The 72089-nt window shown below is 37.4% G+C and overlaps 1 protein-coding gene across 2 annotated transcripts; it reads left to right on the forward strand.

The window, feature by feature from the left end:
• The first annotated feature begins 3207 nt into the window (after window positions 1-3207).
• Window positions 3208-59212, forward strand: CHD1 (chromodomain helicase DNA binding protein 1). 2 transcript variants are annotated; one of them, XM_050913548.1, is made up of 37 exons: window positions 3208-3248; window positions 5213-5417; window positions 22259-22463; window positions 23470-23574; window positions 24878-24945; window positions 27124-27273; window positions 27579-27856; window positions 29406-29631; window positions 30494-30594; window positions 30855-31033; window positions 32076-32203; window positions 32786-33002; window positions 33616-33705; window positions 34566-34756; window positions 35866-36054; window positions 36365-36527; window positions 38171-38323; window positions 39403-39474; window positions 41250-41399; window positions 41996-42144; window positions 42438-42534; window positions 42623-42718; window positions 43696-43872; window positions 44068-44228; window positions 45551-45592; window positions 46315-46445; window positions 46861-46999; window positions 47729-47879; window positions 48907-49029; window positions 49408-49545; window positions 51551-51814; window positions 52235-52375; window positions 54501-54679; window positions 56510-56606; window positions 56818-56875; window positions 57804-58014; window positions 58220-59212. In XM_050913548.1, exons 2-37 carry the CDS (start codon window positions 5365-5367, stop codon window positions 58581-58583), a joined length of 5436 nt encoding a protein of 1811 aa, XP_050769505.1. In that variant the 5' UTR covers window positions 3208-3248; window positions 5213-5364; the 3' UTR covers window positions 58584-59212. The 2 variants fall into 2 exon arrangements, with proteins under 2 accessions (XP_050769505.1, XP_050769506.1); XM_050913549.1 differs by lacking the exon at window positions 51551-51814.
• Window positions 59213-72089: the final 12877 nt, after the last annotated feature.

Below are 72089 nucleotides of genomic sequence, written 5' to 3' on the forward strand. Positions count from 1 at the left end.
ACACCCTGCCACTCATAACTCTCCAGCCTTGGGGCAGATCTCTGGGTGATCCTCTTAAATAGTTGTTTAACCCTGAAGAAGACCTGAACCACATTCAGGAACATGCTAGTTCCTAGCAATAGGACCATGTTAGGTTCAGCATTCCAAGGATATTCAAAATTTTCAAAATTCTCAAACACTACTGTAATTAGCCTGGAGGAGGAGGGGAACGTGAAGGAAGGTGTCTCCCCCATAGATTGGCTCTCCGAGGAGAAAAGGTAAAGGGTGTAATTATTAATAGTTTCTGCTAGATAGCTCCCGAAGTACGGAGATAACGGCAATGCTGAGTACAAATACCGGGTTAGTCCCACAACCGATAATTTTATCGTACCATAAACCAGTGTTACATAGTAAAGGAAAGCGAAAACTTTAATCCACCTCACCTTATGGGTGATAAGCAGCAGCACAGGGACTATACACGGCAAGTAAGGTGATACATAACACAACTCTAAGAACAAGCGCCGCAACTCTAAGAGCCAGTAAACCAACATTGTGACCAGCGACTACTAAACTAATACAATGAATGTTATAACAAATTTGCTTTAACACACACTGGTCAGATCTGTTGTTATCTCAACCCTTCGGGCCCCATGTTGGGCACCAAAACAGACTGTCATGGTTTAACCCCAGTCAGCAGCTAAGCACCATGCAGCCACTCCCTCACTCTCCCCGCAGCTCCCAGTGGGATGGGGACGAGAATCGGGAAAGAAGGTAAAACTCATGGGTTGAGATAAGAACAGTTTAATAACTAAAGTAAAATATAATACTAACAATAATAATAATGAACTATAATAATAATAATAGCAATGAAAAGGAATACAACCAAAAAAAAAGAAGAGGGAAAAAAAAAGAAACAAAAACAGTGATGCACACTGAAATTGGTCACCACCTGCTGACCGATGCCACAGCAGTGATCCACCCCTCCTGGCCATCTCCCCCCTGTTTATATACTCAGCATGGCATTCTATGGTATGGAATACCCCTTTGGCTAGTTCAGGTCAGCTGTCCTGGCTATGCTCCCTCCCAGCTTCTTGTACACCTGCTTGCTGGCAGAGCAGGGGAAGCTGAAAAAATCCTTAAGCGCTACTTAGCAACAACTAAAACATCAGTGTGTTATCAATCAACATTATTCTCACACTAAATCCAAAACACAGCACTGTACCAGCTACTAAGAAGAAAATTAACTGTCCCAGCCGAAACCAGGACATAGGGTCTGAACTATCCTTGATAAAGGTTTTGTTATTAATTACCTTAATTTAAAAGTTACTTTCATTTTGACACTCCTGAATTTAAACTTCAGTCCATTGATCTTGCAGCACTCTTGTCTATCACATTAAAATATTCTCACTTAAGCTGACTTAGGCAAACTTAAGTGCTTCAATAAGGAACATAGTGTAATATAGTCTTCTTGTATACTTTGAAGCTCTTTTCTTGTCTGAGCAACTCCTGGTGCATTTTTTTAACTCTAGGGGGAAAAATTATTCTCTGCCATCAACCACTGAGATTTTTGGGGTACTTTCCTATATTGTGTTTGAGAGCTGGGCTAGTGTTTATGCCTCGTCTAGCCTCTTCTGCTCCTCAGACAGTGAGCTGCTGTGCGTGGCAGCCAATCCCACAACCTGCCTGGTGGACTGAAGGTGCAGCTCCAGGAAACCCTAGCAACCCAGCTGAAGGGTGGCGGGTATATTGGCTGCCCACCCTCCACTGAGTGCTGAGGCAACCAGCTTTGCTCACCCTGGAAGAGCAACCATGAGGTAAGCTATAGGCCCAAGAGGTCTCCAGCTGACTGACTGTGGCTCAGATGTTGGCTCCTGGCCAACACAGATCTTCAAGCTTGAATTGATTTGACAGCTACTGTAACCACCTTCCTCTAGTATACCATACAGCGACTCGCTTCCTTCAAGCTTCTCTTCGTTGATGAGCAAACTGTGGTTTCATGCTGATCTTGACCTCTTTCATTGTTGCAGGGTACTAAACAAATAAATGTCCAAAGGTCTGGTGCCAGATGTCAGTCACTAACGACCCCACAATCCTCCTTTAGAGTGACAGAGCGTAACTGCATACATGTGCCTCCGAAGTGGAGACGGCAGGTAAGTTGCTTCCTCTTTCCAACATGGTGTTTGGCTGTAGCATTACCCTGTTTACAGCTCACTCTTTCATTCAACCGCCACTACTTTCCTTCGCCACTCTGGGAACATTTGGACACAAGACTTACATGACTTTTTATTCTGTTTTGTTTTGTTTTGTTTCCCCGATAACGAACATGAGGCACGTTAAACAAACGGCTCACGTTAATCACTTTGAAAAGAGCGGGCGTTAGGTTCTGGAAGTAGTAAGACCAGCCCCCAGCCAGGCGACAGTCCTCACGGAGACAAGCGTCCTCCCCGCAGCAGCGCGCCAAGCCTTCCTAAATACGCTCCGGTACCACTTGTAACTGCATAGTTAGACTAAGAAATGCGGTCGTGTTTGTCACCAGGCTGTGATTTCACACCGAAAACCCCAGAGCAAACACAAAAACCATGCCGCGCAGAACGGTAACGGGGGACCCGCGCCGGGCTTGCGGCCGCGCCGCTCGGGTCATGGCGCCCCTCCGGGCCGCGCCGCGCCCTGCGCCTTCACACAGGGACGGGAGCTGCAGCCGCGCCGGCCCCCGCGCCCCTTCCATGCGGCAGGCAGGCAGGGAGGCCGGGCGAAGGGGCACTGCCGCCAGCCCCGCCGGCCCCCGGCGCGGCGAGCGGCCCATCCTGCCTTAGCCTCCCACGTCTGAACGGCCCGGCAGCGCTGCCCGTCGCCCGCGGCCGTGGCTCCTCCTCCTCCTGCCGGTCGGTCCCAGGGCGCAGGGCTGACATCACGCCCGGGGTTTCCATCCGACCGAGGGAGGGGGAGGCTGAGCGGAGCGGCAGCGTGATGGCGGCAGTCGGGCGGACTTAAGAAGCGGTGGCGGAGCAGAACGGCGCAGCGCCCACCCTGGTTCTCCCTGCGCCCCTCCCTGCCCGGTTCGGGGCCCCATTGTTCGAGCCGGCGAGCGAGCCCACCGCGCGGGGCTGCGAGGAGCCGTCGGCCAGCGGGAGGAGCGGCGGCCCAGGCCCCGCCGCGGCCGCGGTAGCAGCCCCCGACCCTGGGCTGCGGCACGAACCTCCCCGTGGGGCGTAGCGCAGTCTCGGGCCAGGGCGGCCCTGGGAAGGCCTGGCCGGGCCGGGCGCACGCAGGTAGGCAGAGGCCCGCCATGGCTCCTCTCCCTTTCGCCGGCCGGGAGCTGTACGGCTTCCGAAGATGGAAGGGGCGGGCGGGCGGTGCTGAGGAGATGGGACCCGGGGCCCGCTGTCGGCCAGGAGGGCCTGGATGCCCGGCGCGGGGCTGGGTTCTTGGGCCCGCTCGCTGTTTTCCGCGGAGGGAGGGAGCTGCGAGGGCCGAGGTGGGCAGCCGGGGTCGAGCCGCTTTCGCTGGCTCCTGCGGGGGGAGCTACTGTCGAGCCGCCCGGGAGGTAGGAGAGCGGCCGTGGCTCTTCTCTGGCCATGGGGGGCGCCGGGGGAAGCAAGCATGGAGGACAGCGGCGGCCTTGGAGACGCTACCAGGGAGCTTTGGCCGGCAGAGGCGCCTGTGCAGGCCGCGCCGCTAGCGGAGGGCCGTCTCCGGGGGCGGGAGGCAGCCCTGGTCCGGGCTCCCGCGGGAGCGCCTTGGGCAGAGGGAGAGCCGCTGTGGAAGGCCGCGGGAGCGCGGTGCAGGCGGCCAGGGCTCAGGGGAGGATCGCGGCTGAGCAGGAAGCGGGCAGCAGAGAGAAAGTTTCGGCGCTGCTGAAGGTGTTTCCCGGAGTCCAGAGGGTGCCGGGCCCGGAGGCGAGGGGGTGTTTGTCCGCGCGGGAGGGCAGGCGGCGGGGAGCCTGCTGCCGGGCGGCGCAGAGCGCCGCCTCGCGGCCGGGCCGCGAGGAGCCGCCCGGCTCGCCTCTGCCGCCGCGGGGTCCCCGACCTCGCTTCGCAGCCCCTCCGGGGTTGCAGGGCACTTTCCTGTCTCTTCCCTCTCCCGCATCGCCTTTGTTTGCTGGCCGTAGTGGCCCGGGTGTCTGAGATGGTGCCTGAGCGCAGGGCATTTCCCACCCCGGACCGAGGCTTCCCCCACCACCCGATGGGCTCTGGGTTGGGCTGTTGCATATTAGAGGAGAGCACCTCGGGGCAGGCAGCTAGCAGGCGAGCCCCTTAATCGCTTTCACACCACTAGATCTGTGAGAGGCGCTGCTCTTTATCTGATTATCAGTGAGTTTATACTTGCAGTCCATTTACCGTTAGCCTAAACTTTCTCTAGCTGCATCGGGTACTGTAGTGATCTGATCTAAGATTCTCTTGTATACGAAATAATGATCATTCCATCTGTGGGATCTTGCTGGTTTGATTTAGTGGAGACACTTGTTTTAAACGGGACAGTCTTTATCTTCCTGCCTCTACCCACAACTGGATGTGTTATGTGTGTATCTGGAAATGTTTCCACTATGTTTTGTGCATGAAATATATTTTACTAAGCAGATCTTAGCAGAACATTTAATATCTATGGTTTTTACGTTTGTGTTCAGGTAGGCAGTTTTTCTTTAAAATTTAGATCTGCTTTGTCCTGAAGTCAGTACTATGGCAAAAGTTAAGCTGTGAGTTATAGTGCAGACATGCAGTAAACTGTTCTTCTCACCCTGCAGTGTTAAAGAGAATGTAATTTCCATTACATTTCATATTCTGCAGCTAATGGTTCAGCAGAAATTGCCATCTTTATAACAACATCAATGAAAAGTTGCATAAAGAAGCGTAATGGCCTGTATGCTGGGAGCCAACTGCAGTCAAACAAAAAGCTAGACAGGTCTTTCCTTTCATGCGTTTTGTGTATTTCATTTAGTTCTTTCAATTTTTTTTTAAGTGTAACTAATAAAAAGACCTGTTCTTTTGAGAAGAATTTTTTTCTGGTTTTCACGGATGTCAGGAAAGATTTTAATTTTTTTTTTTTCAGACAAGAAAATGGGGATAAAATGATCAACTGTGAACAGGTAACACACAAAAAGCTATTTTTCAGTTAAAAACATGATGTCAAACGTGATGCCCCCTTTCAGTGTTAGTGAAAGACCAAGTTACTTTGGTATCTTTTTAGTTGCAAACATACTTTCAAATTGTGTCAGCGTTTTCCTTTACTATTTTAGGTATTTTGGGGAAAATCTTGAATACTCACAGAGAACACTAGAGCAAACACATCACCTGGAAAACGTACAGAGTACCAAGAAGTGGATTGTTGATATCCACCTTGTAACCTGAGTGGACTTTCATTTATCTTTTAAACTTCTTAATATTTACAATGAATGGGCACAGTGATGAAGAAAGCGTAAGAAACAGTAGTGGAGAGTCAAGGTAAGCACTTGCTCATTTCAGTTATTCTTGGCTATGTATTCTCCTATATTTTGTTTACTAAAACTGATTTATATTTGAACTTGGTGCCAAAGCTTCTTGGTTAGGAAGCAGACCATAGTTAGAAGGACTGGACATGCTTTCTTACAGGTGCTTAATCTGCTTGTTACATTCACATTGCTTCAGCTAAGAATTGTAATGATCTTGTATACGCCTTACATAATAAAGCTTAAATAGTATTAAAACTGCACCAGCATCCAGGAGAATAGTATTACTCTTTTGAGGAAAAAAAAGAAGTCTGAAGTGTCAAAAGCTGAAACATTGGATTAGAATGTTAAAATAAAGCTACTGTCTATATAAAGTGCAAGGCACACATACATAGTATGTGTTCTATAAAACCGTAACTAGACTATCTCTAAAGGTGGAGCTGTGGGCTATTCATTTTAGTTTTTAATATAGAGTACTTCATGATTCTTCCTTCTTCAGAGCTGTCAGAGCAGTATAACTGAAAGTATTAACTTTGTATTTGTTTTCTGAAGTGAAAGTACAGTTTTCCAGCTGGTTTTTTAATTAAAAAAAAAATCAGTCCTCTAATGTTGAATGCTAGTCTTCTAGCATGTGTGGAGTGTTCACATGTTTGGAAGAGCCTGATTAGAACTTCCCTGCATCCATGCAGGATGACAGCCAATTTGTAAGGGTGGAATTAAGTTCTCTTTCTAGAACAGTGCTAAGTTCAAAAAGTCCCTGCTGCGCTAGAAAGTTTAGATTTCTAAAGCTGCAAATATGATGAATGCTGAAGGTTTAAGAAGTCAAAGTAAACTTGCAAATAAAAAGTGGTTTTAGACTTCTCTTCTAAGACATGGTTGTGACCGTGCTGTTAGTCTACCCATCTGTCTTTCTGCCCCTCTTTCTGATCACAGCCTGTTGAACCAGTTAGCTGATTCTGTCAGTCAGAGGGTCATAAAGAAAACTGTTCTGCAGACTTTATGGAAACTTCCAGTTGGATAGAGAGAGATCTAAATTATTGCCTCAGGTGAAGATATGCAGGAAGAACATAATTGCCAGCTGATCAGTCACGCTGGCCATTAAGCTTGCACGTAGCAGTGTATGGTGGAGTGGGAAGAAGGGGAAGAGATAAGGCGACTTTAGGTGCAAATCACAAGGAAATCTATGAACACTAAAACTAAAGAAACTTTAATAACTTTTGTGTAGTTTTATGTCAGGCTTCCTGTTACACAAAGGAATGTCCTAGAAAGACAGTAAACTTTCAATCTTGTGAATGATTTGTAAGCTCTAATGTATAATAATTTTTAAAAATTTCTGCTTCCAATGAAGTTGATACTGTTCCAGGTAGCAAACAAATTTTGCATTTTTTCTAGTAAGGGGCAAAATATTCCTGGTTACTTAAAAAAAAAAAAAAAAAGCCTTGTCAGGTGAGAAGAGGAACATGAACAAATGAAATGGTGTGAGCAAGGCTAGTCTTCTGAACTGTAAGATCTCCAACAAACATGAACTTACCAGGGGCAAGTCTGATGATTTTGTGTGTGAATTTTCTTGCTACCTGAAACAAGCCACCTTGCTAGAGGTATGTGGGAAAACTACTTTGTATTGAACTGTGACTGCCCATAAATACCAGTATATCAAAGTTATTTAAAAGCTGTAGCAATTCATAAGACTAAACCAGCTAAACATCATAAAGTGCCTAGCAACTTCATTAGAAGTAAGTATCAGCAGGATGCATAATACTCAAAACTTGATACTTGCCTGTGAAACAAGACTTTGTTCTTCATCTTAAATGTCCTGTTGAGCACATCTTAAAGCTTTGAAAAGTTTTAAAATGCTAAGAACTTTTTTCCTAGACTTGTATCAATCATTTACCCCATAGCCTAATTCACAGGCAGATCTTGGAAAGCTTATTTTCATGTTTGCCGTGTGTTGCCAAAACTGTTTTTGTAAATGAAAGGTGAAAGCTTTCCATTTTAAACAATGGAACCCTCTTCTGTCTAGCCTAGTTCCATTATTAAAATAATTATTGCGAAAGGAGTGTGACACAGAATATCTTTATATGACTTGCCTCTGTTGTTTAGTTTAGTTTTTTTTCTTCTTTGTAAGTTTCCAAAACTCTAGATAGTTTTCACTCGGAGAGGAGTTGCCTTAGCAAGCTGCAGCTGCAGACAGATAGCTAACTGTAGCTTGGGAAGTGTTGCTGTATTTAGCCTTCAAATCCAGAAATGTCAATTCTACAGAATGGAAGTAGAAATCAGTAACAAAATATGTTTACTAGGTTTCTAGTGGTCCCATTCCATTGAGAATGCTAGAGAGGGAAGTGGAACAAGTGAAGAAAGCAATTGAGAATTGCTGCTGGGAATAAATTGCAAAGAAGATCAAACTCTCAAGAATTGGTAGAAAAGAAGAGATTAAGGTGAATACAGTGATAATCTAAACAGTGGCATTGGTGATAACTACAAGACATCTTTGAAAATTTGTGTCACTTTACAAATTTGACACTTTACAAGTGCAGTAAAGCCATTCACTTCCCTTTGATGTCTGGTGTAAGCTTCCATGGCTGTCATTCTGGAGTGACAGTCTTGATAACAATTAAATATAGCCTGATGTAGGGGAGCTGCCATCATTACTTTAGAAAGTTAAGAGAAGCAGTGGGTCAGGGCTGGATTTACAAAAATACACAGGCCTCATATATTGCTGAATGGAAACACCATGACTTGCAAAAGTTGTGGAAAGCCTGTAGTATTCTCAGCAGTAGGAGAGCTGGAGAACGGACTGATCATAAACCTTTGATTTTATGCACTGGTCAGCATTGTGGTAAGGAGTTGTAGCTGTCCTTTACTCCCTGTGACTGGCTGTGAAGGTGAATTATTTCTGAACTGTGTGAAAGGAATGGCCAATTTGCCATGCTCCTGCACTCCTTTCTGGTGTTGCATATATTCATCTGTCTGGTAGATGAGCAGAAAACTTTCCCTTGCTGCAGGTGTTGAGCCTGAAGTTCTGTTTTGCTACAGGTGGAAAAGTGCGTCTCTTGTATTTTCACTGTTGAATAACTGGCCGCGCTGTTTGGACTTTCCTTACCTATTTCAGCAACCTCTGAAGCTATAAATCAGTACTAGAAACAAGCATGATGGAAATTGTAGACTAGCATAAACACTGTTACCTAATCTTGTTGCTTGATGTTCTGATTTCTGTGTAGTAATTACAGTGGAGTCTACTCTCCAGCTTCTTGTTTACTTCAAATCATGACTCTGGAATATTGTTAAGTAGCTCAAGGTAAAATATCACGGGTACTGTTCATCTGGACAGCAAGTGAGTGTAGACACAAAAACTTTATAGTAATACTCTGAGAAGCTGACTTTTAAGTCAAGCAAAGCCTCTTTGTGTAGTGTTCTTGAAAGCATTCTGTTGCAAACTTGAATATGAGTAAATACGTTCTAGTTAGATAGTAATAAGAAAGCTTAATCAGCAAGGAAGGGCAGTTATACCTGAACTGCAAGACAGGCTCCAGGTAGAACAGGAACTGCAGAAGTGAAACATTGGTGCTAACTTAGTAACAATCTGATTGCCCATCTCCTTCCATAGGAGGTAAAAAAGATAAATTGAAAGCCACGACTTCAGATTCTCGCTTTCAAGAAGTCTAAGTGGGAGTTAAAACAAAGATTCCCCAAGCATATTTGCAGAACTACTCCCATGCACTGGCTTCTTTTTTGGTATATGTTTAATAGATAATAAAAATGTGTATACACACATAGCAAGAGAGAGCATATACATAAAACTATACATACGTAGATACATACTTATATGTTAGTGCACAGGAATTCGCAGATCAACAAAAGTACCTGAATGGTAAAGGAAACTATTGGTAGCACTTACTGTGAACGGTTAGTGGGTAAAGCAAGCTCTTCACTTCTGTTAGCAGTAATCTTCTCTTTGGTTAGCAAGTGCCTCTTTTATCAAGAATGATCTCTTTCAGAAATGAGCATACTAAAGCATGATAAGGTGTCCTGATTCAAGTTAAAAACATCTTTTCACTTCTTTTTGGAAGAGTTCAGATAGAATATGTATCAAAACCCAAGTGTTTTTTGTCTAGAAACCTTTCCAACTAAAAGAAGAAATTATAAATTCATGATACAGCTTTCATTGTGCATGTAGTTTGGCTTTGGGACTCCTGCTGAGTTTATCCAGGTCCCAGTCTTTGTCTAACCTCACTGGCTGGCACATACCTGTTCCACATATTTTAGGTTCAATTCCAGCATTCTGAGAGTTTCAGAATTTTAGCTGATGTGAGCTTTTCACATTCCTCAAGACAGTGAAGTTTTGTGATACAGGCAGTGTATACACCAGTCCCATCCAGATGTGGCCTCTCAAGTGCTTTTTTTGATTCAATTCCATTTAATACTTTTTTGCTGGTGATCTACAAGGAGCTTCTGGTAAAGACATCATTGTGTTGTCCCTGGAACCATATGCATGTCGGAGGATGATCACATTGCACAACAGAGTAGTAGACCCCTGGGGAACCACTGATATCTCCTGCCTGTGAAGGATTCCTGGAACTTCTTTGCACTCTTAAGTTGTGTGACTTGTGGCTCTCAAATGAAGACTTGCAGTGTGGTTCATAGGGTCATGAAAGTTCGTAGATGATCAGTCTAGTTTTGATACCTTTGCTTTGGGGAAAGTTTATAGTAGTGGCAGCAGATAATAGTCTACAGGACTGGAAATATAATGCATCTCTTTGAGTTGTTAGCCCATATCAGGAAAATTCAATTAAGTTCATGCTTTGTAATAGCTGAGGACAGGAAGTAACGCTTCGTAGCCTGAACTTTATACTCTTTGTTCCCTCTGCTTTTTACTGGCAGTGACAAGTAAGATAAATCTTCCTTATGCATCTAAATCAAACAGAAGTTAAGATTTCTTTAAAAATAGAACTAAAAACCACTTCCATAGCATTTGCCTGAAGAAACTTACTTGTGAACTTGCAATTTTAAGAGTTTGGCATTTAGTGTTTGTTACTTCTGCACGTTTTGAATGGGCTCTTCATACTCAAATGCTTGCCTTCCTTCCACTTCTGGTTTATTTTAAAAACAAACAAAAAAAATTCCAAACACCCAAACAGTTCACTGTCATCTCAGATGCTTTTCAAAGACCCTGCAGAAAGTAATTTTTTGTTTGTTTTTTTAGTGTGGTGAAGTTTATTTTGCTGAAACTGGTACTCTCTTTCCTGCTGTTCTTAAACCAGAAGATTCTTAAGGTAGCTTAACCTAATGAATGCACTTGAAATTAGTGGTGATGAATTATCTGCTCTTGGATCCATTATTAACCTAGACCTTGCAGAGGAGTCTTAAATGCTCAATCAGTTCTTTTACAATGTGACTTGTGTAGCTTTCTATCTTAGGATTTCTCTTCCTAGTGCCTTGTGTTAATTAGCAGACTTTCTTCCTCATTGTGTGAGCCTGTCAGGGGCATCTTGTTTTAAGGGGTAAGCTAGTGAAGCTAAACTTAAGGCTGTTGAAAAGAACAAAGGACTTTGTGACAGGATACTTGCTTTTAATCTGTTTCAGTGATCTGTCTCTTTAAGCCTGTCATCTCCCCAAAGCGTTCTCTAGTTTAATAGCATAGGTATTTATTGGGTGGGGTTGGAAAAAAACGGGTAAAAACAAATGTGAAAGATTATCTCCTTTGGTACTTTCATTAGGCTATGTTGCTTATCTTGCAAAGTGGTTTGTAAATAAATACTGCATTCAGGCCTAAATTCGTCTTGAATATGTAGGGAGTATCCGGAGACAGTGTTTATAAAAAAGACAAATTAATTCAGCGTGTCAAATTTCCATACCAAATCAGATTTGACATGTGCTGCTGCACAAATGCAACTAGTTGACTCAAGGGCTAGGGGTGAGAGAGGTTTCTTGACTACATATCCTGGAAGACTTCGCACCTCAGTTCGTCGACATGCATGAAACTATACTTTTTCATGTAGAAATCCCATCTTGAGAACATGCTACTCATTTTTAGTATATACTGTTGCTTGCCTGCTACTGCAAGTTATTATTGACAGCTAACTTTGTCATCATTGCTGTGATTTATTGCCATGGTAGAGAAATAGTCTCACTCCAACAGTACTGAAGAGCTCATCATTATTGCTTTATCCATCATGTTTGTTTCTATTTCCATAGCCTTATGATGCTCCACTATTTTGTACAGTCTTGTGTATTGCTGTCTGTGTTTAGTTTTGGGTGGTTTGGTTTGTTTTTTTTTTTTTAGTTGAACAAAGTACAGTGAGTGTAGTATAAGGTTTCTTATTCAGGAACACCCCTAAACATGTAATGCTGTTTTCATTTTACTGATTTTTCTTTTTTTTTTTTTGAAATAAGTAGTATATATAATTTGCTTGGGGCCAGAGGAGGGAAGAAGGCTTATGTGACACATGCTTAGAAGAGGGACTTAGAAAAGCAGGAATTCCATTTTGGGTAATGAAGTTAAGTGCCTAAAAGAGCACAAATGGTCTTCAACAGTTAATGTTGGCAAAGACTGTATTTCTGTATACATTATATTAACAACACCTCTATTCTGTAGCTTAACTTGCTTTGCCCTGTTGTTTCCATCTACACTTCTTATTCTAGTCTTGATAGTGTTTATAATTTCTGTTGGCATATGGTTTCTTGGAAGCCCATTCATCAGTGAAAAAGGTAGGGAAAAAAGCAAGTTAGACCGCAACAGAGTTGGTTAGAAGAGGTCAGCAGTACAAGACTAGAGCAAAGGGAAGACATAATGTGAAGTGGTGGAATAGGGTAAATTTGACAAACACAGGTCAATAGTTAAGGGAGAATGAAGTCTTGTATGCTGACTGTTTCTCTCATTGTGTTTAAGGTATGTATGACTTTTCTATCAGAACGAGTTGAATGAAGAAGGTAGGCTCCAGCTCTGGATTGTCCTGCAGAGAGACTATCTTGAATATGTTTGGAAGGGGTGAGGGAAAAACAGGAAGGTCTTAATTTATGCTAGCTGCCTGAAAATAGTGGAGATTTTCTCTTACTTCCCAGTTTTAATCAGGCTTTTTTGGAAGAAGGAGAAAAAAGGATACAGATGCACAGGCAAAAGACTGGTTAAGTTGTACCTGAACGATCTCTCTTACTCTACCTCAAGTGCCCACAGCATGGTGGGTATGGTGTCCACTTTTGCCTTTTGCTGAACTGTTTCCGGCAAAAGCATCTTAAGCAAAGGCAATGACCCTGGCCTGTACAGGAAGAGAAGGCGGCAAGAAATAATGCACTTTGCCTCTCTTTTTCTGTAAGGGCAACCCTGAAGAGCAGGGGACCAGAATTGCTGTTCCTGAGATAATATTTGTGTAAGAGCATTAGACAGCAGGTGACAGGTAATTGTGACAGTATTCCAGTCCTTGGTTGAGGAAATATTTAATGTTCCTTGCATCTTACCCCTAGAGATATGATACCAGAATCTCAGTAATTAGTGCCAGTTCAGGTGATTAATTTTGTGGAGGTCAGTGGTGCTACTTTGCACTAATGGGCATTACTCATTGCAAGAAAAGTTAGTCAAATTATGGACCGTAGCTAGGCTGCATCAGATAATACTTAAAGCTCTTTAGCTAGAGGAATTGCTTATAGACTATGCCTCAAAAAATGCAGGGTTAATTAAAGAACCCCAGAGGCAAAGGTGGAAAAGAAAGTGACCAAGGGTATTATGACTACCTTGCAGCTATTATCTCCCTGAATTTATGTTTTAACATCTTTATTACAGAACTTAGGTTCTGTTTCTTTAATGCAAGTAAACTGTCTCACTGTCGGACAGGATTTTTTTGTCTTTAATGCAGCAACTATTTCAAAAGTCAAATTTTAGTACAGTGTGAAATGCTCTCACTTATCATTTGGTTTGCAATGGTAGCTTCCATTTATTATTTATAGAAAATATACATGTTTTGTTCTTAGATTTTATCTCCTTTCCTTTTCCACTTCAAGGAAGATTAAGCCATTTCTGGAATTCTGCTGATACAAGTTGTTAAAATAAGAGATGACTCTGAAAAGCTTGTAGACCTCTCTCTAGCTGATTATGATTGTTTTAGCCTTGTTATAGCTGGCTGTTAGAGTATCCATTTCAGCAGATCAAGAAAATGTCATCTGAGCTACTAGAAATCTATATGAAACTTCCATATCCTTAATGTCTTTTCCTATGAACTTGAAAAACTCAAACAATTGCATTTTAAAAACTCTGGCAAAGAAGCTCTCTAAATTTCCAGTGATGCTGGTAGACACTGCAGTGTAATAGGAGTTCTGCATGCTGTTGCCATTTTTCTTAGTCACGTGAGCAATGCCATGCTCCGTGGGAAAGGGGAGAAGGTATTACACCACGTAGCAGTTTAAGCACTTGGAAAAATGACGTGCAGTATGTCATGCAGTGTGGAATGTGTATGTACTAAAATTGAAAACTACCAAAACACCCTTTTTAATTTGAAATCTATTTAGTTTTTTCTAAATTCTGTATTGATTTGCACTGTTTTATACTTCAGTTTCAGGACAGCAGTCTTAAGAAATACGGCCTGTTCACTTCTGCTTGTTTATACCATTTCTTCATCAGCCCTTTAGAATGTTTATGAAAACAGGCTGTTTTAAAAAGCTGAATCTGTTCCCTCTATGGCTGGTACTGACACCACAGGGGGATTGGAGAGGGCAGCAATAACAATGTCAGGAAAAGTTGTTCTTGTAGAACCCTCACCAACAGGTGAATGTATTGGTGAGGACTCAGAGAGTTTTCAAAGTGCGGTAGCTCATACTACTGCTTGTACCATTGTTTGAATTGTGTGAAAATGGCTGAAACTCAGAGCAAAGGTAGGAGCAGTTAAAGGGAAACTTTAAAGTTCCTTGTTCCTGAGTTCTTCCTTTACTGTGAGGAGGTGACGAATGTAAATTTTCTTCTTGAATGCATGTGCATGTGTAAATGTGGGTAGCTTTTCTTAAATAATTCCATCTTTACTCTTAGGATTAGCATCTAGCATACTAGGATTTAATCTGAATTAGTGCTCATGTGGAAGAGGGTCATAGGTAATCCCATGAAAAGGATTACAGATTTATGTTCATTTTTAATAGCCAAGGCTTGCTTAATGTGTCTGGGTTAGGGAGAAAGGAAGGCTTCTCTCCATTGCTTTTTTTTTCTTCCTTAGTGCAGTGGTCTCAAATTTTTGTTTGCGCCGCCCTCCTATCAGTAAGAAATATTTGCACACGCACTTCCAATGTATGTATAGTTCCTTCATAAATTATATACATGTACTACTGTACTAATGTCTACATTATAAAACATATACAAGAAACAGAAATTTTAAAAGGATGAGATAAAGATTAAATAATATTTGAAAATATTTTACTTTGTTAATGGCAAAAACCCCCTTTTTTGCGCTCACTAAAAAAATTATTATGAATATTCTTTTTCATTAAAATCTTGGTTTAACACTTTGTGCTGCAGTGGTTTGAAGGTATGGTTCTAAGTTCAGTTTGTTTTGGTACTTGGTTTTAATGGCTGGCAGAGCTGAAAAAGATACCTCACAAAGATACGTGGATCCAAATGGACGAAGTGCATTATTGACTGTGCTTATTAAATCATAATACTAATTTTTTCATTCCCATCAACTAATTATGCAAAGGGTTTTCTTAAAATTTGGCTAGTAAATTTCCATCTACCCTAGTGTCAATCAGTTTTTGCAAATTAATCAGAAGGGGTTGCATTTTTATGTTTTTAACAAATGGGTTCAAAACCCACTGAAACTTTTTGGCAGATTTTTAAACAGGTTAGAAATTTCTGTCTCCAGCTTTTTAAGTGTACAGATAAGATAGCTTTTACAGGAGACATGCATTTGTTTTGGCAATACAATCACATAATGATGGGAACCTTTCCAAACATCTGTTTTCAAAATGCTCTCTCCATAGCATGAGTTTCTTTTGAAAAGCAGTTGCTTTCTCATTGCTTTCTCATACCTTCACCTGAAAGGGATACACTAACTGTGTTTATTTTTTTTAAATATCTGCTAGGTAGCATACTACTGGTGACCACTTATTTTCACAGAAAAGGTCAGCAAATTTGGAACACCTGGGGTTTTTTAAAACAAACAAAACCCCCAGACTCCACCAAAAACTAATCTTCAAGGTCAACATTGCTTTTAAGCAGTGAACCTCTCTTGGTACAGAAGATTTTTATGGTCACTCCCCATCTCATTATAAAGTATGGTAAAAATTTTACTATTTCTCGGTCTTGTTTTCATAAAATTAACTACATCGATGACATCCTTTCACACTTTGTACACTTCTGGCTTCAGATTCCTTGCTGCAATAGCATCAATATGGTTGATGCAGTGGATGAATTTCATGTGTGGTGCTATCTCTGTCACCCTTACTAGAATCTGTTTTTTATTCCAGTCAAAGCAGCCACTCCATCAGTGGTTACACTTGCACAGTTTTTCCATAAAACTTTTTTTTTTTAATTAAGTCTTTTACTGTTGAGAACATGTCTTCTCCAGTACATCTTTCCTTTAGTGGCTTACAAAAAAGTAGCTTTTTGTGTATTTCATCATTGAAACAGAATCTAGCAAATACCATAAATTGGGACATGTTAGAAGGATCTGTGCTTTCATCCAACCCTAGAGCGAACCTCCTACAGTGCGTGATTTGTTCTAATACTTGTTTCTTCAAATCTTCACCAATGTTTTCTATGCGTCTTTCAGCAGTGTTTGCTGACAAAGAAATGCACTTCAGTTTGTCACCATTGCTTTTCATGCATCATTTTAGCCATTTTTACAGCAGCAAGAAGTAAATTCTCCATGTCATGTGGCATTTTTGCCCATTGCTTTTACGTAAAAGAACCTCAAAAGAGGCTTCTAAACATTTATCATTAAATTTAGTGAAATTTTGTAAAGTACAGGATTAAGTATCACATGGCTTGAAACATTGCTGGAAAAAACAGAGGTTTGTCTTTGTGTTCTGGATGGTTTTCAAATGTCTTGCTGATGGTGATGGCTTCATATTGTTGTTAGGTACTATCTCGAGGCACAATATACACTTAGGGCGAGGTTAATTGTTAACAATAGTGGATGTAAATACATATTTCAAATAGTCTTGATAAATCTGATTTTTTTTGGTCCAACTTCTTGTCAGATGTGATTAGATTGTCATTGTTTTTTACCTTGCAATATGGCTGAGGAAGAGCTTGTATAGGACTAGAAGCGTCAGCTCTGCCATTTTCTTGTTGTTCGCTTGCGCTCACAGTATTAGTGTTATCTTCAGTCCACAATTTCTTTGCAGGAATCTTTTTAAACCACTTCTCCGTTTTGTGAGGGTTAGTTTGGTTAAAACTAAGTAATACAATCCATAAATGCACCTAACGAGGCAGGGGCAAACTTCAGTATGTCGCAGTGTGCAGGGAGGAAATGAAGTGATTCATGAAGTGATGTGCTACTGTCACCCCTCCGTTTTGTGGAGCGCATACTTCCCCCAGGACACCTCACCTACCATATGTGACACAGGACCGTCAGACATACAGACTGAGTGAGATTGCCAGTGTCAATCCAGATATTAAACGTCTGTAAAGCTGAATTTGTGGTTTGGTTTTGTGTGGGTTTTTGTTTTGTTTTTTCCCCTGGGTTGTTGGTTTGTTGTGGTTTTGGTTTTTTGTTTGTTTTGGGGTTTTTTTTAGATAAAAAATAAATCGAAATAACAGTTCCAATTTTTTCTTCACATACCCCACACGTCTTGTGCACCTCCTGGGTGTGTGCACCCCTCTTTGGAGACCACTGCCTTTGTGTGCCAGTAGTTTTGTCTTGACAATGAAGTGTGGTGAGGCTGGAAGAGGGGGGAGCTGTTTCTCTTTCATGAACACCTTAGGGCAAATACTGCAGCTAAAAGATTGGCTCCTTAGAGGATGGTAAAGCCTTTAGTTAAATCCTGGCATTACTCACATCAGTTAGCAGAAGTGTGGATTGTCTTTCTCACCAGGGAGGCTGGCTTTGAGAGATATGTTTCTCAGTTAAGGCCTGAGGCAGGGTGACTCTGGGTCCTGCTCATGTGACAATGAGAAGCAATGACTCATTGTTAAATTTTGTCTAGGTCAGCACTACCTGTGAAACAAAAATAAAAAGCCAAGTACAGATAATGTCCCAGTGATTTTACATCTGCAGAGGTGAAGTGCTAGAAAAGGTTGGTCTCTGGATGTTGCATTGATATGGTGTAGCAAACTGCTAGTATCTATGCTGAATAGAAGTTGAAACCGAAAACTACTGCTATAGTAGTTTTTGAGTAAGACTTCATTTTCAGTACCCCATTTTTTCATTATGGACACTACTTAAGAGACATGGCTAGAAAATGCCACAGAAACATTTTACTTTTCCATTTGTTGTGAGGGGAAAGGTAGTTCTTTATTCTCCTCTTTACGTAACCCTTCTTCCTTTGTCTAAAGCAAGTCTTTGCATATTTTGGTGGTCTTGATTTTTAGAAAAAGTTCGATAGGTCTATGTTTTTACTTTATTGCTGCTGCTTTCTTACAAGTATTATTTAAATAACAAATAAGGTGCTCTTGTATATCAGAAGTTGATCGGTTGGCAACTTGGTAGCCTGGTTTGATGCTGGTCTAAAACTGTTTCCCGTGAGAGAATAATAAAACCAAGAAAAAACCCAGTTAGTATTCAAGTCTATTCTTTCTTTCTGTCTGCCTTGTAGTTACTTACTTTTAGAGATAATTAATAAATAAGTCTTAGGCTGAAAATTTCCATTCGGTTTCTGTTTGAATAGGTAGCTAGTCCTGTTAGGCAATAGAGGGTTTTTTTGTGGTGTTGATACAAAAAAGTTTTCTTTTAACTGCTGGCATTTCCAGATAGTTTGGTTAGGGAATGAGTTTTTCATTTTATTTATTTATTTATTTATTTATTCCCCCAAATTTAAGAAAAAAATTCTGAGAGTGCAAGAGGCAGTGACTTTGATAGAGGAAATGGCTGAACTAAGTTCCTTGTTCTTCAGCCTTCTCATGATGACACCTGTGTTAGTGTAAAATCACTTAGAATTAGCTAGTAGTAAGTTTTTCTTTTAAAAAATAAAAATAAAAAATTGGTATCATAGTTTGAAATGATGATATATTAGTGTATTAGTGTTACACATTGTGAAAGGTTATCATTAGAAGTGCTAGACCAAACTTTTTTTTTTAAGTACAGGAAAAGCAAGGACACAGTCTGCACCCAGAAGTGTGTGTTATTTTGATCTTGGCATAAACATGTTCTTTTGGAACTTTGACTGCAGTGACTTAAGTGATAAAAAGAAAAATAGCAATTTTCACTCTAATTTTGAAAATACTTTTTATGCTGAAAACTGAGCACTTAACCTGTAGCTCTTCCTGTATGGTGTGTGTTTTGCCTCAGGTTCCCCATCACTGTTACTGTTGGTTCAAATCCTTTAAATTTCTCAGAGGAAAGTCCTTTGATATATGGACTGTTGCAGCTATTGGGGATTTATAGGTGTTACATGTCAAGCAGTGCTGCTCAGTACTCTCTCAACGATCTATAATGTGTCTTTATTACGTATGTTTATGCAGATCTTACTCATGTATTACCCCATTTCCTACCTCCTTTGCAAACAAGACCTTTAGGTTTCTGGGTTATAGTACTGTCCTTGTAGAGGCTGTGCCTCCAAGTCAGTGTTCTGCTGAAGCTCAGGTTGAAACGTCAGATGAAAGGACATGATGAAATAAACGTGCGTTGATAGTCCTCAGAGCCTATCAGTTCCTTGTCCTGTGGCCAGGGAACAGAAAAGTTCTTCACAATGTAGAAGTGAAGAACAGTGTAGGAATGAAGTCACATCAGTTAATCTTACCTATTTTTTGTATGCGCTGTAGTTGCATCAAGACCTCTGGGAGTATGTGGCGCACATGAGGAAGTACACAGGAAGAAACTCTAGTGTAGTTTCACACATCTGTATTAATTTGGATGATGAGAGTTGAAGTAAGCTGTGCTCAACCTAGACTAGTCCTGTGTACTTGAATTCCTGTAGGGCTTTTTACTAGTGAATTTCAAGCTCTTCTTAAGCCTGTATGAATAATTCCATAGCATCTTAAGATTTTATAAATGTTTCAGCAAGTCCTTGCTGTTTCCCTAGTTTTAAAATTACTGGCTGCTACGCAGTTTGTCTTTTCCCATTTCCTTGTGCTAATTTAACACTGTGGGATAAGAAATCTTAGTAATACATTATTGATGCTACAGCATTTAAATTTTATTTTTCTGTTTTTCTGTGTTCTATGTACCAGTTAGCTGTTTGTCTATGGTAGTGATCCTGCATTGTCCTTCGTACATGGTATCATTAGGGCAGCCCTAAATCAGTTGTGGTGAACATTATTATCTGTTCTTTCTTCTTGTTTCTTGTAATTTCCTTTCTTTCTCTCTCCATCCCTTTTACTTCTACCTGCAGGTTTGTTTGTAGTCTTGCATTTATTAGTAATGTGGTTGAATATGGACTTTTAAGATTTTTAGTCTTGTCAGATGTTACTGTTAGTTGATATGCAGTTGGGTTGTATTAGTCTGCTCTTGTCCAAATCAGGCCAATTTATTGTGAGAAGCAGGGTTTAAGAAATAACTCTTGCTTTGCTGGTCCTGCTCATAAGCCTAATGGGAGTTCATTCCCAGACTCCCAGCTTTGTTGAGAGGTAGCTGGCAAGATAAGGAGTCAGTGTGTTTTGTCTGAATGTAGAATATTGTATGATCCACATCTGTTGACAGGTTGGTATTACTTAATGGAGACCTTAGATGATAGCTGATCTCTTTATAAAGAAAAAGATTTGGAATTAGTTAGGTTTTTTGCATCCAACCCCAGAGCAATTAGAGTTATCTACTAGACTTTTCTTTTCCCCCTATCTCAGTCCCTTTGTTTTCGACCTTACCACTTAATTCCGTGTTGAAGAACATCAAACCGCTTAAAATTGCCCATCAGCTGTGAATGTAACTGACGTGATTTTTGCTTACTTATCTAAGTAAACTGGAAATTTTTACTATTATTGCCCTCTTTGAGCAAACCTTGTCCTGCATGGAAGTATTTGATTCCCTTACCCTCCTCCAAGATTATCTAGGATTTACACGTTTTTGGTGGCTGTTTGTCACTGGGTCTTGTCTGGCTGGTATTTACTTGTGTCTCAAGGTTTCTCCATGCTGAATTTTCTTCTATTTGTCTTCGTTTATAGTTAGTGCTGACTTCCACAGTCCCCCCGACATTTACTTATGGCACTTTGCTATGCTGAGAAATGCTGTTGTTTTATAATTGTCTGATTTACCCAGCATTGAAGGTAAGGTAACATTTGTGTACAAGAACACTATTACAATTAAAATCTCTTTGGAAGATCATCATAGAGTGCTGTTAATTTCTGGTAAACAGTTTGAACTCCAGTCATATTCTGTAGCAGGTGCCCTGCTTTATTTGGCAAGTGAGGTTAGTGTTACAGCACCATGCCTGAAGTAAGCCTTTGATAATAGAAATAGGAAGTTTGGGAGTAGCCTTGTTGCTTCCGAGTTTTCCCTTCGGCAGGTGCAAGGAAACCCAGCAGCAGGGTGTTTCTCCATATCTCCCCCTTCAGAACAAGGAAGCTTCACTGTGCTCTGTCTGTTTCTCCTTCTTTCAAAGTTGACAGTTGCAGATGGCTGATTGAGGTGCAGTCTACAGGAGTCTGTTTATGAATAGCTTCATTTCTTCTTTACTGGTACAGTTTTGTTGGTGTTAGCAAAAGCAGAAAGAGGAGAGATTTTGCTTTGTTTTGTGGTTTCAAAATGTTGTCAAGTATGTTCTAGGGCAGAGGATGATCAATCTGCCCTCCCCGCCACTCCCCCTCCAGCTGACTGTCAGCCAGATGAATTGTGCTGGCAGAGATGGGCTAGATTTTGGTACCAGCTTTTGGGTTTACATTTTTTTATTCTGGCTTCATGTTTACTTTGTTTTTTAAGTGTTTGCAGTCAATGTGTACATAATTTGAAATTATTTTGCTCTGTGGTGGTATGATTCTGATGTTTTTTCTCATGATATCTTTGAAATATGGTAGTATTAACCTAATGAGGAATCTTACTAAAGTTTTAACTTGGCTAGTTTGTGAAGCTGTTGTAGAAAACCAAATGTTTCTAAGCTTTTGAATGGTCATAAAATAAGTATTTATCTTTAATTATTGTGTTTTCTAAGTATGTTAAATCTAGTGTAAAATGAATATACAGGTGGAATAATCTGGCAGCTCAAGTATATGCCAAGGAAAGCAGCTTGGCACAAGCCATACCATCAGTGACAAATTCAGAGTTATCTGCATGGGGAATTTTAACAGAAAACCATGGTCTGTGTAGCTTTTTTTTTAGAGAGATATGTGCTTCTAAATTTTTTTTTTTTAAGGAGTACTGCTGATCTATAAAGATTGAAAACAATCTTTTATATTTTAGTTGGACAGGTCTTTGTGGAGTAGACTTAAGTGTTAAGAAGTGTGTATGTATGTAAGGGGTTTGATGGAGCTAAACAAGGATTTTGGAGGGGGTGGGGGTGGCAAGTTTGTGTGGGTAAGAAACATTTCTACCACTTATATTAATTTGAATGTTCTTGCTTTATCTTGCTTTTTTAGGCTTCACAAAGAGTATCTGATTACACTCTGAATTTTCATTTCTTTTTTATTTTTAACTTTATTCATTTTAACTTATTTAATCGACTGCATCCAGTTGTGCGCTACCCATTGGTCTGGTCTAACTTAACAATTGATTTATAGGTGAAGCTAAGGCAACTTTTTTTTCTTTTAATCCTGTTACCTTGGCAATTGTGTAATATCTTACTGACTTCTCATTGCAGCCGATTAGATGATGATTCCGGGTCAGCATCAGGTTCTGGATCTGGTTCAAGCTCTGGAAGCAGTAGTGACGGAAGCAGCAGCCAGTCAGGCAGCAGTGACTCTGACTCTGGTTCAGAGTCAGGCACTCAGTCAGAATCAGAGTCTGACACATCTAGAGAGACGAAACAAATTCAAGCTAAATCGCCAAAAGTTGACGGATCTGAGGTAAACAAAACATATAAATGAACCCTTTGTGGGGGAAAAAATTATTAAAAAAATCTTTCTGTGCAGTTAGTTTCAAGAGCAGTTTTCATTTAAAAAAAATAGAGGTAAAAAAAGAGGTAATGAAGTGTTTTTAATAAGATTTTAACTTGGTTGGGTTAGTGAATGCATGTGCTTAGCTGTCTTAAACATTGGGCTAAGTTTCTCATGGATAATTACTTGAATTGACACTTAAAATTCTCACATTTGTAAGTGTTTTGAGTTAAATGCTTGCCTAAATTTCGTCATGCAGAAGTACACACTAATTTACTGGTACTTATGGAAGACAAGGGGACAAGTAATGTTGTTTCTGAAATTCTGTTTTTTACATTGCTTCTCTAGTGTTTAGTTTCCTTGTATCAATAAATGATTGTATAAACATTTCAAGCTTATGTACAGTTGGCTTTCTTTATCAATAAGTCAACTAAATTCAGGAAAAAGTGGTGTTTAGAAATCTCTTAAATCCATTGGGCCAAAATTACCTGCACACTCCTGTGTTATATGGCCTTAATTCGGGTGGTAGACCATATTTATGAAAGGTAGTCATATATTAGTTACCACAAGAATTGAAGACTGTTAAGGATTCTCTGTTATATTTTTGTTCGTGTACTTCAGTATTACTATATGAAACAAAAGTGCATCAGCTAAGTAGTCTGAAAGGATTTATCTGCATCAGTTTAAAAATTTGCTTTGTAAATGTTTTACCTTAACAATACCTACACAACTACTGTTAAATGTGCTGTAGAAATTGTCCTGACAATTACTATATAACATTCTGTTCTGCAGAAATCTTACTACTTTAAAAAGCTATCTGATAGTATTACTGCATGCAGTATTTTGTAGTGAATTTTTTAAACTGATAAAACTAAGATCAGTCTTAATAATGATGGTACTCAGGAAAGGTAAATATGTGGTAAACTGGAGACTTACAGTATGTTTAACTGACTCTTGCATCTCCATTCCTGTTCAGTTTTGGAAGTCTAGTCCAAGTATACTTGCTGTGCAAAGATCAGCAGTGCTCAAGAAGCAACAGCAACAACAAAAGACAGCCTCATCAGACAGTGGTTCAGAAGAGGTGAATAACATAATTTAGATTTTTAAAATGTAAACATGCCCATCTCATTGTCTCATACGTTAGAATAAAATTACGTAGAGCCAAGTTATAGTCTCTAAGTGTGCGTAAAAGTCTGGTTTTAGTCTATAAAAGTAACATTCAAATAACTGACATTTTTATAAGGAAAAGTAAAAATATCTCTAGTTACTTAGTGAGTTGTGCCAAAACTATAGCAGCCTCGATGATGTGGTATTTTTAGGTAGATATTCTGTGATATATGGACAAAATTTTCAAGCCACACAGTACTGACTTGCATTGTATTTTTGGCTTCTTGAGTTTTGTAAAGACAGTTAAAAATGCTAAAAGATTTTTTTCAGCTTGTTTCTGTATAAAGGTAGCTGCTGTGGTTTTAAAAATATGGAGTAGAAAACTATATTTTTGCAAATTTTGTAACAGTTACTACAAAAGAATTCTTGTATTTCAAGAATGACATGTATATTCTAGGTATTTCAAAACCTAAATCGTAGGCTAAAGAAATGTTGACTTTGTGCGGTAGGAACATCTTTTAAGGACACCAGTGACTATGAAATAGAATTTATTTATAAAGCAGACTTTTTCTCCTTCATTACAAAAACTGTGCAGTGTAGTCACACTCATTTGGTTGGATTTCTGGTTTTGTCTGGTTTAGCAGCTCATCATTAGAACTTAAACACACAACTTAATCACCTATCATTAAAACATTAATTTACAGCTGTTGTTAAGTACTGTTTTTGTGAAAGGTGTTTTTCAGGATTAATCTAAATAATCCAAATCTAAACTTAATCCCAATGAGATTGGTTTTAGGAAAATCTAATTTTAAGAGTGTTCTTGTTTTTTGTTTGAGCATAGAGAAAGAAGAAACATGCTATTGTCAAAATTTTCTTAAACTGGTATTTAAATGTGAAAGAATATGGAAGGTGAGAGCTCCTAAGGGTAGGAAATTTTATTGGGATTTTGATAGAACCATGATCTTGATTAACTTGGGGCAGCTTGTACCATGACTGTTTTTATGTAGGCACAATGGTTATTTTTTAAGACAGGGATATTTTGTGTTGTTCTCTGGAGCTGTGCTGGCACAGTGTATTCATAGATGGATAAATACAAAAACAATAGCAGTCTTTATCTCATTCTGCATTAACAGCTACATTGCGGGGGATGAAGAGAGTAAAACTTGAATAATATGCCTCCAATTTGAAAGTGGGAGCTGATTTATCTTTTTAATATTAGAAGTACTTCATTCTTTTTGTGCTAAGGAATTGGTTTGGTTTTTTTTCTTCACCTACAGGACTCAACAAGTAGTGAAGATTCTGCAGATGACTCATCCAATGAAACCAAGAAGAAAAAACATAAAGAGTAAGATATTTCCATAAGTAATATCACATAATTTTTTTGTCATAGTTACATATGGTTATAATTCACGCTTCATTTCTCCACACTTGAAATGCTTAAGTTCCCTTTTTAATTCATCTTGATCTTGCATTTCCAATTTTGATGAATGTTTTGGAATATTTAAAATAAACTCTCAAAGGAACATCTATATCATATTAATTTCTGAGCAAAAGAGTCTGCAGTATTGTTCAAAAACATTCATCAGTGCTCTTATGTTTAAAATACTTCGTTGCAGTTTATTTTTGAGCTGAAGGCCCTCCCTAAAAATTCTTCTAGAAATGGGAAACTAATTAACTAAACTTAAGTAGGGTGTCTCACAACAAATTTAAGTTAGCATCCCTTAGTTAATGCCAGATTCTTTTTGTTTGGTGTTTTTTTGCTGTTTTTTTCCCCTCGGACATGTTTAAAAGTTATTATAGTTCTGATAGTAATTAACTTTATTGACTAGCAAAGAATTTTAACTGAAAATAAGCTCCTTCTAAATGATAGATCAGAAAGTTTGTGAAAAGGATTGTATGTTGTTACTGTGGCAGTGAGAGGCAGTGACCTGTGTTTTTTATGAATGGTATGTAGAAATTGAACTGTTTTATAATTCCTCTTCCCCCAATTCATGAATCACCTCAGTGTTCAGGGTTGCCAGTATAATATCTTAAAAAAATGGTAGTTGGGAAAAAAAAAAAAAAAGGCATTAAAAAAAAGTGCTAAGTATGCAAAATGGTACTTTCCTAGCAATGAGCTGTTATTCACAGTCTTTTGCTAGTTAAGAATTTGATTGCATCTAATAGCGTACTCTGTTACAGGAAAGATATTTAAGTTTAGGAACCTGTAACCAAATCACTTCATGTATCTAGTGCTTGAATTTTGGTCCTCTGGCTCTTCTGAACAAGTATGTCTGCAGTTGTTATCTGACATGCAGATCAGAGATTTCTCAATATATAACTTGGTACATGATCAAGCCTTAGAGGATGGTGCTTTATATCTGTTTTTTATATTTCCAAATAAATACAGGTTATGGGTTTATGTTGTTATTTTTTTAATTTACTGTTTGCAGAAGAAGTATTTTAATAAGACATTCTGTACCGTTGGCTGTGTGCTGTCTGTACAATAGACTCATATGTATTTGTCTTGGATGACTGGAACAATGGAAATGTAATTTCCTCCAGGACCCAATGTCCTGGAAGACAGGAAAGAGAGAAGAAGAGAGGGATCAAAGCACTGATTCCTAGGCTTCCTGATTGGAAATTTAAGGAAGAGATTTCTTGATAATATTCCAACTTTGATGAACATTACTACTGCTCTAGCACCTTGATCAAGTAGACCTAAATCTGATGTTAGTATAAAGATTTAGCAATGTTTCAATAATGTATACTAGACTTTTTTTTCTTTCTTTTTCATGAAGCTATTAAGATTAAATTTGCCTGTATAAAGTCAGAGTTTGAAGCAAGATACTGATCATCAGTGGGTACATCTTTGCTGTTGCAAAGTAGGAGATCTCAGTTAAGCAGGAACAAGGAGATCCTGCTGCTCGGTCACAAGCGTCTTACTCATAGTATCTTGCCTGGTTGTGAAGCACTTGATTTGGGAGTTCAGTTGGAGCTTTTGGGAGCCAGTGCCACTCACAGGTTGCTGCAATTCAAGTTTTTCTGGGCGTTTCTCAAATCTGCCTCTATTATTTTTTGATTCCTGTGCCAAAGTTGCTGATTCTTCACGTGGGCCACCGGGACCATAGGCATTAGACAGTATGGGACTCTCCAGAACATAACATGACAGGGCTTTATGATTTGAGCATGTGTAAGTTCTGATAAACATGTATCTTTCCAGTTAGACTTGTTGAATGTTAATGTCATGTTAACTTGTTTCTTCATGCTGAAATTTATACAGAAATCCAGATTTTTGTTTTATTTTGGATTTTAAATCTACCTCTTGATAACAGAAAACTTAGTCCAACTCCCTTTGAAGTCATTGGACATCTTTACTTATCTGTTCATTGATGACAATTTTCTGTCTCATCACCTGAAATAACTGTTACAAGATTTTTATTTCTGTGAAGAATGTTGAAATTACAGCACATACTCTGTGGATGAATACCTGATTTAAAAAAAACACAACGTAAGTTACTCTTTTGTCTTTCAATATGTACAGTGAAGACTGGCAAATGTCGGGTTCAGGGTCCGTATCGGGAACTGGTTCCGATTCTGAATCAGAGGAAGATAGGGAGAAAAGCAGTTGTGAAGAGAGTGAATCTGACTATGAGCCAAAAAACAAGGTCAAAAGCCGGAAACCTCCAAGCAGGTAAGTCATCATGTGTTTGGATACTCTGGTACTACTTCTAATAAGCAATTGAGTATTTACTACTACTATACATGCGAATGAAAATGTTAATGCTTATTAAAAAAAAAAAAAAAAAGTTTTTTTTTAAATCTACATAACATGTTAATATACTAATGCTTTCTAGTGAATACCTTTTCCTGTGTGCTGTAACTGAAAGTGGAGTAACTGAGCATTGATGAAATACATGTATTCAGAAAGCAATACAGAAGATTTGTAGTTGTCCCTGTTGAAACATCATTGTTGTGTCATACCTTATTGTCTTCAAGAATTAAGCCAAAAAGTGGGAAAAAGAATGCAGGACTGAAAAAGAGGCAACTTGATTCATCAGAGGACGAAGAGGAGGAAGAGGAGGATGATGATGATTATGATAAGAGAGGATCTCGTCGCCAGGCAACAGTCAATATTAGTTACAAAGAAGCTGAAGAAACCAAGACAGATTCTGATGATTTGCTGGAAGTTTGTGGAGAAGATGTCCCACAAACTGAAGAAGATGAATTTGAAACTATAGAGAAGTTCATGGATAGTCGAGTTGGCCGAAAAGGAGGTATTGGGTTTTTTTGGTCGGTGTTCTTAAGATCCTGGAGTGCATTGTGGTGCAACTTCAGCAAGTGTTCTCAGCTGTAGGTCACCTGTGAGGTTTATAAAGAGCAATAATCTTAAAGTTACCAAAAAGTCATCTTGTTTTGTCTTTCTTATTCATAAGGATGTTCCTTTTTAAAGGCCCTTCTAAGTGTTGCAAAGTAAAATGTAGAAGAATTGCATACCTAAGTAGAAAATAAAAATGAGGTGGAAGATAGCTCCATATTGCATAAATGCATACCGTATTGTTACACCACTGTTTGTACAGTTTAGTGATACTTGATGAATATAGAGTATATACAGTGGAGTGGAAAAGTGAACTAGATAGGAGAGCTGACTAGTAACCTGAACCCTGAAAGATGTTGTTGACAAGGCTGAACCACTGAGGTTATGATTTCAGTTACTGCTGTACAAATTGTCTCAATAGAGTGCAATGTGTGGAATGACTAATGTGTGGAAATGCATCTAAAATTTCAGTGGTACACTTGCATGTGAACTCTTAAAAGTATTTTGTCAATAGAGGTAGGCATGTCATATTTCCAGCAATAATGGGATGCAGTGTCTAGCAGTTCTGCTTATGTGTTTGAGTCTGCAAATTAGGATTCTGATTATAAAAACAAACACAAAAAACCGCCCTCAACCCAAACCCTGGGCCCCTTGCACTTCAGAGCTACCTTTCTCTATTAGCTATACCCAATCTCTAAAGTTTCTGACCCATCTCAGAACTTGCAGTCGTCTTCCTTTCAAATTTCTTCTCCCATGCTGTCCCAAATTCTAGCGTATCCTGCTCCAATGCATAGTGTTACTGCTGTGGTCAAAGCCTTTGGAACTAAGCTTCTTATATTCTTCCTGCCCAGATGATGTTGCTGCTTATGCTGTCTTTTGCTGTTGCCACTCTCTGTGGCTTTATCTGGCCCCTGCAGCTTGCTGGGCTCATTTCCTTAGCTGGCTGTCCTCACAGAAATGAGCCTGTTTCCTGCTACTAGTATGCTTCAGCTGTGATACAGACTGTACGTAATTAAAAATTTTCCCAGGTAAGATAACAAAGGCAGAAAAAGTAATAAAACGTGTTTAGGAAGAAATAGATTTCTAGTATCCCTAGTAGTAGGTTATTGATGTCTCAAGGCTGACCAAGCATAACGCCAGATGTCTTTTGTATGCTCAGAGATGAGAGTAATATAACAGAAGATGATGAGCAGCATTAGTGGAGTGTTCCCTGGTGATCGCTTTAAACTAGGAACGCAAAGAAACTTCTCATGAGGAAAGATAAGATATTGTAGATTAGGTGCAGAAATTTTGATTGCTTTTTTGATTCTCTTGACTACTTGCGCATGTGTTAACATATCTACGGCATAATTGTTCAAGTAAGAGTAATGACGTGAGAGCTGTAGATACTAAGTCAAGTATATGCTCATCTAAAAGTATCACTAATTGCTTTCTACGCTACATTTCTTACTGGTTAACTTATGACAATGCGCATTTAATTAAGGCTTATGATGTGTTTTCTTTCTTAGCCACAGGTGCTGCAACCACCATCTATGCAGTTGAGGCAGATGGTGACCCAAACGCTGGGTTTGAAAAGTCAAAGGAGCCAGGAGAAATACAGTATCTTATTAAATGGAAAGGTTGGTCACACATCCATAACACTTGGGAAACTGAGGAAACACTGAAGCAACAAAACGTTAAAGGAATGAAGAAACTGGACAACTATAAGAAAAAGGATCAGGAAACAAAACGATGGTGAATATTTTTATGTAGACTTCCACGATACTTATTTTGTAACAATGTAGATGTTCTGTTGTGTTTCTGAGACCTGTTACCTCTTTTTAAGGGCATAATTTCAAGTGTCTATCCGACAGGAAGACAAAAACTTTAAAAGTTGAAGCCTCCTTAACATGTTCCTATAAGATAATCTTCTGAACCTGATTTTAGTGTGTGTGTGTTATAAATGGAGTTTTACAACACGGGTAGTGTTTAAAAATAAATAATAAATTGTACCTTTTACTAATTTTGTCGTTATTCTTTGATCAGAGTTCCTCAGGAATCACTGCAGAGATTAATGTTTTTTTCGTGCATTAGCCATTTCAGATTACTTTGAAGAATTCAGTTTTCTTGGCTCAGACCTGAGATTCAAGCCTGAGAACAAAAACCTGAAGAAATCCATACATTTTAAAGTCACCTTTTTGGTGTTCAGTTTTATTAGTATGTTTAATATAATCAATGAATATTGGTGGCATTTTTAGCAACTTAATCATAAGATGGATTCTTACAGAGTGAGCCACCTTGAATACTGTTCCATGAAAATACCCTGTAAAGTACACTACTTATTGTTGAGAATAGGTATTCTGAATTAGCTGCATGACTAGTACCACCTGTAGCTGTAGTAGTTGTGTCTCTTGATAAGCATTCTCAGTCATTAATGATGCATCTAGGCCAGATGCAACAATTTTGTAGTAGGAATTTCTAAGCTGTCCCTTCAGAGAAGCTCTCTAAGCAACATTCATTCCTGTGATGCTTACATTCAGAGCTTTAGAGTTGCCAAATTTTCTTAGTTTTAGAACTATACAGTGTAATAAGTGTTGTAAATTAATTCCCATTATAGGCTGAAAAATGCTTCTCCGGAAGATGTGGAATATTACAACTGCCAGCAGGAGCTTACAGATGATCTACATAAACAATATCAGATAGTAGAAAGAATAATTGGTATGTTACAAGCTTGCGGACTGAAAACAGTGTTGAGAATTCCGTATGTTCACTGCTTATATGTTGCATTTGTAGTTAAGAAATTTAGAATATGAATAGCACTAACTTTTTAATCCAAAACAAAATTTCGGATAAAGAGAAAAGTTGTCATACTGTCTGTGCTATGAAGCTAGCTTATGTTGTCTTATTACCTAAAATGAGTGTTTTCATAAGATACAGAAGTCAAATGCTGATCAGATATCTCTGGTGCATTTCTGCAGCTCATTCAAACCAGAAGTCAGCGGCTGGTTATCCAGACTACTATTGTAAATGGCAGGGTCTGCCTTATTCAGAATGTAGCTGGGAAGATGGTGCTCTCATTGCCAAAAAGTTTCAGGCATGCATTGATGAGTACTTCAGCAGAAATCAATCCAAGACTACTCCCTTTAAGGATTGCAAGGTGAGTATGTAATTTGCGATGGATTCATAATCAGTTGTACTGGGTCTGGCTGGGGTGGAGTTAATTTTCTTCATAGCAGCCTGTATGGCCCATGTTTTAGATTTGTGACCTAAACAGTGTTGATAACACATTAGTGTTTTGACTGTTACTGAACAGTGCTTGCACAGTGTCAAGGCCTTCTCTGTTTCTTGCTGTGCCCTCCCCGCCATGAGTAGGCTGGGAGCGGACAAGGGACTGGGAGGGAACACAGCCAGTACAGCTGACCCCAACTGACCAAAGAGATATTGCATGCCATTTTATGTCATGCTCAGCAATAAAACTGGGTGGGCTGAGCAGGTGGTTTGAAGGTGGCTGTTGCTTGGAGACTTCCCTGTCCTCAGTCTACTGGTGAGTTAATGTGTGACTCCCCTTCTGTCATGTGGGGGCTTTTTTGGTTGTGGGGTTTTGTTTTGGGTCGTTGGGATTTTTTTCCTTCACTCAGTAAACTCTTTATTTTGACCCACAATTTTTTCTCACTTTCATCCTTTCAGTTCTCTCCCCTGTCCCAGTGGGGTGGGGAGTGAGTAAGCAACTGGGTGGAGCTTAGCTGCCGGCCAGGTTCAAGCCACCACATCAGTTGTGGTAGTAAAAATGTGAAAATCTTCTATGAATGTGGAGATAAGATAAATATTATGAAATACTTTTTGAAGGTTGTTCAGAGTAGTAATAATGATATATAGTAATATACATGGAAAATATCACTACTAAGAGTAGCTTTTTGTAGATACCGGTCCCCTGTGTTTTTACTGGCATTAAAAGATGGTCTTGTTTAGTATTGTAGTTTATTTTAAAAGTAAACTTTGAGTGAGTTAATGTTGCTCCCATTGTGAAATTTAGATTAGCAATCAAACTAATTTCAGCTTGCAAATTGCTTGATGTTTTCATTGATGGATAAAGACTAGACTTGGTGACCCAGTAGATCCCTAATGCTATTTTTTCTATAGGAAGACATTTTGGTAACTTCAGTCAGCAGTAGGACTGATGATCAATTTGCTTTTGACAGGTTCTAAAACAGAGGCCAAGGTTTGTTGCACTGAAGAAGCAACCATCTTACATTGGAGGACATGAAAGTTTAGAGTTAAGAGATTATCAGTTAAATGGGTTGAATTGGCTTGCTCACTCATGGTGCAAGTAAGTATAGTCTGAAATGAATTTTTCTGTTTGTAGATTGTAAGCATTTGTAAAACTTTGAAAATTATTTTTCTGTATTTTTTTTTTGAAGGTAGAGGGTTTCATACAGTAAGCTCAAAGTAGAGGTCTGAGGGGAGTGGTTTTGCTCTAAGTAGTACCAAAGCTTATCATTCCATGGCTGTTCTCAAAAAACAGCTAAGCTCTGTTGTTGCTTTGCTTTTAATTTCCTGTGGGGGTAAGTCATATTTTTAAAAAACAAACCAACCTAAAACAGTAAAACCAGAAAGTCTAAAGCAAACTCTTCTAAAATGTCAACATTAGTTTTATACTTTTAAAATCAGACTTAAGAGGAATACTTGCAAGCTTTTTCTTAATTTTGTTAATTTAATTCAAGTATTAAGAGGGGGGGGTTGGAAATTGTTTTTATGGAAAAACAGTGGAAATAAACTTCTTCAAGATGTATAGTTGCAAAATCTTGAAAACTTGTATGAGTGGTTTTTATGCTCAAAAGATAATAATTTCTTCTTGTCCAATCCTTCTCCCTCTCTACACTCCCCCTCATTCTTTTTTTTTTTTTTTTAGAGGGAATAGCTGTATTCTTGCAGATGAAATGGGTCTGGGTAAAACAATACAAACAATTTCTTTTTTGAACTACCTGTTTCACGAACACCAATTGTATGGTCCTTTCTTGTTGGTCGTGCCACTTTCTACCTTGACATCTTGGCAAAGAGAGATTCAAACTTGGGCTGCTCAGATGAATGCTGTAGTTTACTTAGGAGATATAACTAGCAGAAATATGGTGAGTATTTCTCTTTATCATTGGAAAGGCTTGTAGATAAACAACACTCACTTCATATTCCTATCCTCTGCTAATCTCCAATATTTTGGTTAGGACTGAGCAAATACTGAAACACTATGTGTTTAAGATGCAAATTGAAAGCTTAGATTTTGATCTATTATAAATGTATGTGAAAGATTTCCTTCCTGCTTAATAGTGAACAGGATTAAAAATTTAGTCTTGCATTTGAAAACAAATTATCTTCCGCCATATGATTATTTAGGTGGCTATAGTAAAAATAAATATGTAAGCAAGCCAGTCATGATCTTAATTAATTTCCTGAAAGGTTGTTGGTTTGTTTTCTTCATGTGTTTTCTGAATGTTAGTAATCTTATCCATTGAAGTAAAAAATGTTTTGTAGAAATTCTTTGCTTTGTTTATTTAGAAGTTTAAACAAGATATTTCTGGAGTGCTTAGGTTGGAAATTCAGTCTTGTGTATGTTAGTATGTTGTGCTTCTGTTTTGTGATCATATTATTGTATGTCATTAAACATTTATATTGCTGCAGTACTTAAATTCATCTCAGTCAACACCTTTTTTCTCTAGCTTATAGTTCACTTGATTGTTTTTGTAGATAAGAACTCATGAATGGATGCATCCACAGACCAAACGCTTAAAATTTAACATACTTCTAACAACCTATGAAATTTTGCTGAAGGATAAGGTAATCACACTTCTTCAGGGAGATAAAAGTCATTTCTCCAGTGTAGAACTCCCTTTAGACTTGCTTGTATTTGGTTTGTGGGTCATTAAATTTATGGAGAGTGTGATAGCTTTTGCTTTTGGAAGTATGACAGTGCCTGGTTTGGGTTTTTTGGGTTTTTTTGTGTGTGGTGTGGGTTTTTTTAAGCACTTCTACATTTTTTTGATGTGTGGTGAGGCTTTCAGCTTTTTTCCATTTCGTTAAGTGGGTAGCACTTTTTCTCCTGTTTGCTTGGGACTCTCCTTACTGTAATAATCTCCTCCCATCTTTAAGAGCTCTACTTCTTTGCAGACCACCATCGAGGAACTGAAAAAGAACCCAACCCCTATCCCAAACATGCTGCAGAACTCTGAAATCCCATATAGTTTTTCTTTGTTATTGTGCATACAGTAGTATGTGTACATGTATTAATACTGTCTCCATAGTGGTAGCACACAGTTAATGTTAATCCCTCTAATAGTATATGGAAATTTTTATAGATAGTCAAGAAGCAGAACGTTTTTACTTCATTTGTTTGTACATGCTGGGAAGAAGAGGTCAATAGTAATTTTTTTCCTCTCATGTAAAAATTAATGTCGGTCAGACTTTCGGCCATTTTTTTCCTTTTAAAGTTAGTTTATACTTTCTTGGGATGCTTGCACAGCCTTTCATTGAATCTGGCAAATGTAAAAGCTGTAATTGCTACTAAAAACATATAGCTGTCCATATTTTATTGAAATAAACCAAGAAGTGATGGTGTTTGTAGCTTGATTATAAAATGTGGGGAAATTATGCAGTATGTTTATTTGTATAATGTTCTCCCCTTCCTCCATGTCTTTAAGTCATTCCTTGGTGGTCTGAATTGGGCATTCATAGGAGTTGATGAAGCTCATCGTTTAAAAAATGACGACTCTCTTCTGTACAAGACTTTAATAGACTTTAAGTCTAACCATCGTCTTCTTATTACTGGAACCCCTTTGCAAAACTCCCTCAAAGAACTTTGGTCTTTGTTGCACTTCATCATGCCAGAAAAGTAAGGAAGAGTTTTATGTGATTCTTTTTAACATTTTTTTGGTCGATTGTTATTGTGAAGTAGTGTAGTGATTTGAAAATCAATAGAGGTAGAGAATCGTACTGAAAGATAATTTAAATAATCTGTATAAAGTGGATGCATGTATTTTTTCATGCTGCTCCTGATGTGTAATGCTGGTAGCAGTTGTCACCTTTTTCCATTTTAGCAGTCCACAAAAATGATGGATTGATGTATGGGTCAGAACCTGCAAAAAAGGCTTCATCTTAGCCTAAGTGGAAAACTGTATGGATTTACTCTGGGGAAATAGAATGAAATCTTTGCTGTGTTAGTACTATCAATGAAAACAAATTTGTACCATGATGCCCAATATCCTGTAGTTCAGTCAGATAGCTGGTTTTCCCATATGGTTTGCATACAGTAAGCTTACTGTATTGACCTTATTTTGTACTGACCTCTTGTTTACACCAAAGATAAATTGGAGCTCATGTGTGAGAGCACATGTTCCTGTCAGACATCTTGTAAATGCCAAGCACCATAGCTCCATTTAGTTTGAGCTATGGATTATACTGACTTCTTCAGAACCTTAAAAGCAAAGCCACGATGGTCTGTTCTTCGGTTGATCATGAAGTCTGTTCTCCTAGTCTGTTAGCAGAGAGGATAGTTAAGCTTCAGCTAGACCATACAAGCTGCAAAACATAAGTAGTCTCTTGTTCTCTTGAACACCCTCCAGCCATGCAGCTGGTTTTTCATGCTGCTCTTGATAAACGTAATAATGGAATTTCTGCAACCATCTAGGTGAGTATCCTTGCAGAAAAAGAAAAATGTTGGGTTTCCACTGAGGAAGTTAAAATTCAGTAGTTTTCATTCTGTAAATGTTTTGGAAAATTCCATTCTTCTGTTTACAGGCAAAGTATTTGGAATTTCTTGTGAGATGAAAATTCAGAAATTAGATAAATTAGAAGGGAGTGGGGAAGAAATCCAAATGTGTGTGTGTTCTTGTGTATATTTATACACGTTCTGTGTTTGTGTTATTTTTCTTCTTGAATTTTGCTTCTTCAGGTCATTCACAGTATGTCACTATTTTGCACTCATTCTTTATTACCTTGAAGGTTTTCCTCTTGGGAAGATTTTGAAGAGGAGCATGGCAAAGGGAGAGAGTATGGTTATGCAAGTCTTCACAAAGAACTTGAACCATTTCTGCTGAGAAGAGTTAAAAAAGATGTAGAAAAGTCTTTACCTGCTAAAGTTGAGCAAATTCTGAGGATGGAAATGAGTGCATTGCAGAAGCAATATTACAAGTAAGTAACAACACTTTTTAATTTGTGCTCTTTCAGTGATATGTCTACATGCAATTTACTGAAGTATAATGGTTTTTATAATGCAATTTGAACTTGAGGCTTATAGGGTTTTACAACAGGAAAATTCTATGAAGCAAGGGCTCAAGAATTACACTGGTCTAATGTCTATTCATGTAGCTTCTTTTATTTGGCATGTTTATACATTCTTTTGGGAGCTGCTTTTTTTCTTTAGCTTGTTTATATTTTGAGAGCTTACATCTGTCTTGCTTCCACATATGGTTAGAAATTACTTATATTGTACATCTTATAGGTGGATTTTAACCAGGAATTATAAAGCCCTCAGTAAAGGTTCAAAAGGCAGTACATCAGGCTTTTTGAACATCATGATGGAACTCAAGAAGTGTTGTAACCATTGCTACCTCATTAAACCACCAGATGATAATGAATTCTATAATAAACAGGAGGCCTTACAGGTAATGTAACTTTTTAATTAAAAAAAAAGTTCTGTTTTACATCTGTAATATTCACACAATTTTATAGTGTGCTGGCAGTTTTAATAGATCTTACTGAAGTATATTACGAAAAAACAGGTTCTCTGGAAAATGGGCATCCTGGGTTTTACAGGTAAGTGAACTGATTTTTGTTTCTTAATTAAAACTGAATAATTGACAGACAATTGACTAAATAAAATACCCCTGATTTTAATTAAAGTAAAAAGGAAATAGTTTGAAACAGGCTTTGTATTTTCATGTAAAATAAACTTGAGACCTATTTTAAACCTAAGTAAAATAAAGCAGCTAAGCAAGTAAAAGTAACGTGAGTGGAAATGCATGTGACTGGCAATGATACACCAGCAATCTATGTGATAGGAGGAAGTGATCTGCAGAATGCTTTTAAGCTTCTTTTTATAATCACGTACTGTTCTCTGTATGCCTGCAAACAACCAAAGTGAAAGGAAATGAAAGTAACAAGCATCCAAAGCTCAGTCTGATTTTGTTGTTGTTGTTGTAACAGATGAAAACAATTATCATCACTACCAAAGATGGTCTGTTGTTTCTTTTTTTTTTTTTGAGGTTAGCTAATATTTGTACCAAAACCGTTGAGAAGCACAGCAACAGATAAGACTGTTGTTATTGATGCAGTTTATACCAACATAAATGTTTCTAAAGATGATTTTTTTTCTGTAAGCTTTCAAGTTGATAATTTAAATACCTTCCCAAAGCTACTAGTTTGTGCAGTGACAAATATCCTCCTCCTTTCTGTCATAAAGAATAAAAGCACCTAACTCAAAGTTTAGCATTCCCCATAATTCTATCCCAAGTGTCTTCACCTAAAGAAGCCTAACGTTTTCAACATTAAGTTTCACATTTGCTTGAGTTTCTGTTCTAGTTATTCCCAGTGGAGCTGAGGAGGCTTAACAGGCTTTAGGTGGGTTACAATGTTAGGCACCACAAACAAGATTCCTCTCAATTTATCTTGCCTGAGAAACTTGATTGATAGGCTTTGTTTAAAAATACTTAGAGGGTTAAGCAGCAGTACTTACTTCATTTCAAAAGATAGGAAGTGAAGAGAAAGTAGTACTAAGTTTTTTCTAAATTTTATATTTTATTGGTTACCAAATTTTATTTTTTACTTGGCAGAAAAGAACTTGTGCCTACATCATAACTGCTTAAATTTTTAAGCCCATATATTCACTTCATGTTTTGATGAGATGTTAAGATGTGACTTTAAGAGGGGGAAATGAACAATGCATTTCCTTTAAAAATATATGAGTTAGTAATCCTGTTGATTTCAGTTAGAATCAACTAAACTAAAATCAGAGTAAACTTTTGTGTTCAGTTAATGCTGCATACTAGTAAATGTATATAGCAGTATTGTCTTACGGTCATATGAATTTGGTGGGGTTTTTTTTTTTTTTTTTAGTTCTAGGAGACTATATATTGTAAGCATGTTTTAAACTATAAAATTCTTAAGGAATGTCAGAATTTTTCTTTTATTTTTTCTTCCCACAGCAGTAGAAAGAAAAGTGAACCTCAAATGAATGTCTAACCAACTGCAGTGTGTATTAGTGTTGAGATGAACTTATTTTGTAATATGTATTTCTTGGTTTTTGTAGCATTTAATACGTAGCAGTGGGAAACTAATCCTTCTTGACAAGCTACTGATCCGTCTGCGAGAGCGTGGCAACAGAGTTCTGATTTTCTCACAGATGGTGAGGATGCTGGACATCCTAGCAGAGTATCTGAAGTATCGTCAGTTTCCCTTTCAGGTAAGAATCTTGGTGGTAGTAGCCAAGAAGCTTTGATCTTGAATATAGGAAAAATCTTTTCTTTAGTCTGAGGGTGACAGAGCACTGGAACAAGTTGTCCAGAGGTTATGGAATCTCCATCCTCTGTGTCGTGGTTTAACCCCAGCCGGCAGCTAAGCACCACGCAGCTGCTCGCTCACTGCCCCCCCACCCCTGGGGTGGGGGAGAGAATCAGGAAAAAAACCTCGTGAGTTGAGATAAAGACAGTTTAATAGGACAGAAAGGAATGAAAAACAATGATAATGATAATAATAATATGACAATAGCAATACTAAAAGAATTAAACTATACAAAGCAAGTGGTGCACAATGCAATTGCTCACCACTCGTTGACCGATGCCCAGTTAGTTCCCGAGCCGCGATCCCCCCTCCCAGCCAACTCCCCCCACTTTATATACTGGGCATGATGTCATATGGTATGGAATAGCTCTTTGGCCAGTTTGGGTCAGCTGTCCTGATGGTGTCCCCTCCCAGCTTCTTGTGCCCCTCCAGCCTTCTTGCTGGCTGGGCACGAGAAGCTGAAAAATCCTTGACTTAGTATAAACACTACTTAGCAACAACTAAAAACATCAGTGTGTTATCAACATTCTTTTCCTACTAAATCCAAAACACAGCACTATACCAGCTACTAGGAAGAAAATTAACTCTGTCCTAGCCGAAACCAGGACACTCTGTGACATTCAAAACCCACCTGGACATGACCTTGGGCAACCTGCTTTAGCTGTCCCCGCCTCAGTAGGGATGTTAGACAAGATGACCTCCAGAGGTCCCTTCCAACCTCAACTGGTTTGTAATTATGGGATCTTTACCACTTTGCTTAAGAGAAGATATAAGAAAATGTGTTCTTTTTCTAGAAAGACTGGCAATTGCTATATGCTAAATAGTATTTTGAAATGAAACAGATGAATTAAAAAAATGATATGAAGTGTTGCATTACATGTTTTTCCTTCACATAAGTTTTGGCAGTTGAGAATTCAAGTTGCTCTGATTTTGAATGTAGTATAAGAATTACTTTTCAACTGCAGTATTCAATCTCTTTAGAGACTTGATGGATCAATAAAAGGGGAATTGAGGAAACAAGCACTGGATCATTTTAATGCAGAAGGATCAGAGGTATGGTATTTTTTTTCTAAGGAATCTTTTTTATTTTTTCCCAAGAAATAAAAAAAAAAAAATGCAGAAAAAATGAAGGCTGAGAAAAGTGAGGAATATATCAGTATGGTTGAAAATTCATTGTTACTGCCTAGACTATAAGGTTTACATCTGCTAATTTTATTTCTCTAAGAAAAGGTTAAGCAGAAAACACATAACTTATGAAAATGTTATTTAATCAGTTGTGTAGCTAGAATTTTTTTTCTAAGGCTCTTTATCAAAGTAATTTTAATTACCATATAAATGCTGCAGAAATTTAACTTCAGCTTTGTTGCTGTGTAGAACTTAACCGAACAATGTTTACAAGAGCATTGAACTTAGACAAGCAGTTAGCATCAAAAACATCCTTTGGTAATGGGCAGAACTAACTTGTGTAAATCCTTGCATGAACAACCATCTTTAACTGTTTCAAATCTGGCTTCTGTTATCTTCATTTATTGCCACCTACTTACTTGCCCTGGAAGAAATAGAGAAGAACTGATTTCTAGCCATTCTTTGTGAGCAACCTGTGAATATATAGGTGTCTTACAGATTCTTTCTTTTCTGAGTTGGAAGATTTGTAGCTTATTTAGCATTCCTAATACGCAAGCCATTCCATGCCTTTGATCAGCTTAAATCTTTTGTCCTACACTGGGAGATTTGGGGGAGGGGAGGTTGTTTTGCTTGTGTGTGTGTGTTTGGTTTTTTTTAAATCAGTAATTGAAGGATAGCATTTGTCAGTTGCTGCTGAGCTTATTTTTGCTATGATGTAGGGAGAAGGACTTAACTCCATAACGTAAACTTCAGGTACTTGTTAAATACAGAAGTTAACTCTGTTTCAAATTTCTAGCATAGACATTGTTGCCTTTTTCTGAAATCTTTGCAGTTATACTGTACATTTTTTGAGATGAAGAGGAATTTAAACTTCATGCATTTCAAAAATGGAGACAAACTATGCATTTGTGCAGCAACAAAATTATGTTCTCAGTTTTATTTTTTATTTCTTTCCTAAGAAAGAAATGTTTTTTTGCCATTACTGAGCTAAGGGCTACATGGAAATTTCTAACACAGTTCTCAGGACTCATTCCTGAGTGTAGTGGTTTGCCGTTTCCTGTAACTGTACTGAAAATCGGGATTATTTTTTTTTGTTTTTAACCTGCTTTACTTTATCTTGAATTTCATATGTTGTTTTACTGCATGTCTCAAGATCCTTCTGTAGTCCTTCATAGTTGTCTCTGCATGAGTAATTCTATATCGTCTACAGGCTTTTTCACCTCGTTGCTTATACCATTTTCATATTGTTCATGAATATGTTGAACAGCACTGAACCTGGCAGAAGCCTTTTGCTTCCTGTCTCTTAACCAGTTATCTGTAGGCTCAAGTGTCTTCCCTGCCTGGCTGCTTAGTCTTCCAGGGCTTGGGGCAGGGGGTGTGGGAGGGGGACTTCGTAACAAACAAAGTTAGGGTTTTTGTACTTTTTGGCCAGTCTTCTGTTTAGTTGGGATTTTTTGGTTGGTGATCATCTTTTATGGTGCTACTTCCTTTAAACTGTTGCGAAGTCAGTGACTATTTATGAAAGAAATTGGTATCAATGTTGCTTTATACTTAAAGAAGCTTTAACTATAGAACAGTTATGGAATTGGTAGTATACGATTTTGTAGTCTGTGCCACAGACTGCATAAACAATTGTCATATTGGTTCCTTTAAGACTATTACAACTATTGTATATAAAACTAATTCTTACTTTATGATTTCAGGACTTCTGCTTTTTACTGTCTACCAGAGCTGGAGGATTAGGTATCAACTTGGCATCTGCTGACACTGTAGTTATATTTGATTCTGACTGGAATCCACAGAATGATCTGCAAGCACAGGCTAGAGCGCACAGGATTGGACAGAAGAAACAGGTATGCACATTCAGCTTTAAGCTCCAAACCTGAAGGAGGGTTCCGTACAGTAGCTGTCCACTCTGTGTCTGCACCATTCAGTCTTCATGTATTTTTGAGAATAACTAATACTTGCGGTGTATGTCCAAAAATGTTAGTAATGCTCATTTAACTTTTTTTTTTTACATTTCCCTATATGGAGAGATAATATGGCAGTTGTGGTATATGGATAGGAGAGGGAGACAAGTTGTGGGCTTGTCTGTCCCACATTCATTGGTATCATGTCATTCTAGAAAATAACTGCTACTCCAGGCACATTTCTTTTGCTTAAATATTTTTTTAGTTCTCTTCAGGTTTCTTTCTTGCAGAAGACATACAGTAATAATTGGAAATGTGACAGTTTTCCCTGTGGCAATGTTTGTGCCAAATCACTGACGTTTAAAAAAGACAGGTTTAAGAGTTTATTTCTCTGTCTTTTTAAAACACTTATGTAAAGACTGTGATAACATGATTGAACTAGTATTTCATATTTGAAACCGGTCAATAAATTCAGAAGACATGTAGTGAAGACTGAGATTTCTCCTTGTTGTTGCTTACTTTTTTTAAAATATACATAGGTTAATATTTATCGGCTAGTCACAAAAGGATCAGTAGAAGAAGATATTCTTGAAAGAGCCAAGAAGAAGATGGTGTTAGATCATTTAGTAATTCAGAGAATGGACACTACAGGGAAAACCGTACTACATACAGGCTCTACTCCTTCAAGGTATATTTGTATTTATTTCCATACCAATTTACCCTTAAGTATATTTGACAAGTAAGTAAAAATATAAGTATTTCACTTGGTTAATGAAAGGCAAAATAAGGTTAAATAAGTAAAGATGCAAAGTGTATTGTCTTTGTAGATTTTTATTTGCATATTAAATATATATATTTTAAATATATATATATATAGTTTTTATTTAACAGTAAAAAGAAAGCTTAATTGACTCATGATTATAGAGAACTTTTTCAGGTTACTAAGATAAAATGTTTCTCCTGAAACATCCTTTATTTCAGCTCAACACCTTTTAATAAGGAGGAGTTATCAGCTATTTTGAAGTTTGGTGCTGAGGAACTTTTTAAAGAACCTGAAGGGGAAGAACAGGAGCCCCAGGTAAGTAGTGTTTCTGGACTAGATAGATAAAACAACTGAAAATATGTATGTATTACTTCACTGTAAAGAAAAAATACTTCTTTTTTAGGAAATGGATATAGACGAAATCTTGAAGAGGGCTGAAACTCGGGAAAATGAGCCAGGTCCATTAACTGTAGGAGACGAGTTGCTTTCACAGTTCAAGGTATTGCTCTGTTGCCTCCCTCCTGCCATAATTACACTTTCCTTTGTAAACGGTACTATTTTTCTTTTGTGTACCTATCTGTCTCTTCATTCTTATGAAATAGATGCCTCAGTAAGTCAACTCTACATCTCTTTCTAATAAAAAGTCTTTGCACCTATACAGGATACCTACCATCAGTATAAACATTTAAAAATACATGATGTATTTTGCTAATAAAATAAGAGATACTTATGAATGTGTTAATGATTAAAATTCTAGGTAGTTTTGTGTTTTATTTACTGCCTTTGTTGTTAAGCAGCTGTGGTATCTTTGAATGCAAAATATAAAGTTTGCATTTCTTAGTTGATGACTTGTAGAAATAGCTTTTAGCCCTGAAGTAAACTTGAATGCCAGGTATTTTAAGTGTTATCAGTTAAACATATTATAATCTGGGTGCAAAAAAACCACAGAGCATGATGTATTTGTTAGATCAGCAGATTATTAAATAGCTCTCCTGCTGATCGTTCATTTGCAACATATTTTGATTTCTACAGTGTATTAATGTTTGGTTAATTTTATATTATTATACTTTCACATTAACTCAGGCATTCAAATGTTGTTAGCCCTATTTTGAAGGAAGTTAAACAACAATCATACAGCTATCGAGGGGGTATTTCATTATGCATCTGTATTAGTCAACTTTTAAAAGAAGAAAAAGATTCTCATCTTTTCTCATCTTAGCCCACGTTGCATGGAGTCTGTGTCTTTCATAAACGAATAAAAATACTTTCATTAGAGCCAGTGTTTCATTATGCATTTTGTATGTATAAATTTTATATATATTATGAAACAATAACATATATAAAAATACATAAAACATATAAATGCGTAAAATATGCCATCTAGCACTTTGTTTTCCTAAAATATTAGTTGCTCAGTCTTTTTCAAATAAAGTCATGTATTGATTTGATGAAAATACACATATTCTGTTATACAAGGTGGCCAACTTTTCCAATATGGATGAAGATGATATTGAGTTGGAACCAGAAAGAAATTCAAGAAATTGGGAAGAAATCATTCCGGAAGTCCAGCGGCGAAGAATAGAAGAGGAGGAGAGACAAAAAGAACTTGAAGAAATATACATGCTCCCAAGGATGAGAAATTGTGCAAAACAGGTTTCTCTTGGTTCTGACTGACTTGGACTTTTATGTTGCTGTTGGTTTAGTTTGTTTGTTGGGAGTTGTTGTTGGGTTTTGGGTTTGCGGTTTTTTTTCCCCCTTTTTCTGAACACATATTTTTGACGGGCTAGGTAAAACTTTACTTATGTTTGTTAATCATGTAGCTTTGAACTAGTTATTCTGAAATTCCAGATCAGCTTTAATGGAAGTGAAGGGAGGCGCAGTAGGAGCAGAAGATACTCTGGATCTGATAGTGACTCCATCTCAGAAAGAAAACGGCCGAAAAAACGTGGAAGACCACGAACTATTCCTCGAGAAAATATTAAAGGATTTAGTGATGCAGAGATCAGGCGGTAAGATATGGGGGGACATGCATATTTAAAGGGACAAGACAATTTTTTTATTATTATAGAGCTTCAAGTACAGAAGGCAGTCTATTTTTGCTGAATTTCTTTGGAATTTTTTTATTCTAGGCATTTGATGTTTTACCTTGTGTACTTTGTGGTGCGGACATAGTGAACTGTTGTGGCAAGAATTTGAACCCATTTTAATGAGGGATAAAATTAGGTTTGAAAAATATTCTTGATTGTTTTAAATTTGTTAATTCCTGCAACCCATAAAGACAGTGATTTCAAAAACTAGTTGTTACAATGGGTGAGCTTTTCTTTTAACATACAAGCAAAATAATCTGTTTCCCGTCATTTTATCTAAAAACTGCAGTGCTGAAAGAATATGTAAAACTTTTTGGTGACAACTACAAAAATTTGAGTGGATTCTGTTTTCTTTCTAAACTTCTTGACACTGTAACTGAATTAATGTTTATATCATGCTTTTTCAAATAGGATTTTATATTTTTTTAGTTTTAATCTTGTACAGCAGGCCCCTTCAATATTTGGTGCTAACATATTTTTTTGGTAGCAGGAGGAGGAATTGTTTTGTTTTACCTTTTTGGGTTTATGAAATGCTACTTTGCTTCTGAAACTTCAGTATGCATGATTCTCTAAAATGCTGTAAAGCTTTCAAAATGTTTTTGGTTAGAGAAATAACTTTAAAGATCCTTTTTGCCTTTCCGTTTCATCTAACAACAGAGCAAATTGGTGCTTTTTTTAAGGCTATTCTTCTGCTTGCAGTAGCAATTTGAGGCCTTGATTGTTGAGGACATTTTCTTTCTTTTTTTAAATTATTTTTATTTATTTTTATTTCATTTCCTTTCTATCCCGACTATCTCCAGATTCTTCCCATCACTTACACATTCCTACAGAGAGTATCTTTCATGTCATATTTTCCAAAATCTTCAAATCACCTGTTGCAGATTGCTCCTTTTACTATATAAGGCATAACATAATGTCTGAAATCTCTACTGTAAATCCACATTAAATTTTTATGATTAGACACATCAGCTGGTGAATCTTCTGTCTTGTGAAATTAATAAAGCAATTTCGAAATAAATTGTCCTTTCTATTGTTTTATTTACATCAGTTCTTAAAACAATAAAACTCTGACTTTGTTTGGGTTATCTGGATATACTAAGTGCGCTACTCTCTCTACTGGGTGTCCCCCCCGGCATTGTCCATATAGCATTATACTAAGTTTAATAATTGTATTAATACAATTTTAAAACCAGTGTAGTTAGTTAAGCATACATTTAAATGGCAAAATTATTTTCTTTTACTAGGTTTATCAAGAGTTACAAGAAATTTGGTGGCCCTCTTGAAAGGTAAACTTGTTTGATTATTATTTGTGTAGCAACTTGGAATCTTGTTTTCATAAAAATTAGAACAATATACCAAGAAACCTTAGGCTGAAGAGAAAATAGAGTGTCTAGTCTTTTGCCTTGAACATAACATGACTTCAGCTTAATACCTTCCCTTTCTTCATGTACAATATGTGTGCAAACAGCCACACAAGAAACCTTCCAATTTGCAGGACTACTTACTTTCTTTCTTTATACTTTACCTGCTGTCTTGTTTAATCTTCATTGGTGATAATCATTCAGTTGTCTTGCTTGATAGCCTGTTGAAAGCCTGTCAGTTTATCCACTGTGACTGTCAAAGTTAGTTTTGCATTTTCCTTATTGTCAGTTCTTATTTTTAAGCTTTCTTTATTATTCCATATTTTAAGAAAAACTTCCCATCCTTATTTTCCTTAAAAATATTTATATCCCATATGAACATATTATATATAATGATTCATTTTCTTTTTTTAAAGAGAAGTACAGTAATTTAACTCAACACTGTAGGGTTACAGTTCTTGTCGTATTGTCCTCTGATACCTGAATCACTTTTTTTTTTTTTCCCTTGGATCAAAATTGTACACAGCATAGCAAGTGCAGGTGACTGATAACTTACATGATCATTTCTCTAGTTTCAAAGTCTGAAGGAGTCATTCACAATTACTAAAGTTTCAGAGCTATAAAAATGTGTATTTGTTTTATTACAGGTTAGATGCTGTAGCTAGAGATGCTGAGCTAGTCGATAAATCGGAGACAGATCTTAGACGTTTGGGAGAGCTTGTACATAATGGATGCATTAAAGCTTTAAAGGACAATTCATCTGGACAAGAAAGAGCAGGTACAATGTGTTCAGGGGGCTTGGGGGGCAATTAAAATGTCAGGAAGTCTGAATTATTCTTGCGCTCTGATCGTAACAGAAAACAGTTTTGTCGGGGGAAAATATAAACAAAAATGTTGGCATGCTGGGTGATTTTTTAAAAAGGGTTATAGTAAGATGACTTTTTTTTCCCTTTCTGTATGTGAATTGTCATTGGAGAATGCAGTATGTTTTTGCTTTACTGTGAAATTTAAAAGTAATCTGTTATTATCTGGAAGATCTTTTGATTCTGGAGCTTAAGCATTTGGTTAATAAAAGGTCATTTGGTATAATTGAAAGTTTGCTGCTGTAGCATCAATCTTATTTGTTTTCTTTACATTTTCTGTATGATATTCGTAAACGTAAATATTTTAATAGCTCTGTCATTTATTTTAAGGAGGTAGACTTGGGAAAGTTAAAGGCCCAACATTCCGAATTTCAGGAGTGCAGGTGAATGCAAAGCTAGTCATCTCTCATGAAGAAGAGTTGGCACCTTTGCACAAATCCATTCCTTCAGATCCAGAAGAAAGAAAAAGGTACTGATTTTTTTTTTTTTTTAAGGGAAGTAGTAATGTAGAAAATTTTTCAAGTTTTATTAGCTTTTTTCAGACAACTTGGACTCAAAGCACACTGTGACAGTATTGTCCCTCTATTCCCTTTAAGGACTGGCAGCAGTAACCTGCTCCACATCTGTTCTTCATTCTTTCTTCCCTTGCTATAGAAGCCAGTACCAGCTTTGGCTTCTCAGTTGTATTCACTGAGGACTGTGTTCAGTTACTAATAATAATCAGGACTAGAATTCAGGCTTGCTGAGGAGCTGCTATATGTGTCATCTCTGCTTGGGGGGAAAGCAGTACCTGTTAAAGCTCAGCAGTTGTTTCTACCCTCTGAACTTTTTCCCTTGCCACCTTGCATATCACAATCCCTAAACTATCCACTTAGTTAGCAGTTACACTTGGATGATGATTCATGCTTTTATTCATGGTTAGCCAACTCTGTGACGCAGCTCATGGCCACAGACAGATGTCTGTTCTTCATATTTTAGTCTTGATCAGCTTTAAAACACATTTCAGTGCTGATTTCAATAAATATTTTACAGAAATGTTAAAGTATAATGATAAATATTTGGATTAATTTCCTAAATATACCAGCATCTTAGCAGAGAAGATAAATCTAGTTACATCACTTTTAATACATTCTCTTCCCCCTTGCTAAACTTCAGAAGTAAAAATCCCTTATTTGTCTTTCTGATTTATTTCTGCTAGGTATGTCATCCCATGCCACACCAAGGCTGCTCATTTTGATATAGATTGGGGTAAGGAAGATGATTCCAATCTGTTAATTGGCATCTATGAATATGGTTATGGCAGCTGGGAAATGATAAAAATGGATCCTGATCTCAGTTTGACACAGAAGGTATGTCATCTACAACATTTCATCAAGGACTCTTTCTGCTTAGATAATAATGCTACTGAGAACAGTTACTGAAAGAGCTTATTTTATGATAACTGAAATTGCAGAGACATTATACATCAGTTTTACTTCTTAGTATCCTTCTTGTAGTATATTATTAGATTTTAAGGTTTTGTGTGTTAGGTTGAAGTATGCCTTCTTGCAGTCAATTAATTATGTTACCATATTTCCATGTAGTTGGACCTCTGTTATTTGAATTTTTCTTTTCAGTCTTTTCCTTCTCTGTTTTAGATGTTCTAGTTTTGTCCATTTTGTGTTCTTGAACTTTTGGAAGGGAGGTTTTTCCAGAGATTTGGTTTGGTTTCCCCATCCCGACTTAATCCCGAGGTTCTTCACTTGAAACTGTCTTTCACTCACAACATGAGAATAGCTGTACTAGAATTAGTGCAATAGCTCCTTAGCAATAGTGAGCAACAGGTATTGAGGGAAAGACTGGGGTGAAGTAAACTTTGTGACAGTGCCAACAACCTATAGCTTTGGAATTTGAGGAGCCAGGGTTGTGTCCAAATTTGTTTAATGATTCCTACTCCTGCCTTCCATTAATTTGCCTGATTTTTGAAATGACCCATTTATATTTTTGGCATCTGCAATACCCTGTAGTGAGTTCTGCATTTAGAAGATGAGTGAGGGAGAGCCAGGAGTTCTGTGGATGACTGGTACAGGAGCTCAGTATTTCTTAGATAAACTATCAGAGTGGAAACAGAAATCTGAGGCTGCTTTCTTGAGTTTGTTTTAAACTGTGAGGCAATTTCCAAGACTCTGCATTGGCTGTGTGATTGGAGAGAAATGAAAACATTTAGGAAATTCTCCATTGCTTCAAGCATGCTGGCATATTTGCTAAGTATAGTTGAAGTGGATTGTTTTCCACCTTCTTTTATGCAGCTTTTTCTGTTCTGTGTGCTCCAGGCTAGCATCTTCCAAACTTGATAATATGTACTCATAGCTGTGATACTGCCTTTGTTCTCCTCAGATTTTGCCTGATGATCCAGATAAGAAACCCCAGGCGAAGCAGTTACAGACCCGTGCAGACTACCTCATTAAATTACTGAATAAAGACCTTGCAAGGAAGGAAGCACAAAGACTTGCTGGTGCAGTAAGTAAAATTTGGCATTCATTAGTGAGATAAAACAATACGCTTATGGGCATTTCAGCTGATGCTTTTCTTTTTCTTTTTTAGTTCTGCTCTTTTTCTTTGTGTAGTATTACTCGGTATTGCTAATCATATTACATGAGACTAACTCAAGAAATTAATTGCTGGTTTCATACTGTATTGTATAACTCTTATTATTTGTATGTATTCTCTACTGTTGCGCTATGCCTTGTCTCCAGTCCTGAGAAAAGTGGTGGTCATTAGTGGCAACAAATAAAATAAAATTAACCCTCTAGTTGATGTAAAAACAAATCTTTTTTTGCAACTGTGGTGCAAAGATGCTTGTCCGTTGACATATTAAAGAGACCAATTTGTGTTCAGGGCAATTCAAAGAGGAGGAAAACAAGAGCTAAGAAGAATAAGGTGATAAAGGCTGCAAAAATAAAAGAAGAAATAAAAAGTGATTCTTCACCACAACCCTCGGAAAAATCTGATGAAGATGATGATGAGGATAACAAGGTAAATATCTTTCATATAGTAAAGATGGCTATTCACTTCTTCCTATTAGTATCGATTTCTATTTTATCTTCTGCTTGACTTAATAAAATTGAAGCACCTGAATGTCATCCTTTTTCTGTGGCCACTACAGTTTTTTATTCAGGCCCAGGAAAAAAACTTCAAGCTCAGTTAGAATGAGCAGCATGAATAAATGATATTTAAAGACTTGCGTGTGAAAGCTTCTGTATACGTCATGGCTTTCATTATCCAAAAAGACTATTTAACTGACTGTTTAACCTTGTTGTGTTCTGTTACTTCTGATGTGCTCCTTTAGGCCTCTACTTTTGTTGGGTCTTTTTATTTCTAACATTTATCACACAGCAGAAACCACTAGAGATAAAAATTTAGGTATAGTTTAGGGTCATGTCACAGCTAATTTTATGACTTTGAAAGCAGTTGAAATAAATCAGTGCAAATTTATATGTATCATTACAATACTTCCTACTTGGTTTAAAATAAACTAAATTGAAGTGTCTTACATAACCATGTTAAACTATTACAAACCGTTGTAATTGTCAACTCACTCTAGAGGAAAAAATACTTATGCGAATACATAATTAAAACTGAGTCAGCCTTAGAAGAACCATGATATATCTATAAAAAATAGTCATTTTTAACTAAAGCATTCCTGTATGTATTTAAATTGTACTATGAAGAATAAAATGTAAAGCCAGGAAAAAATTTAAAAAATTGAATGTAGACTGGCTTATGTTTATAGATACAATAATTTGTCTGGAATGTAAGACTAAGAACTGCAACTGAATCCTAAAACTAAGCAAATTAAGTGTTCAGACTACTTAAAAAATGAGTATTAAGAATTCACTCAACACAGAAGACAGTGCCAGTCAGTTGATTGACTCATTATGTTTTGGGAAAGTGCCTAGAACGCTGTCCCCTTTTGTATATTTAATAACAGATATTCATCACTTCAATACTTTTGGACACAGACTAACAATTGCACTTCTGAAAACTGGACTATATACAAGAATGGACTTTAACCACCTAAATGATTGGCTTTAGCTACTTAGCTGCCATACTGTGTGCAATAGTTAAAACTTACCTGTTTAACTGCTAGAACATTCAGGAAACTCTTGAAGTCATTGGATTTTTGCTGGGAAGTTTCCATGATACCTAAATACTGAAGTCCTGGTTGGGCTGATTACTTGATACCTCATCTAAGTAACTTGTTTGGATACATGTATAATGCATTCTTTCATCTGTTTTTCTGCAATAGATTCTATATATGCCTTTCCAGGGTGTATTCAAATAAATTCAAAGATGATAATGATTCTTGCGTCTGTACATAATCCTTTTGTTACTGATTATAGTATTTTTCTGTGTCTGAAAGGATTTGAGTTTCCATCTCAAACCTTCTAAGTGAATATTATAAAAACCAGTGGACTAGTATTTTGTTCACCTTCAAATAATTAAATGGGCCCCTATCAGATAATCAGTAACGAAGACTTTTTTAAGCTTAGCAAAAAGAACACCTCTGGAATAGAGGCAGTTGGGACTCCGTTACCTTCTGTGAATGTTTAATATGGGATTGGTAAAAAGTTACTGGGACAAAGCTAACTAGAACAGAGGTCTTCTAACATCCCCATCACTTGAGTGTCCTGACCAATCAGCTCAGTTTTGCGAGACCTACTTCCTTATAGTTTTTAGCTCTTCAGAGCCTAACTACCTTATAGACAGACAGAATTCTAAGTTAATTCTAAGTTAAATGGACATAATTTCTCACCCCCACTACCACTGCCAAATCGGTACTTGCTTTGTCAGATCAAGGAAGTCAGTGAGTAGTTCTCATCTTTCTTTACAACTGCATTCAGTTCTATTTGGTAGGTGTTAAATCTATGTCTAAAAAGAAAAAAATGCACAGATAAAAAGTATGGTTTAATCTGATAGTTACGAAACTTGTATAGGTAGGAACTCAGTTTGATGTGACATATATGCTTGCGTATTGCAGGATGAGATTGTTTCAGTGAAATATCCGCATAAAAAAGTTAAAGCAGAAAAAGAAAATGAAGAAAAGCCTGAGCCAGATATTGGTATAAAGAAGGAAGCTGAAGAAAAAAGAGAGACAAAAGAAAAGGAAAATAAGAGAGATTTGAAAAGGGAGAAAAAAGAAAAAGAGGATAAGAAAGAATTAAAAGAAAAAGATATTAAAGAAAAGAGAGAAAACAAAGTAAAAGAATCCACACAGAAAGAAAAAGAAGTAAAGGAAGAGAAGGTAACTAGGTTTACTTATCTTATATAGCACTAGAAAAGGCCACTAGGTTTACATGAATGATTGAGATGAAAAAGCATTTTGGATCTAATCAGTTGTCATTTTCATTGAAGTCTTTTACATCATTTGAAGTTCTATTTTTACTATGTGAGGACAGGCATTTGAAATGGAAATTTACATCTTCAATGATACATATCTTAGTTGGACTGAGAGTACAAGTGTGTGCAAGAAATTCTTTTATTCCTTTTCCATTCTCCTTTTCCATCCCACAGAGAAAGTAAAATGCACTGCCATTGAATGTCAGCATAGTTTTTATTCTTATTATTGAAGAGAATGCAGTAGTTACAGGGATTGTCATATATTATAGGATAATTCCAGAGCCAAAATGAAGTTTACTTAAATATTTTTACATCTTGTTCTTAGGTAAATGAAATCAAACCTGAAAATAAAGAAAAAACTAAAAAAATTCCATTGTTGGATACTCCAGTTCATATTACTGCAACTAGTGAACCAGTTCCTATATCGGAAGAATCTGAAGAACTGGATCAGAAAACTTTTAGTGTGGTAAGTCCCTTTTTGATAAGTTAGTATTTATACTTGATAGTCTAAACGAGGACAATTTCTGATGTTCTTGATTCTGTTATTGGGCACAGTAACACAGGTGATCTTTTGCTAGTAAAGTCTCAGATCAATTAATGTTATTGACACTGTACTAAACTAATTTTTGTCTTCATTCCAGCAGTTTTATTTTGTTGTTTACTGTATTTATGCAGGATAGTAGCAAAACTTACCCAGTGATCTGTGTGCTGAACAGATTTAGAATTATAGACTGTAAAGATATATCTTCAAGAATAACTTGCGTATCCTGCTTCTTAAAGAGCAGTCATTAATGAACTTCAATGCAATTGCTGGAGTCTCTGGCTTCGCCTTATCATGTATGCCTTTCTTTGTAAGATAACAAGAGAAATTACGTTTCAGCACTTCCCTCCTGAAGTATTACAGACTTAAATTAGTAGACACAGGAAGGAACAAATGCTAAAGCCCTTAGAAATACCTTGCTGGAGTAATGTCTCTGACACCAAAAGAATTTTGTTTAATCACTGCTTCTGACTAAGAATCAATATTAGAGGAAAAAAGGTATGTACGCACAATTTATGTAAAGTTTTATAGGTCGGCTGGGGCCTTCGGAAAGGTATTGATGAGATACTTCAAGCAGCTACTCTCCTGTGGGTGTTTCGTCATTCAGATTTCAACAGTTGTTTGTTTCTGCCAGCCAGGTTTATTGGGGCTGTTGTGCGTGCTGGCTCTGACACGCAAGTAAGACTCTCTTGAGTATGGCAGTGACTGGTCTGTGCATGGTTTTATTCTAAACATTCAGACTAACTCACCTGTGACTTCCAGGATGAGCCTCGAGTGATTCAGGGGGATATGTTTGTGTGGCTGACAGAAAATCACTTGATTTCCATGTACAGTTATATTTTTCTGATCACTTGTGTATTTAAGCAGTGCACTCTGTAAGCTGTCTTTTAAAGGCTACTTTAAGCTGTGGCTAGTGCAATACGTAATGCAGCTGCTTAATTACTTAGTGGCATGAGCTGGCAATGGAACAGCTTCCCTGATTTTTCTGAGTTGTCCCTAGATGCTTACCCTAGATGGTAATGGTGATATTCCATTTCATTCCATTCCAAACATTTTTTTGGTTTTTCAAATTTATTTATTTTTTAATCTACAGACTTCCTTTTGTTCTTACTGGGAGTAATTCTAGGTTGAGTCCATGTATAGAAAAACATCTTTTTGTCCAGGCTTTTTGTTCTGGAATGTATGTTTATCATTATGCCATGGTCAGGTGCAGTCTAATTAGCATATTTAACTACACTTTCAAATGGAAATTACTACTGAGGGTTGTTCAGGCTTAACTAACTTGGCTCTTTGTGACAAGGAGAATATGCATTTCATCTGTTTACCATGCCATTGTAGTTGGATGGTATTCCTAAGCAAGTGTCTGTAATTTAAATCATGCTAGATTTATTCTTAAAACATTTGATTCAAAGTGTGAAAATTCAAGAACGCACATACGACATATATCTGTGTGTTGCCATCACTGTTGCTACTAATCTAGACATACCCAAACTAGCTTTACTGTAGATAGTACAAGTTCTGCTAGTATCTGCATAGGACTGAGGTTTAAAAACTGCTCAGAGAAGCAATGTTGATCCTCTGCTGAATGCCAGGTTTAATAGTTGCAGAAGGTATCTGTTTGAAATGTACTGAACACTCTCCATATTTAATTTTGACATTGAGTTTGTATAGTTTTCAAGGTGCTAAAAAGTCTTTAAGTCTTGTCCTATATACTTGTGCTGAAGTTATGATTGTAAAACCCAGTTGTAATGAGTCCTTTTCGTCAGAAAATCCCTTATGTTAAATTAGTGCTTTCTTAAATCCTTGATATATGTGTTTTATATTTTGTATTTATGGAGTAAACTTCCAGCTAGGTTTAAAATACAACTTTTTGCAAAGGAAACCTGTAAAACGTTTTTAAGAGCTGTGAGCAAGTCTTGTGTTTCACTTGGCTTGTAACAATACTGTCTTTGCCTATATATATATACATGTATCACGGTAAAGGGTGGGTCATGTTTTAGAATTTTTTTTTTTTCATTGAATTAATACATTCCTTTTTTCCATTTTGTAGTGCAAAGAAAGAATGAGGCCTGTCAAAGCAGCATTGAAACAGCTGGATCGACCAGAGAAGGGCCTTTCTGAAAGAGAGCAGCTAGAACATACTAGACAGTGTCTAATCAAAATTGGGGATCACATTACTGAATGTCTAAAGGAGTACACAAATCCTGAACAAATTAAACAGTGGAGAAAGTAAGTTATTCTCCATGCTTTTTCGTGTTAAGCAGAGCGGTTTTTAAGTAATCTCATTTCTTATTCTCCCTTTCTTGTATCTTTCTGCTGTTTTAAATAAGAATCTATCAAAAGATGATTATAGATGGTTCCGACTTCTAATGGATCGACTTTTTCATACTGCATAGCAATGCATTTTGTCCAGTAGGTGGTATCATCTCACTTCTTACAGCCAAAAGCCAACACTAGATAACTTGTTACTTAGCCTGTGTTTAGTGGAAAAGCATTCTTACCTTTAAGGGTCTGTTTTTTTCAACTTTGAAGTTGTTTTTTTTTTAATTCCTGCTAAAAATAGGCAATTCTAAATTTGTGTTGAACTTTGTATGATTTTGAGTTGCCGAATTCTTTATTCTTTTTAAAATATACTCTAAAATTAAATTACATACTACATATTAACTATGACTTGTTGAAAGTATTTATAAGGTACTCAGATGCATTTCAAAAATGGAAGAAGAGTTTGCATCTTTATGAGGTGACAATTTAAAAAAATTAAGAAAAAATGTTAGTTTGTAAAATTCTTATATTTCATTGTTAAGTTCTTAATGTAATTTGAGTTACTTTTATCAGAATGTGCACTTCAGTCTTTTATGGTTGAAAATACATCCTGCACTTCCATATACAAAAGTCTGTTAAGTATTTCATTTTCTTGAAGACTTTTGTTAGTATAGAATGCTTCTGCTGTTTTTACTTGCTTTACTTCAAAATATTAAGGTGATGTGAGATAAAACCAAGATCCATGTCTTACATTTTGGTAAATGTTATATTTCTTTAAGTGGAAACTCGTATCAGAGCTATTATTCATAATAATGCCACAATATTATATGTAGATTAATAAAATATGTATTTCGGCTATCTTTGATAAGAAGTGTAGTTCAGCTACTTAGCTTATATGAAGTTATACAGGTCTCATTAGGCACACCATTGACTGGTTGCCTACTTTTGCCAACCTCTAGACCAAAAGTATAATGTTTAAATAATCACAGTGAAGGACTAGACTGTTGCTTCCTGAGCCTGCACACTTCAGATACTGCTGAACACTAGTATTCTGTAGTCTCTTTTAAGCACTCCACCTGTAAATTTGACTAAAAGAATTCTAGACTTCAGATCTGTTACCTGTGATCATGGAAGCAAATATTTTCTTCAGGGTTTTGGCACCTTGACAGCAGAAGACTTGATTTGTTCTTCTTTCATTCCTTCAAGCACACGTTAGGCACAAATGTATTGCCATGCCACTTCTATCTTCTTTCACAGTTCTCATTTGGTTTCAAAAGCTTTGACCAGGCTTTCGAATTCTGCGGAAAAATTCTCTCTCTGATATTTTCATGAAATAAGGCTTGTAGGTCAAATGTCTTACACTGTAAGAGATTTCAAGTTTGGAAGAATTTTTACTTACTTTACTTAAATTTTTATTTACTGAGTTGTAAATACTCAAAATTCAAACAAACTTTCAGAAGACATACATAAATTGATAGCTACATTTTTAAGCAGTTTCACAAGTAATTCTATTAACACAATTGTTATTAATACTACTTTCCATGCACTTTGCACTCTGAAGTACTTATAGTAAGTATTACAAAGTGACAAATTGTTAAAGGAATTAATCTTTCAAATGTTTGAAATACAGTTAGGTAATGTTTGCTGTGCACCTAGGCAATACTGTGTAAATTTTATAGTGTTTCTGGTTTACTGAAGTACTGTTCAAATAATTTCAGTTAAATCCATGTTCTGTTGCATAACACAACAAAAACAAATGTATAGAAGAATTACAACTTCTCTTTTCTTCTTCCTCAGAAATTTGTGGATTTTTGTCTCTAAGTTTACAGAATTTGATGCCAGAAAGCTGCACAAACTGTATAAACATGCAATCAAAAAACGCCAAGAGTCTCAGGTAGTATTTTCAGGCCCTTTCTAAATACACAAATACGTATTTTAAGTATTAGAACTCTTTTATTAGATTTAAAGGATTATAAGGAACACAGAAATACACTTCAAGTAGCATTTTTTTTGTAGTAAAGTAGTCTCTTTTGTTAGGATAGTTTTCTAATAATTCAGATGAACTTCGGGATTTAGCAATGAGTTTTTGTACTTGTCTCTTTTAGCAACACAATGACCAGAATATTAGCAGCAATGTGAATACACATGTAATTAGAAATCCAGGTAAGAAACCTTAAGTATATTCTTGTGTTAGATATTTTAGTTTTCATGTTTATTTCATTTCACGTCTCCTAGATCTGTCTCTCACACTGCTAAGTATCATAGAGATACGCTGATTAGCAAAACTTCACTAGTTTGCTGATGAAATCCAGCTGAGTGCAGCCTGAAGCTAGTACTTACTGGTTTTAGTAGCAAGTTATTTGACCATCCTTTAAAAAAATATTGGAAACATTTTTTGTGTTTAATTTGGGGGGGGAGAGAGATCTACTCAAACCCTATGAATTTCTTGGAAATTCTATGCCTATTTGTAGCTGTTCTAATGTCACTACCATGTAAGAAAGCAAGCTATTCCTTGAAGTCATAGTTTATAATTAGTTACATGGGCTGTCTTTTATTGTTGACAATAACACAGATTTTTCTATGCTCCCACACCTGCCTTCTTGTAATACTTGCTTTTATCTTGTGTTATGTAACACTTTGAGTATATTTTCATGGACTTAAAATCAACATAATGTATTTTAGGAATACCACTGAAAGTCTTTCATTAACAAGGTGTACCTTTAAAGCTCTTATTCATGCTAAGGCCATCTCTTCTTAGAGAGGAAGTTGCTACCATTCTGTCTGAAATTCCTCTACTAAAGGCATCTCTACTCACTGCTCGTTTGGACCACACCTAGCTTCACAGACTGAATGAAGAGGTTGAAGAATTCAGTTTCCGAGTCCTGCACATCTACATTCTAGCTTGCTTCCCTCTTATTTCTGAGGTTTTTTTCAGTTCACTTGCATTAGTGCATTTGTCTTTCAACTACTGAGATTTTGTTTCTGTCAAATTATAATGTCACTTTCATACTGCTTTACATCTGACAGGTAGCAGTGCTGTTTGAATTAGGTGACTTTGAGACTTCCTTTTAACCTCTGCTTTATTAAACAGATGTGGAAAGACTGAAGGAGAATACAAACCATGATGACAGTAGCAGGGACAGTTATTCTTCTGATAGACATTTGTCACAATACCACGATCATCATAAAGACAGGCATCAGGGAGATGCTTACAAGAAAAGTGACTCTAGGAAAAGGCCCTATTCAGCCTTCAGCAATGGAAAAGATCACAGAGACTGGGATCACTACAAACAAGACAGCAGGTGAGTTTCTTCAGCAATTTTAAAATCTGTTCAGAATTCCCTTCCTGTTTTTGTAGTACGCTTGTAGCAAGCACCAAAACATCCTTTTTGAGTAATGCAAAATTGCAACTATGATCTCTCTCTAATGTAGTTCTGTTGATTTGACATAATTGTGGCTCTTAGTGTGTGTTCAGTAACACTAACACAAGTAATTTCTATTTTTTAGATACTACAGTGATAGTAAACATAGAAAGTTAGATGACTACAGGAGCAGAGACCACAGGTCAAACCTGGAAGGAAGTTTAAAAGACAGCCGGGCTCATTCAGATCACCGTTCCCTTTCAGACCACAGGATACATTCAGATCACCGTTCTACTTCAGAGTACAGCCATCATAAATCTTCTAGAGATTATAGGTACCACTCAGACTGGCAAATGGACCACAGAGCTTCGGGTAGTGGCCCAAGGTCACCATTAGATCAGAGGTCTCCTTATGGTTCAAGATCTCCCCTAGGACACAGATCTCCATTTGAACACTCATCAGATCACAAAAGTACACCTGAACATACATGGAGTAGCCGGAAAACATAACAAAGACTGACATTTTCTGGACCTTCTTTTAGCCATATACAGTAAACTAACACAGTAATTGCCTTACATGACTTGAAAGATATGGACTGGATATTCTATCAGTAGCAGTATTGTTACTTCTTTCCAGGATGCAAGGTCTATTATCCCAACAGAAGAAAAATATTTTTGTATTCGAAGTTTATGCTGCACTGTGCTGCAAATGCTGTGGCACTCTTTTTTTAAGAAATGGAATATGTTTACTTTTACAGGGACCTCAACACTGCCCCTTTCAGACTGGATCTTACTATAAAACTCTTCATGTCAGAGTGGTTTTAGGCTGAACACGTTTTAAATTATGTTTGTAAATGAACTTTTAAACACTGACCTGTGCTCATATTTCAGGAAGGAATGAGGAGTTTATTTTCTTTTGTTTCTTAGTAAAGAACTCTCAAGGACTTGGTTCACTTTCCAAAGCTACTTGTTTACATTGTACACTGCGACCACCTTGCCGCTTTTCATCACAAGCTTGAATATTTAAATTCTGTACCTATAACTGTAAAATAGCCAGGATTTCTCCTGTTTGTGATCAGTTATAATGCCTTTTTACAAAACAAACAAACAAAAAATAATAATAAAAAACAAAACACGAACGGCTGTAAATTATTGTAAATTAATTAAATAAGCTTTTTTCCCTCTCAGGCTTTTTTTGACTGTTCCTTTCCCCACCAACTCAGGCCTTCTTGTCACAAGTATGAAACAAAATCAGTGTACTTACATGTTTTAATAAAATATCTTGATGGAATCACTGTTCAGAATGTAAAAATGGGGAAAGGGAACATTTTATTCCATTTAGTGCTCCTTTTTTATTGGATACTTTAGATACATGTTTTGGGGGTTTTTTTGTGGTGGGTTTTTTTTGGGTTTGTTTTTTTTTTTTCCTATTAAACTGTCAGTGTTGTGATTGTTTGTAATGAAATGGTAAGAAATATCCAGCTAAACTGTGCTCTGGAAAGCTTTTCAGGTGCATTGGTTTTAAAGGAGTGTTAAGTATCTGAACACTTCAGAATCCAAATCAGCCAAAATTTATTGTAAATCCATTTGTGTTCCCTCTTCAACATGGGCAATAATGTCAAATGTGCTATGCAGCCAGTTAATATTTTAGAAGATTTGAATGACTTTATTGACAGAATTGTTACAATGCACACTGATTGTACATAGATAACTTCTATCTGACAAATTAAATTTAAACTAAAAGGATATGTGGGCTCTTGTAGTTTTCTGCTGTGTTTTTTCTCTACAGCGTTACTTTTTCTCAGGTTTACCCATAAAAATATTAAACTCTTAAGTACTAAATTTTAATACAAAATGTGATCATTAGGGAAGATACCTAGCCTGGCATCATGTGGTTGGAGCTGTATCTGTTGCTCCAGTTTTTCTCTGCTCTTGCAATGTTGAGCATTTTTTCCAATTAAACAGGTTTATATGAAAGCATTAATATAGAACCAAAATCTGTCCACAGAGTATCTGTTAGGATCTCACTGTAGGCACAGTTGCTGCACAGTAAGTTTTAAGCTTATTTAATGTAGGCTGGGACTCAGTCAATTAATGCTGCTTCATTTCTTAACTCTTCATCTGCCCAGGATCTGGAGGATTTTGAGTTGTTCCGCTTTTGAGCTTAATTGCTGAAGCAGTGTTTAGGCAGTGGAGTGGTGTCTGATAAGGTTGTGCATGTGTGCTACGCATCTTCTGCTTCCAATGGTGAAAATCTAGAAGTTGGAGCGTCTCCAACTGCTGACTGATTCTTCCTGCTTGGGTAGTGCATAGATCCATCAATAGAGCATAGACAGAGCAGTCCTGCTAAGCCTCGTTCACTATCAGTATAGCTATATTATGGCACTGTGGCTGAGTATGTCTAATATGACATGGTTAGTCTGCATCTGTTTTTGTTAAAGGTATCTCAGGTCTCTGAAATAAGCAAGACAAAATACTTACTTGGTGGCTTTGATGATTAGGATCTTTGGCAATTAGTCTCCTTAGACTGTCTTAACTTTTATTCAATCATATCTACAGATTTACAAATCACATTTGCAACAGTTTAAATTTTTCCCCTCTGGTTTCAATTAAGTCTTAAGTATGAAGTTTGATGGTGGAGATGGCCTCCATTGCTTATGAGGCTGACTGTTATGGTGTATCTTACTATTTAGGAGAATCCCATATCCTCTGCAAATAAGCCATTTATAATTCATTTTTCCATGCATGCAGATTTTATCCTTCTTTTGTTCATTTGTAGTGAAAAATCTTCAAGGAGCGTGTCCAGTTCCAAAGCATCTATCAGATACTAATTGTGCCTGTCTGTAAGAGGTTTTGGGAAGTAAGAATTCTGGTAACTGCAAGAGAACTCCTTGTATGGCTGTTGATAAAGATTCAGGTGTTTCATCTACCATGCATGGAAGTCTGAAGATTTACGTTTTAATCCTGTTACGTATTTCTAGTCTACCATTCCCAGTACTACCTAAAAAGAGTAGGTTGTTGGTCAGTCTGAAAAAGCACATTAAAAAATGTATTGCTGCTATTAGTTTTAAGGACACAGAAATGCATGCTCTGACTAGTTGCCATTAGTTCATCCAGGTGCTGTGTTGGTATCATCATTTACCTGCTCACAGTCACTCTGTGTTTTCCCCATTTTGATCTTCAGTGCAGATGTCCTGGTGTCTGAGTGGCATTCAAACAGCTTCTGGTTTCTGAGAGCCTTTCACTACTATCAAGAACAGGACTTGCAAAGGATTCAAGCACCAACCACAAAAGAATGGCAGTTTCTGCAGAAACATGACACTCCTTCAAAAGGAGTGTGCCCTGACTGCTTTTTGAGACATGGACAGCACAGCAACCTAGAGCTGAATACCTAGGCTGAATACTCCCTAGGCTGAATACCTTTGATGCCTGTCTTCCTTCTTTTCGGAGCTCAATTGGCTTGTTTTGTCCCTGTATGATGTTCTGTCATCAACAAATGGATCTTGTCACCTCCACAGCCCTTACTGTTCAGCTTCCGGCTTCCCACTTACAGTGTAAAATCCCAGTGAAGTACTCCTGTAGCGATGTATTTTAAGGAGCTATTTCAATCTCCACTGTTATGCTTAGTGTTGTGTTCAGTGACAACAGATTTTTTTTGGTAGGAAATTACCTCACCATTACGTAGGAAGATGGCCAAGACTGAAGACACTAAAGGAGATCATCCTGATACAGCTTTTCCTCCTAATGAGACATTTTATTGCAAGTTTCTCCGTGATCAACTTTTATTTGAACAGCAAATTAATTAAATCCTAGCTTCTTTTTGTGTACTATGGCTGAAATGAGGTCCTCTCATTTTTACCTTTACAGAAATAAATGCAGACAATCTCTTGCTTCTATTAGAAAGTAGTAAAGACCTGGTATGAGTCATCCACTTGTACTGATCAAGGTTTGTTTTACTGAACTATGTTGCGACAGATGGGTAGTGCTGTCACTTGTATCTCTTCATTCTTCCAACAAGCTAGTATGGTTCCACCTGAAATTCAAGCTTTGTTCTTAAAACTTAATGCTGAAGTTTTTATTTGTGAAGTGCTCCAGAAGCAGTAGCTAAGAAACACAATTGTGTGAGACACTGCTAGGAGCAGAAAGAAAAGGAGGTTTGTGGAATTCATTATTTGTTTCTTATCCTTTTCATTTTTCTCTGTAGTCCAATTATTCTTCTTAAGATATAAGTTGAGAACAACTGAGTAACAGCGAGCACGTTCTGGTCCACCCATCCTTATACTCTGACACTGTATGGGGTCAGTGAAAGATCTTCCTTTGGATATGGTCAATACTAAAACAAAGAATGTTTCTAGCATGTATTTTCCAACCCCCTAGCCCTACCAATTTATTGGTAACTATCTTATTTTTTAGTTTTCAAAACTTTTAACAAGTGAAAAATTCTTTGGGATAAATAATGACATTTAATGATGATTGTTAATTTGCATAAAGAAGAATTGCCATTGTCCTGTTAAAAAAGCAGAATTATTTGTATGTTAAGTCTAGAAATAGTTATTTTCTTTTTAATTATTTGTAGCATCTTCATAAACCTCTTGTGGAAGCTGCTTACTTTGTTTTACACTCTAAAGCTCAGCTTTAGGCTTTAATTTATATTGTATCAATATAATTCCCACTTAAAATATAGCAGCAGAATAATTTTTTTAAAAATCTGAGATACTTGTTCATATTCTGTATGATATATATTGTAGAAAAAATTGAGGGGGACTGGTTTTTTACAGAAAAGTGGCAAGTCTTGGTCAAGTGCATAATTTTCAGTTTATTCCAAAACTTCATTATTTACATAAACTGATAAATACAGAAAATTTGCATGCATTTATTGTGGATTATCAAGACTGTACTTCAAATTTGTTTTCTTCCATTGTATAATACAACATCTTCATGAATCTTAATCATTCACAGGAAGTAAACTGGGCAACAGTCCTTTGAGATACATAAGTGCTATCTGGATTTAATGAAGAAACTTCAAAGCGATTAATGATAGTTCTATGTTTAGTCAACACCTGAGAGATAACTGTAACCCCAAACTACTTAGTCCAAGCTTGATTCATTACAGTAATTCTTTTATTCTAGCTGTAAGGAAAAATGTAGCCATGTAATGGTCTACAATAATAGATATGAATTATATGTGCTCTCTGAACCCTGGTTAACTGCTTAATCTTTCTGTAACAAGTGACCAGCAACCTTTGGCCACAGCAAGTAATGTGGCCTCATATGGAAGTTCCTGTGCACCTGGACCTCTCTTGCATTATGGAACCAACATAGAAGATAACTCTTGCACATATCATGGATGTATCAATAGTCAGGCAGTAGTGGTCTATTTCACCTAACCCTCCTAAAGTGTTTCCTTGGCAGTACATGTTATCTGTTGCATGATTGAATATAAAGAAGATACTGATCAATTTGCCTCCCACTACATGACTACAAAGGACCCTGCAGCACTTTCAGAAATGGGCAGCAGGACACAGACTGCCAGAACAATTCAAACATTGCGCAGGTCAATCTTGGGCAACAGAAGGGTTTCTGGTAAAGAAGTCTGCAAGGGATGGGCCATGGGTCAGATCTGGTTGGCAAACCACAGCATGGGCACGTTCTTATTTGAAAATTAATCCAGCTGTACCAGCTCTATTCTGGAACTGATTTGCAAACTTTTAACACAACATAGAGCCTTTTTGCATGAAGGCTGTAAATGAAAGCCAGTGAAAATACACACTACTGACTGAAGACATACGAAATATTTTTCAGTTTAGGATTTCCTGTCAAAAATAGTAATGCTAAACTTGAGCAAATTGGTGTAAGTAATTGTTAGAGCTGGGCATTACCACAGTTAATCCTGTATAGTTAGAGGTACAATGTTTGCACCAAGAAGGAGGGCATTGCTGGAAGGATGACAGTCTTACAGCTGTGTATGGGGTGCCTGGCTACACTTTGTGGGGAAGAAGACTCAGGTGAGTCTGTATTCTTGGGTGCCACCCAAGTGATCGTTGGGGAGATGGTGCCCCAGGGTACTGCCAGTCCCTCTGACCCCTGTTATTCAAACGTGAAGTATCCAAGCCCAGCCTGATAATGAATGCCCCTGATTTTCCCAGTCCAAATTCCCACCCCACAGCTTCACCCTCAGCGTTCCTTGGTGTGCGTTTTTGTCAACCTACCCGAGGCAAGGAAGGAAAGCCTTTCTCTCAGCCTTCCTCTCCCTCTCACCATTGCTCTGCTTCTGAATCCATCTTCCCAACCCTCTTCTAGCTTTCTACCAATGCCCTTATCTGCACCCACCAATCAATTCGTTTTCTCCAGGGCCTCCAACTCAGGGCACTCATACATGTAGCCTGCACCCTCTCTACAGCTGAATTTTTTTGAAGTGTTCTGTTTCTGTTGCTAGCCAACACCCACGTTTACTCTTGGCTGGCTGTTGCGGGTAGCGAAGCTTGTGCATCCCTGTAAAATCAAAGCTTGAATTCTCATTTTGGTGAGGATTTTGGAAACCCAGGCAGATTGCTCTTCCCCAAAATCAACCAAGGGAGTTTTCAGAGAATAGAAAAGGAAGACATCCCAGGCGAAAAGTTATTCATGTAACATATCTAGGATTCTGTGAAGCATGTTGTGTTCTTGGGAAATGCTTAACGAAGAGTTCATATCTGATGTAAGTTCATACAGCTGAGTTCATACAGCTAAGATGGGGGCTTACTGTAATAACTGCTAAGCTAAAAATCATGTACAGGAATGAAGGTGAGAAAGAGAAGGTGAGATATGCTGCAAATCTGTTCTTAAGCTGTTAATAAGCAGCTGGCAAAACTGCTAGAGCTCCAGAGCACGGAGGTTTAATACAGATGCTGCTTAATGTTGCAATAGCCCTGGTTTTGACAGTTCTACAGACCATCAGAGTAGTTTAATGGCAGATGAAATACTACAATCAAAAAATTGTTGTCCTAAGAGCAGCTACTGTCAAAGTACATTTCATGAACTTCATTGAAAGTGAGCTGAAAAATACATAATTATTGAAGACTTACGGAAATAGTTGACGCAAGACTTTGAGAGGTTTTAAAATATAAACTTTTGGTCCTGTTATAAGGCTTAAGTTTAGATCTAGGTTGAGTTCATGCACTAAGGCAGAAGCCCAAAGAACATACTTGGACATTTGCTAAAAGTAAGTATTTTATTTCTCACAGTTTTTTCAGCAAGCTCAGTTTTAAGTCTGTCTTCTCTGAAAACAAACATCCAGAAATCATGTCAGAAAATCACATACCACTTATCACATGTAAGAAATTAATTGGAGAGCTTTTATTACTGCAGTACTCTAAGACCTCAACTGAGTTTTACTTGCAATAGAGTTAGTATTTGCTGAAGTAATTGGAGCATTTGGAAAATAATCTTCTCATCACTTAAAATTAGCTACTGGTTTTGGTTTGCAGTAATCCCAGCATTGATAAGTAACTACCTGTAGTGTATAGACCAACTAAAATCAACAAATGTTTCTTTAACATTCCTTTTAATCACAGAGGAGCAAAGAGAACTTCAAAGCTCTGATTTTTGTGAGCATATCAAATTATTCTTTTAAGTGAAGCTTTATTTAACCTTATGTTAGAAGTTTCTGAGATACTTAAGAATATATTCTGTGAAACTATCTGTGCCTATCAGTATCATAATTAAGTGCTACATCTTGTGAACCTTGGAATTGCAAAATGTAGTCGATGACTGAGCAACACACACAACTACCATGGCACTGAGCATCCATAATGAAACTGTCAGAAGTCCACAGCCTTAAATGCCTTTCAGTTCTTTTGTCTAGAACCAACTGGTCCATCTCTTTTTGGTACTGTTTGCAAAGGAGTTGTTAATATGAAAGATAGCTTTCTGGTTTAAATTTTTAACTAAATTAAATTGGGGTGTGGGGGGTGCGGTGGTGATATTCTTCCTGTAATGAAATGTGCAGATGGATTCTCTATCCAGAACACAATAGGCACGAGATGAGTTTTAAAAGATCTCGAACAGGAAATTGTAATTCTACCTGACTGAAGTCTATCAAAACTATCAAATCTAGAAGGGTAAGGTCTAATCCAGTCTTTTTCCTGGCATGAAAGTAAACAGGGCTGGAAGATTACCCTTAGCTTCCCAAGATCTTAAGGGTTCACTAAGTCATGTCAAATTCCAAATAAATACATCTGAAGAGCTGGATCCAGATATTCATTAATCATAATGCTGGAGGGGAACATGCACAGGAGAGATACTCCATGAGCTTTAATGAAAAAGAAAATGCACATGAAGCACCACATTCTCCAGTTTGGTGCTTTAAAACTGTATTATTCCCTTCAAATGTATTGTACTGGGACAGTCTCTAGCTACTGAATGAGGAGAGATGTTTGGAGTATATGTCCATGAGATAATGGAACAGATCACCCTGTAGGTCCTCCATATTCCAGCATGTTCTGGTCAAGTTTTTAAAGTATAAATTCCCATTCTATCTGGTATGTTATCTTTGACAGTGCAGCCTTCCCCATTCTGTTTTAATTAAGTGAATTCATTATAAGATGAATAATATTTACTCTCAGACAAGAATACGGCCAGAATACTAGAACAAATGAATATGAAATTATCTGAAAGGTGCAGTATGCCCAGTTATTACAGTCTGCAAGTATGTGTATCTCTTGAAATAGTTACCTTTGCAAAGTTCAAGGACGTAGCCTCAGACAATCATAGATGACTGCCCTTCTGCAGTTTTAAAATTCTAGAGAAACTCCATAATCATGACTGCAAGTGGCAAAAAACCCAACCCTAGTTGCTCTGTCATAGAGACACAATGGGAGAATGTGTGAAATTTAAAGAGTTTGTATTATTTCAAGTTACAGTTCTGAAAACAAGGAAGTATGGTGTATCTTACAGTATCAATTTACTTGTAAATTATTCAATTTGCTTTTAAATTTTTGAATATTCCATCTGTACTTAAGGATCACTCTTGTAATTTGGTGGACAATTATTCTTAATAGGGAGAACACGATGTTATTTAAGTATAAAACTCAAAACAGACCTTATTATTAGAACCACAACCTATGTTTCCATAATTACAAAAAAGACAGTCATTATTCATTTGAAATTTGCTTACATTAACTCAGTGAAGTTATTCTTCCATTCATAACCTAAAGGCTTAATATATGGGTTTGTAGTATAATAACATAGAGAATAAACAGATGGACTGACAGCCTACCATTTCTTTACAAAAGAAATGTTTTCAATACACTGTAAACATTCAAAACTGAGGCAAGAATATGTTTAGATGACAGTATTTTCAATTTTTTTCCATAAATGTAAGAGTAACTTGACATTTGCATAACTGCAAAACAAATCACTTAAGTTAGGAGATTCCAGAACTAAGTTTGCTTGCAGAATCTTAATTCAGACCCCACTATGAAATTCTTATGATGCAATTTTAATGACAGAGCCCCAAACTACTTTTTCTAGAGAAGCCCACTTCATCCACTGCAGAGAGTACATGATGAGAGTACACTGCAGAGAATGCATGAAGTAAATTCAGTATTTCTTTTCTTTTATCATTATTCAGTGTATGATCATGGAATAAAAACCTAATAATTTCTTCTCAGGTGCAGTGATGCACTCAGTTTAGTACTGCAAATACTTCAAATGTATGTTTTATGAGATGAATTGGTGTTATTCCAGCATAACAAGGGGGACACGAGACACACATCAGTTAGTAGTAATGTCTTTTGAACACCAAAATACTTTAATGTATTTTATTTTATCCTCACCTGGTGCTTCCAAATACTACAATTTATTCAGTGATTCTTTATCCCTTCATATCTTCTTTCAGCCATCAGGATTGACTCAGATCTCTTGGCCTAGGATTTCTTCTCCTAGCTTGTTCCTGAGCCCTCCAGGAAGGATCTCAGATTGCAGCAGGAAGGCAAGCACGGCCAGTGCCAGGTGTTCCTGTTGGGGCAAGCTGGGAGATGAGACAAGCTCGTTTGCTTGTCTGCAAAATAGTATGTGGGAATTCTGATTACTAAACCAAGTCTTTTCATTGGCTCTTCACTTAAAAATCAAATACTCAGCAGATGTGAGAAACAAAATGAGGAAGCTGAAAGCAGGCATATTGAGGGAGACCTGTTCCGAGTTATGCATCACTTTATAAATGTTGGAAATGAACTGGATACAGATGCGGTCCTGTTTCTCTATGGTAGGAACTCATATGTAATTCTCTTCCTCTCTTTTTCACACTTCAAAACTTGAGCACTAAGTTGAATGAAAATTTTTAAGTCCAGCTTCAGAGTTCCAGTGCACCAGTGTTGTTCTGACAAAATTGCTTTTTCTGGAATTTTTTTGAACAGAAGTGCCCATCAGGGTCATGAGTGAGACTCAAGACTCCTGCCTGTACCTCTGTGAGCAAGCAAATGTGGAACAGCTGCAACCTTCCCTTGGTTCTCTCTTCCCATCTGTTGTAGAGATGGCAAGTGGTTGAATGTAATCTTAAAACTAAACACATTATGCATCTGGTTATTGGCCTTGTTGGTGTCCCACATATAAATACCCTGGTATTCCCAGATGCCAAAATTACACAGAATGACAGAATAACCAACCTTTGGGCTATGTAGTTGGCATCATCTGTGGAAGGCATTTTCTCAAAGTAGTTAGTTGTCTCACCAAACACTGTGGATGACTACTCCAGTATATCTTCCACCTGCTTTAGGAGTGTGACAGCAAAGTAAATCTGTAAGGCACCAAATCTTTTGATGTTTGCCAAACACTGAACCTAGCTGCAAGGCAGATACTAGGTTTGGAAGACTGGCCCTGAAATAACTCTTCCACAGAGACAGTGAAAAAATCTGAATTTTAGCCAGCTGTTAAAGAAGTTGCTCCATAGTCATTCATGGGAACGCTAGCACACAGCTGCAGATGAAAGAGCACGTGTGCTCTGTGGCAGTCAACAGCACCTGGCTTTCATGGCCTGCCCCTCCATTCATGCTTCTTGGGAGCATGGGAAAAACTGGGAATTTAGACACGAGTTCTGTGGTTACAGCTATTTAAAGAAAACACAGAACATCCTCTGCCAGTGTCCTCTCCCTGCCACCCAAATAGCAGACCGGTGGATGCTACAGGAAGTTATTCACTCTATCGTAACTCTGATTCGCGAACTGCAACATCTTTAAGAATCATAATTACTATGACCCACAAGTCAGTAATTATAACTGTTTATTTAATAACCATTTGACCACTTAGATTTAGAAGCTTCAAAGCCTACGGAGTCTGAGAATTTGGATAACAGGATATCCATTTAGTCATATGTAAAAGTAAATTCTGTATTATTAGTAGAAATATCTTTTTGGGGAGCCTAGTAAGGAAGAAATGCCTTGAATTTTTTTATTTATTTTTTTTTTCCAGATCCTCTTGCCCCAGAATATCTGTTGTCATTTCTGGCTTATTACTTTCAGTAACTCAGAACTTTTATATCATTGGCTTAAAAGGTTTGAGTTCCTCACTGTTCTCAGACTCTTTTGAGCCAGGTGCCTGATGTTATCATTGTGGATGTACAGAAGCTTCCAGAAAATGTGAAATACTTGGCAAACACCCCATGCATCTACAATAGGATTTTAGACTGAGTAAAGAGTAAATTTTTGAAGTGCATTTCCTCATCCCTTCCACTCTCTGAACTTTTATTTGCACTGTAGAACAGTCTCCCTCTGCACAGGGCTGGTTAATTTCAGATGAAGCCAAAAGGGAAGACACCCTCCAAGCACCCAGGCCACAGGAGCAGACTAAAGCTTGACTGGTGTAACCTCTTCCTCCCCGAAGGTGTGGGGTGTGGATGTTGGGTTCTCAACTCGGTTTTTTTGCTCTGCAAACCCACTCCTACTGCACTGCATGACTTGTTAATGTAGACATAGCTTTCCTCCCCCCTAAGGAAAGCAGTGAAAGACTGCAGAAAAAGTGAAAAACGTTTTCACACCCCCCACCCCAGGTAGGTCTCATCAGATTGGTGCTTCCCAGCAAATGCAGGGATCTCATATCTGTCCTTCTCGTGCCAGTTCCAGTGCTTTCATGGTTACTCCAGGTCTCCCATGCAGGGGTACAAATTAGCAAAGATCTGCCCCAGTACCAGCTGGTTTAGGCATTGTTAGCTTTTAGCTTATCAATCAAGAATTTTAATGATATAGTGAGGTACTCTCCATTTGCACCAAATATTCCGTAGTATACTAAAAATAATTCCTTTGTTCTGTCACTTCAGTAAAACTGTACTTATTGAATGCAGTTGATTAAGTGGAACATGCCTGAAAAGATAGGTTCTGATGGGTTATCCTTATTTCTTCTTCATGATTATTTCTTCCCTTCATATAGGTCACCAAGAAACAGCCCTATGGCAGCTACTGTAAGTGCTTGCTTGTACGTTTCAAATCTCTCAATCACTTTATTATTTCTATGATCATTTTTTAGATACTAACTGCTCTTGGTTTTGCCTTTTAACGTGATTTTAGAAAGTGAAAATATGGAGAGGTTTTTATGAATGAGCAGAAAGTATTGCACTATTTGCTAATCAGAAAGTACTGCTTGAAGTGCAATATGTTTATTTACTAACCTCAGCTTTATTTTGTTTTGTAAATTCACTTTAAATTACGTAGTCTTTTAACAGGATATACTTTCTTTTCTCCTTTACTCTGCTATTCAGTCTTCTCATATGATAGAGACACATTTTTATAATTAGGGTTCCATTTTTCATCTTCAGTAGAAGACGGAAGGAGGATGGGGGGGATGGGAATATTCCGTCTCTTGCCAGATATTCAGAGGAGCAGTTTGAGCCACTACAGGGAGCTGCATTTCCAGCTAAGGTAAACAGCAAGCGAGCTGCTGAAATGCTTCCCTTGGAAAATTCAGAGCATGGCTTCCACTTTAAGATTGCATGCCTGTGAAAGCTTAATACCTAAATGGTTAAAAGAAATCTACTTACAAACGTTTGCATGAGCAGTCATACGTAAATAGTAAATACTGATTTCTCTAAACTTACTAGCAATGGTTAGTAATTTCAAAGAATACAGTACCCTGAATGCTTTTAATATGGATAATTTCTTTTCCTGAAGCATTGGGAATGTTTGATTGTTAATTACATGTTAAACATCTGATGATTAACCATAATATTCTTTGTATTTATTTTCAGCTTTGTGAGTAGTTCAATTTGACAGGTGAGATTTTCATGCTTCCTATAGTCTGTGTATTTCTCTCAAATCTAATTCGTATGTAAAATATATTAGCTGTACTTTGAGTTCCAGAATGGAGCAATCTTCTTGTATTGAATTCCAAAACGCAAAATTTGAGAACTAGACGGTTGGTACAACTAGTTTCACACCTTTCTAGATAGTGAAGTAAGCCCTGTTTTATTTTCCTACTGAAAGAACAATCAGATTCCAAAATGACCACTACGGCACAAATATAAGGAGGTCATCATGGCTATTTCTGGTGTACTTTATTGTTTGAAATGAATATTTCTAGGAAAGCTTACAGCATCAGAAAGAGGGATGAGAACAGAGGAGCAAAGCATCATAGAATCTAAGAGAAGACCTTTAAAATCAATGTCTCAGCTCATGGATAAAGAAAGTGAAACTTTCCTCATGGATTTGGCCAATATCATGATAGCATTGTGCAACCCTTATGGTTCATGAAAAAGAGCAAAGCAGACAAAGAGGGAAGGAGAGTTTTTCCAGTAATCCACTGATCTTAATTAAAGTCTAGGGCAGTGCTTCTCAGCCTTGTTAACCTGTGCCTGACCTCACTTAATCCTGTCTCCTGATGATAGCAATAAGGGATGTGTCAGCTTCTCTGAGATGCTGTGGCTTCAAAAGTCTGAACTCCTGCTGGACTTGAGGAAGCAGGCAGAGTCTGTGCATACAGGTGTGGTAAATTAAGACTCCCAGGAGGGCAAACGCTGGAAACTGGTGAATTTCAGTCCCGGGAGGGTATTCT

This window comes from Gymnogyps californianus, chromosome Z (assembly GCF_018139145.2).
Source record: "Gymnogyps californianus isolate 813 chromosome Z, ASM1813914v2, whole genome shotgun sequence".
Taxonomy (NCBI): domain Eukaryota; kingdom Metazoa; phylum Chordata; class Aves; order Accipitriformes; family Cathartidae; genus Gymnogyps; species Gymnogyps californianus.

Excerpts from the sequence above, each read along its gene's own strand:
- CHD1 (XM_050913548.1), top strand. The coding sequence starts at position 5,365 with ATGAATGGGCACAGTGATGAAGAAAGCGTAAGAAACAGTAGTGGAGAG. Across the intron at positions 22,464-23,469 it reads CAAAAGTTGACGGATCTGAG|TTTTGGAAGTCTAGTCCAAG; the intron begins GTAAACAAAACA and ends ATTCCTGTTCAG. Across the intron at positions 42,145-42,437 it reads ACAGGCTCTACTCCTTCAAG|CTCAACACCTTTTAATAAGG; the intron begins GTATATTTGTAT and ends CCTTTATTTCAG.